The 72089-nt window shown below is 41.7% G+C and overlaps 2 protein-coding genes across 2 annotated transcripts; both read left to right on the forward strand.

Moving 5' to 3' along the window:
• The first annotated feature begins 15906 nt into the window (after positions 1–15906).
• On the forward strand, positions 15907–26071 carry LOC134623976 (protein NLRC3-like). The gene is made up of 4 exons (XM_065470239.1): positions 15907–16138; positions 19914–19955; positions 22256–23710; positions 25662–26071. The coding sequence occupies exons 1-4, from the start codon at positions 15907–15909 to the stop codon at positions 26069–26071; spliced, it is 2139 nt and encodes a 712-aa protein (XP_065326311.1).
• Positions 26072–26720: 649 nt separating this feature from the next.
• On the forward strand, positions 26721–38389 carry LOC134623977 (NACHT, LRR and PYD domains-containing protein 3-like). Its single transcript, XM_063468975.1, has 7 exons — positions 26721–26854; positions 27309–27482; positions 27753–27926; positions 28059–28226; positions 34513–34686; positions 37389–37435; positions 37584–38389. The coding sequence occupies exons 1-7, from the start codon at positions 26721–26723 to the stop codon at positions 38141–38143; spliced, it is 1431 nt and encodes a 476-aa protein (XP_063325045.1). The 3' UTR covers positions 38144–38389.
• Positions 38390–72089: the final 33700 nt, after the last annotated feature.

A 72089-nucleotide genomic window follows, 5' to 3' on the forward strand; every position in this document is an offset into this window, starting at 1 on the left:
TTATGTTTAAAAACATTGTTTTAGTGTGTTCAATAAATGTTTATCTTGTTTGGCCCGCGACCTAAAGTGTGCCTTGAGTTTTGGCCCCCTGTGCAATTGAGTTTGACACCCCTGATGTAGATGCTAAAAATTACAGCCTCAACATTGCATTTAATCTGTTATTAGACTCAATTGGCTTCTCTCCAAATGTAAAAGAACCCACCCACCACTTTAACCACACTCTAGATCTTGTTTTAACATATGGCATAGAAACTGAAAACCCACTGCTGTCTGATCATTTCCTGATAACATTTACATTTACAATAATTGATTACACAGCAATGGAGAGTAGACTTTATCAAAGTAGATGTCTTTCTGGAAGTGCTTTAACTAAGTTTAAGAATATAATCCACCCACTGTTATCATCTTCAATGCCCTGTACCAACATAGAGCAGAGCAGCTATCTGAACGCTACTCCAACAGAGGTCGATTATCTTGTTAATAATTTTACCTCCTCACTACGTACGACTCTGGATACTGTAGCTCCTGTGAAAACTAAGGTCTCAAATCCGAAGTACCTGACTCCGTGGTATAATTCTCAAACACGTAGCCTAAAGCAGATAACTCACAAGCTGGAGAGGAAATGGCATGTCACAAATTTAGAGGATCATCATTTAGCCTGGAGAAATAGTTTGCTGCTTTATAAGAAAGCCCTCCGCAAAGCCAGAACATCTTACTATTCGTCACTGATTGAAGAAAATAAGAACAACCCCAGGTTTCTCTTCAGCACTGTAGCCAGGCTGACAAAAAGTCAGAGCTCTACTGAGCCAACCATCGCTTTAACGTTAACTAGTAATGACTTCATGAACTTCTTCAGAAATAAAATTTTTATCATTAGAGAAAAAATTACCAATAATCATCCCACAGATCTAATATTATCTACAGCTACTTTTAGTACCATTGATGTTAAGTTAGACTCTTTTTCTCCAATTGATCTTTCTGAGTTAACTTCAATAATTAATTCCTCCAAACCATCAACGTGTCTTTTAGACCCCATTCCTACAAAACTGCTCAAAGAAGTCCTGCCATTAATTAATTCTTCAATCTTAAATATGATCAACCTATCTCTAATAATCGGCTATGTACCACAGGCCTTCAAGGTGGCTGTAGTTAAACCTTTACTTAAAAAGCCATCTCTAGACCCAGCTGTCTTAGCTAATTATAGGCCAATCTCCAACCTTCCTTTCATATCCAAAATCCTTGAAAGAGTAGTTGTCAAACAGCTAACACATCATCTGCAGAGGAATGGCTTATTTGAAGAGTTTCAGTCAGGTTTCAGAGCTCATCACAGCACAGAAACAGCTTTAGTGAAGGTTACAAATGATCTTCTTATAGCCTCTGACAGTGGACTCATCTCTGTGCTTGTCCTGCTAGACCTTAGTGCAGCGTTCGATACTGTTGATCATAATATCCTATTAGAGCGATTAGAACATGCTGTAGGTATTACAGGTACTGCACTGCAGTGGTTTGTATCATATCTATCTAAAAGACTCCAATTTGTTCAAGTAAATGAAGAGCTCTCTTCACACACTAAGGTCTATTATGGTGTTCCACAGGGTTCAGTGCTAGGACCAATTCTATTTACATTATACATGCTTCCCCTAGGCAGCATCATTAAAAGACATAGCATAAATTTTCACTGCTATGCAGATGACACGCAGCTCTATCTATCCATGAAGCCAGGTAACACACACCAATTAGTTAAACTGCAGGGATGTCTTAAAGACATAAAGACCTGGATGGCCGCTAACTTTCTGCTTCTTAATTCAGATAAAACTGAGGTTATTGTACTTGGCCCTGAAAATCTTAGAAATATGGTATCGAACCAGATTCTTACTCTGGATGGCATTACCTTGGCCTCCAGTAATGCTGTGAGGAACCTTGGAGTCATTTTTGACCAGGACATGTCCTTCAACGCAAATATTAAACAAATATGTAAGACTGCTTTCTTCCATTTGCGCAACATCTCTAAAATTAGAAATATCCTGTCTCAGAGTGACGCTGAAAAACTAGTTCATGCCTTCATTACTTCCAGGCTGGACTACTGTAATTCTTTATTATCAGGATGTCCTAAAAACTCCCTGAAAAGTCTTCAGCTAATCCAAAATGCTGCAGCAAGAGTACTGACAGGGACTAGGAAGAGAGAGCATATTTCTCCTGTTTTGGCTTCCCTTCATTGGCTTCCTGTTAAATCCAGAATTGAATTCAAAATCCTGCTCCTCACTTACAAGGTCTTAAATAATCAGGCCCCATCTTATCTTAATGACCTTGTAGTACCATATCACCCTATTAGAGCACTTCGCTCTCGCTCTGCAGGCCTACTTGTTGTTCCTAGAGTATTTAAAAGTAGAATGGGAGGCACAGCCTTCAGTTTTCAGGCCCCTCTTCTGTGGAACCAGCTTCCAGTTTGGATTCGGGAGACAGACACTATCTCTACTTTCAAGATTAGGCTTCAAACTTTCCTTTTTGCTAAAGCATATAGTTAGGGCTGGACCAGGTGACCCTGAATCCTCCCTTAGTTATGCTGCAATAGATGTAGGATGCCGGGGATTCCTATGATGCATTGAGTTTTTCCTTTCCAGTCACCTTCTCACTCACTATGTGTTAATAGACCTCTCTGCATCGAATCATATCTGTTATTAATCTCTGTCTCTCTTCCACAGCATGTCTTTCATCCTGTTTTCCTTCTTTCACCCCAACCGTTTGCAGCAGATGGCCACCCCTCCCTGAGCCTGGTTCTGCCGGAGGTTTCTTCCTGTTAAAAGGGAGTTTTTCCTTCCCACTCTCGCCAAAGTGCTTGCTCATAGGGGGTCATATGATTGTTGGGTTTTTCTCTGTATTTATTATTGTGCGATCTACTGTACAATATAAAGCGCCTTGAGGCGACTTTTATTGTGATTTGGCACTATATAAATAAAATTGAATTGAATTGAGTGTTTCTGAAGAAAAGTGTTCTGCGCCGTTCTCACGTACTCCTAAAAATCAGGCTTTTGTTTTAGAAAAGAAAATATATAGAATATCCTATGATACACATTTATAAAATACAGTAATAGTCTTGATTTACTTACAATTCATGAAGTCCATGTTAAAAAGAGTTGTGTTAGCATTGGCTGATCGGAAGAAATGGTGTGCTCCACAGCACGTCCTGACAATGAAATGCCTCATGTCTGAGGCTCTGAGGTCTGCTTTATGTAGGATGGGTGTTTCCGAAAAACAAAGGGCCCCTACAATTAAATGGTATACCTTGCGGGTTTCTGCTGAGGAAATTACCACAATAAGCCTTTGGTTTAAACAAACAATGCTTTCTACATGGGTCAAAATAAGGAAGTGCACCGTGAAGCTGGTTGCTAGTTTGCACAATAGCAGGATGCCACTATGTCTGGTCCTAAATATTAAATGGTACACCTTGTGGGCTTTTGCCTCTGCAAAAACCCTGCACCCCCAGGAGTTTAAAGTTTAAAGGAGTCACACAAATGTGAACTACAGTCTGTGACACACAATTTACTGCAAACTGCATGAAATTTGACCCTCCAGTCTTCTGCCTGTTGTGGTTGTGATAGAAAAGAGGAACAGAAACACTGATTGTGAGCTCACTTCTCATGTCAGCACCAACACACACCTTTACACTTGGTTTGTCTTGAAAGGGGAAAAACTCTTTTCATGCTCCTTGTGTTGAACTATGTGCAATTTTTAAGGCAGAATTTTTTCTCCTGTTAGTCAGTGAACAACTTAAATGTCGATGTGCCCCTCTGTATATTTTTTTGCCTTAAAAAACTGCTGAGAGTCTTCCTGCTCTTCAATATTGTAAACTCACGCTCAATAGCAGGACACTGATTCTGGTTTCTAAAAAGCCTCTAACATAGATATTTCTAAAAATGAAATAGAAATCCTCTCCTAACTGACCAGTTCCTGATTTTGTGGATTCTGAACTTTTGCAAAAACGACACTCAGACTGTTTGTTTCCTTATTAATGTTTCACTTCTCTTTCCTGAACTTGGTGTCAGTCATTATCTCCGTGTGAAGCTCCGTGTGACAATACTGTTTCCTGGCTAACATCAGCTGTGTGCAGCTTAGTTCCAGCACAAACAGCACAAATCTGCCGCTCCATAGTTCACGGTTACGGACTCACAGTTGGACCAAGGAGGCCGAGTGTTAAAGTTCATCCATCTGTTAGTGTGTGTGAGTATAATTCTGGAATCAACAGAGCTGTTTTTGAACTCATGTTTTAATGAAATGTTAGAAACAGTTTGTTTTCAATGGTTTGACCTGGTTTTGTAACTTAAAGCACAAAAAGTTGCTTTTCTTCTCTGCTCTCGAGCACGTTTGCTTTATTTACATATTTTTCATCTTCTTTACAAACCAAAGTATTGCTTCCATTTTTCTGTCCTGAACATGACAGTAAACCAGAACCAGCTATGTTATTAATGAACAGTTTTTAGTTTTATATTTTATTAAAAACATTTTTAAATCTGAGAACAAGACTTTTATTTTGGAAGCTTTGAGCACTGCTGACTATGAGATGATCACACGCTCTAGTTCTATGTATTGTTTTCTATATGTAATCATATGAAACATTGATTTCGAAGATGTTAGTATCTGAACTTAAACAACTTTCTGACTACTAATGAGCTTACTCATTCAGTTTCAAATATGAAAAGGCTCAGTTCACCTGAACTGCTTCCTTACTGGCAAATTTGTTGCCAGCTTTTAAAATTAGCTGTAAAGATTTTACACATTTTTGGAGAAACAGCAGTTTAAGTTGGTTCAAACCATTTCAGAAGCATTTCTTGTGTGTCCCTCATATTTGAATTGATTAGAGAGGCAGCAGTGTCGGTCACTGAACGCAGTGCTTCACTTTTCTATTGTGTCATGTTGATGTTGTGATTCACTATGAGCAACAATCTTTGTACATTCAGAAATCATTTGAGGTGTTTTGATAGATGACTACTACAGACTGTAACTGTGGAGTGCACTGTGGTTGGATTTGGCTCTGCTTGTTAGCATGTTCCATGTATTTCCTTTCATACCTGGTTTGAGCTTCCTGACAGCTTCACGATGAGCTCCTCTTAAATGATGTCTTTGTTGTGATTCAGAGATTTGCTGCAGTAACTTCTATGAGGTCGGAAAATATTAATATATTTTTTAATCAGTGTGTGGTTTATGGCTAAGCTGCAGAGGGATGGGGCGGTGTGTTTAGGCAGTAGTGCCAGACGTGGATGGTTGGCAACTTGTAATCATTGTTTGGTCATGCCCTATTTAAGCAGCAGGGCGTTGTTTTTATAGCAGAGGGACATATAACTGTGTGTCATCTATGTAGCTGTGGCTCGGAATGAACTGTCTTAGAGGAATCATGTAAATCAAAAATAAAAATGAGCCAAGAAGCATTGGGTGCCAGAGAAGTAAGGGTTAGGGTTGAAATGAAGTTACTCCAAAAGTATTAAAATATGAAAGCTACTATTATTCCCGGAGATGGGAAATTCACATTGCTTCAGAAGCAAAGCTGACAAGGCAGGAATAAATAAATAGATGCTGGCATGGCCCTAGGTCAGTGACCCAGTGTTTTGTAGCTGTTTGATTTGCGTTTCTTGATTATTTGTTATTCAGAGTTGTCAATGTTAATATTTTGGTTTCTGTCCTAATATTTCTAGTACTCGGGTTTTGTATTTTGAGCTCCTTCTGTTCTGTGTCGCTGTGCCTGCCCTGGTCTCACGTCTCTGTGTTTATTCCCTGTTGCCATGTCTGATGTCTTATGTCTGATGTCTTAGTGTTAAGCTCCTGTCAGCATACCTGTCGTATTTCCTGTTTTACTTTGATAGTACCTGTGTGTATCATGTCTGGTTTTGCTTCCCCTTGTCTCACCAGGTCTAATTTCTCCCAGTTGTGTTTCCCTCCTGTCTTCCATTCCCTGATTGCTCATATGTGTACTTATAGCATGTGTTCTCCTGTGCTCATCAAGGTCCCCCTGTATTACCTTAGTGTAGGAGTCAGCAACCTTTAACACCCAAAGAGCCATTTGGACCCGGTTTCCATGCAAAAGAAAACACTGGAGCTGCAAATACTTTTTTTCTAAAATGAAGATAACACTGTATATATTGTTTTTTACCTTTATGCTTTGTGTGAACAACTAAAGTGTGTTGCTTATGAAATCCATGAAGTGCTACAAAGAAAATTACATTTTATTTATGTAATGAACACATTTTTTACTCATAAAGGAATATAACAAAAAGGAGATACACCCAGTTGAAGGTCTCTTAAATGAATTTAAAAGCTGAACTAAAATGATCCATGTAGCAAAGAAAAACTGTTGTGAGCTGCCACCCTTATATCGCCTTTGGGCTTTTGGAACGTAGCAGAGCCCTGAATGTTAAAAAAATAATTGGAAAAAAATCACTATGCTACAAAAAAAATGAAAAATAAATATTTGCAAAATTCTGCATAAATATTTATTTTACCTGGTTAATGTGTGTGGCGGGGCGTGGTCTGCAGTGCAGCTGCATGGGAGTCGGACTCACCTCGCCCCCTTTAAGTCTGTGCTTTCTCTGCTGTTGTGTTGTCGGGCTGTGAGCTGAAAAGCTACAGCTGGCTGCGTACAGCAACCATGTGTGGAAAGTGGTCAATAAAGAGATGCTGAAAAGCATGTTCATGCAAACATCGTCGGGTCTGCCATGATATGTTTACAATGAGACTTCTGCTCCTGAACCTCTGCGCACAGCATCTGCAGATCGGGGCTGTACGAAGTCACTTTCATCTTTACGCAGGACTGTAAGCTGTCATCTGTGAGGCGTGAGCGGTGTTTGTGTGTAACATAGTTCACGGTGGAGAACAGCTGCTGACATAATGTGGATCCGAAGATCCATAATTGGCCTACCTGGGGTTGAAAGTCTCAATAAATGCACGGCTTTTCAGCGGGTATACCGGCTTCCGTGAGTGTAACGCTTATTTTGAACGCCGAAAAATAAATAAATTTAATAATAAATAAATAAATAAAATATGATTTTATTTTTATATTTCAATATCACAATAATCTTCCAATTTAGAACTAAAAGTTAAAAAAGAACTAAACACAAATAAAATATACTTCAGCTAAATACTTATTAAAATACTTTATTTTCCCAAACCACCCGGAGCCGCAGTATAAGAACAAAAGAGCCGACCCTTGGTCTAGCACAGACCCCTTCCTGGAACAAGACAATTCTATTACAACAGCAAAAAGCATTGGACACAAAGCAGAGCTCTTTGATCTCGTGCACAAGGGAGATGACTGTGACGAGTGCCATTCCTTCACTTGACCCCAGTTGTTCTTGTCTGCTCCCTTGTAACACTGTTCTTTATTGAGGTTACATGAATATGCATAAGTTCATTAACATATGACGTTTTACACAGGCATACATGTGAACAAAGTGTGGGGGGTGTTTGCTACAGATCTCTTAGGATAAGACATTCTTTCAATCTACAAACAATTATATACTTCTAAGCATAAATGATTATATGTGTCTAAATACAAATGACAATAAAAAACCCCAACAATCAGTCAAGTCAAAGCACAGATGAGGTGAGGAAATGATCTGTAATAATCTGTCAGTCAGAAACTCAAAAGGATAGAGAAACTTCATGCCTGGCATGTTTATAGTCTGGAGTGCACTCTTTTTGTCTGTTCACTGTTGTAGTTGGGATGAATCCTACCAGAAACCTAACAAATCCTTGGCCGTCTGACTGGTTATGCAGATCTGGATCCTGGCGATCACACTCGCAATCAATTGGAATCACTGGTCTTTTCTCATGGAGTTCATAGCTCACTAAAAGACCAGACCTGTATTTAGAAACAGTTTTATAGTCTCTGATGTATCACTTCATTTTCATATAATAAAGATTCACTTTACATTTTCTGTTACAAATAAATCATAAATTCAACAATTAAACAATACCTGCAATTTGCAGTTGTTTACATCCTGAAAATGTGTGGTACTCTCAGTTAACAGATTAAATTGTAACTTCTTCCTAACAAACATAGTTGCAATACACACACACACATAACACAATTATTAGACAAACAAAAATAAATATCTTTAAGCTTAAAATTTCCTTAGAAAATACATTACACTAGGCCTGGTGTCCTGCAGGTTTTAGACCTCACCTTGGGTCAACACACCTGAATCAAATCATTAGTTCATTACCAGGCCCCTGGAGAACTTCAAGACATGTTGAGGTGGTCATTTAGCCATTTAAATCAGCTGTGTTGAATCAAGGACACATCTAAAACATGCAGAACACCAACCCTCAAGGCCTGGAGTTGCCCATCCCTGCACTAGATTCTGCACAAAAAGTTATCAAATTGCATTTGTTCCCTCATAACACAAGCAGTCTTCATTTATATCACACATACAGTAGGAAATAGCATTTTATGCATCAACTACTATGATTAGCATCAGAGGAAACATCTACAACCCATGAAGAAAATAGCATGAGTGCAATATGTAATTACTCAGATCGTTGAACATAGAAGATAAATTAGTTAGCTTACCGAGACATGTGGAACACCATTAATTTAGCCGACACGTCTGCTGATTCTGGCAGCTCTCCCTAACATTCATCCTACTATGAGATATTAGCCGATAACTTCTGAACACTTTTTAAAAAGTTTTACGAAGCAAAGCTTCGTAAAAGCTTTGCTTCCCTCAAATTATGAGGGACATTTCTAAAGGGAAAAAAATCCCACAAACCTTAAAGTGCACTTGAAAAGCTCACACAAGAAGGCTAAGCTAGCTTACCTTGAGAAGGTAAGGGAGCACACTCAACCCTCATCCCCAGAAACAGAAGCTAACACCGGGCAAGGCAGCGTGATGCATCCCGAGACAACAGGGCTGGGATATCTACATAACTGTGTGAGTCAATTGCCTTCAAAAAGTTTATCAATTCACTTGAACCAAAATTAGGAACACCCGGTGCTGCAAGAGTTAATAGTCTCATTGCGGCCAAGATATACATTTTATAGTTGCCTGGTATCAACGGTTGTTCATCTGCCCTGATTTATTTATTTATTTATTTAAAGAACACATAGGTGGGAATGTGAGCTGCCTGTCTCTGCGTGTTAACCCTGCGACAGACAGGCGACCTGTGCAGGGTGCAGGGTATGGTAGCTGGAATAGCAACATACCTAAGGATAAGCAGAAGAGAATGACTGATATGATGAAACTGGGATTTTGTTACACTTAATTATTGCAAACACAACTAAAACTATAACTGAAACTAATCAAAACTAAACTGAAACTAAGGATTTTCAAAAAAATAAAAACTAAACTAAACTAGCAAACAATTGGTAAAAACTAATTCAAACTGATATAAAATTAAAAATCTGAAGTCAAAACTAAATAAAAATAAAAACTAATGAAAATTGCAAAACTATTAAAACCCTGCTCCTACCTCCAGATTAGACTCTTTCACTCGCATGTCAAACCTGCATTTGTTTTTTTCAGCTATTTTTTTGCATTCCTCATGGCTAATTGGTAACTCTCTGTCAAGTATGACTTGAGGGTTTTAACATATTGCGAGTATGAAGTGAACAAGCCTTCTTTGATTGGTAAGCCAAAGGCTATGTCAATGGGTAACCGGGGTTGTCGCCCAAACATGAGCTCATAGGGTGAAAACCCAGTGACCTCGTTCTTTGTGCAGTTGTAAGCATGAGTGAGAGGTTTGACGTACTCATGCCACTTAGGCTACATTCACACTGCAGGTCTTAATGCTCAATTCCGATTTTTTGATCAAATCCGATTTTTTTGTCTGCTAGTTCACACTACAAATAAAATGCGACATCAAACGGTCTCTAGTGTGAACGCTCAAAGCGGCCCGCATGCGCAAAAGAAGATGTCATCACACACAACTCGCTCTGTTTAGACCCAGAGCAAACAATATTGTTTGACTCATGGCCCCTAATATAAAGACTTCGGACTTTATGTTTCTCAATTTTTGCTTTAAGTTAATTTGTTATTTACATAATAATGTAGATAACCTAATAATGATCCTTATTGCTGTTTCAGAGGAGCGGTGCTTCAAAGGATAGTTGCAGATTTCTGTCAGAATCTGCAGATTATACAGTACAAATAAAATGTTCACTAAAATGTTTCTCCGACGTGGTTTTCCCAACAGTTTCACCGGATGGCCAGGAATCGCTCGCAATGTCTTATCTGCGCTTCTCCGGCACTGATAATTGGCATCTGTCTTGTGTCAGTGACATAAAAGACGGATTTAATGCGACTTGACCGTTCACACAGCAGTCGCTTTCTAAAACATCAGATATGTATCAGATTCAGGACCACATACGACAGTGACCCAGATCGGATTTGAAAATATCGGATTTGTGCCGTTCACACTGTCATACCAAGATCGGATATAGGGGCAAAAAAATCGGATTTGATGCGCTTTCGCCTGCAGTGTGAACGTAGCCTTTGTCTTTTCTTTTGCTTTTATGGTACTTCTCATACCAAGTAGCGTGTGGTTAAAGCGTTCAACTGGGTTTCCTCTGGGATGGTACGGAGTTGTTCTGATTTTCTTTATACCCAATAAGATGATCTGTGATTCAAACTCACGACCTTGATCACTGTGAAGAAGCTATGGGAAACCGTAATGAATAAAGAACTGCTCCCACAGATATCTAGCAACGGTTGTGGCCTTTTGATCTTTTGTGGGAATGGCAACAGCGTACTTAGTGAAGTGGTCTTTAATAACCAGGATGTCTTTTGTATTATGACTATCTGGTTCCAGGAACAGAAATTCCATGCAGGCTAACTCCATAGGCCTACTAGTTTTGATACTAACAAGGGTTGCAGCTTGGCTTTTCCTTTTTACAGATCTTGAACAAGTTTTGACTTTGGTTTCAACATCAGACGATATTTTTGGCCAATAAAACCTAGCTCTGGCCAACTCAAGAGTGCGTTCCATTCCCATGTGATCCATCTCATCGTGAAGGGTACTGAGTACAGATGAACTTAACACATAGGGGAGGACTAGCTAATACACAATTTTGTTATCACTCCTGTATAGCAGGTTATTTTTCAGTTCAAAACGTGTCATTTCTTTTAGCATCAAATGAAGTTCCGGCAACTCTGACTTCCCAGAGACAAACTTCCCTGATTCAAGCAAGGTGATAATCCTGCTAATTCCAGGGTCTGTTTGTTGAAGTTCAGCCAACTCAGTGTCGCTGTACTTTGGAACTGTGGATAAATTATTGAGGTATTCCTCATCTTCCCCAAAGGCAGATGGAACAGCATCTGGATGGACTGCAAGCGGCTCTATGGAACAGGGAGAGAGTGGTGATTCACTCTGTACCAAAGCATGATACTGACAAGTCGCCTTAATGACATTCCTCTGCCTCACGCTGCTATCTGACTGCATTCAGCTGACACTGAGATGAAGCAGGAAAGAAGCAGCTGATATTTGGACAGCACAAATGATGGAAAAGAGGATTTCAGTTGATGTGCACATGAATGATTTGTGTTTCCTCTGCAGGTGAAGGTAGAAAGTGTGTGTGAGCTGAATTGAGCAGCATGGATCAGTGTGAGGACAGAGAGGAGGGAGTCCCTCCCTCTAAAAACACTCTGTGTGGGGAACATGAGAGCCAGACCAAAGCTCAGAGGTGAGATGACCATCTCTAACTGTCCATGACTCTTCTCCATGTCACAGCTCAGCACTCACATCCCTGCTCCATCATTATTCACAGGAACCCACCTGGACCTCCACCCAGCTCTGTGTCCTTTCACAGTGACAAGTTAAAGAGCGGTGGTTCTCCTGCAGAGAGGTAATATGTGTCTAAATGTTGTTGTGACTCAGTGTTTGTGAATAAATGCTCCATTATGTTTAATTTCAGCTCAGCTCAGTTTCACGCACATGTGAAGCAATGGGTGTTTATGAGGTGCCGTAAGGGACATTATTACTGAAATGCTCTCACACACTACTGAAACGCTCTCACACACACTACTGAAATTTTACCTCTCACACACACTACTGAAACGCTCTCTCACACACACTACTGAAATTTTACCTCTCACACACACTACTGAAACGCTCTCTCACACACACTACTGAAACGCTCTCTCACACACACTACTGAAATTTTACCTCTCACCCACACTACTGAAACGCTCTCACACACACTACTGAAACGCTCTCACACACACTACAGAAACGCTCTCACACACACTACTGAAATTTCAGCTCTCACACACACTACTGAAACGCTCTCACACACACTACTGAAATTTTACTTCTCACACACACTACTGAAACGCTCTCACACACACTACTGAAACGCTCTCACACACACTACTGAAATTTTACTTCTCACACACACTACTGAAATTTTACTTCTCACACACACTACTGAAACGCTCTCACACACACTACTGAAACGCTCTCACACACACTACTGAAAAGCTCTTACACACACTACTGAAAAACCAAGGCATTTCAGTTAAACAGGAAGGCGTTTCAGTTAAACAGGAAGGCGTTTCAGTTAAACAGGAAGGCGTTTCATTTGAACAGGAAGTTGTTTCTTGACAAGGAAACTGAAGGAAAAAGTGGTAGATTTCAAACAAACCACTACACAGATGTCTACTCAGCAACCTGCTAGTAGCCTAAGTGAAGCAGCTGCATTACTTAACAATATATAAGCCTCAGCATAAGTCAAAATTTAGAATAGCAGACGGGCATTATCCTGGTTAATTTTTTTGGCATATGTGCTTTTTGTCTTTTTTAGCAAAGAAAAAATATCTTAAAATCATTAATAAAACCAGGGAGAGAAGGCTTAGCGTTCCTCCATTTAGCACAATGGATATGATATTTACTCAAAAGTATGATGATGACACCCAATGCTAGATGATCCATATAAACAAATTTATCATGTAATTCAAATAGTAGCACATCATTATTATTTAGGGAAATCCGATTTTTTTAAGTTGCACCATATGCATTGTGTGATAGGGCATAGAAAAAAGATGTTCTAGGGTTTCATTTTCATCAGTACGAAAAGAAGATTGATCCACCTCAAAACCAAATCTTTTTTTAGTAATTCTGCCACAGGATTAATTTTGTTTATTACTTTAAGTGTGTTTCTTCAACTTTAGGTAGAAAAGGCTATTTCATAAATTTTTAGTATGCTTTATCCAGTATATGAAATAACTAAATTAGAACCATGCAATGTAACCATTCAACTATGAAATATTTTGTCTTTGAAGAAACTACTAATAAATCTATTATTGCATTTTTATCAAACAGCTGACATTGCCCTAGCAATAAATTTGGGAGCACTGATGGGAACTTATAGTATATCATAACATTTTAATCAAATGAAGCAGAGGCAGTGGGACCAATTCACAAAATTTGTTATATTCTCTTTGAGAACAGTTTAGACAATATTTGTCTGAGATGTTTCAATGTAATGGGTTTTATTCCTCCACAAAAATTTGAAAATAACTGTGTTAGCCTTATTAATGTTTTTAGAGGAGATATATAGAGAGTGACAAGGATAAATCAATTTGGAGATGCCTTCAGCTTTAGATAGGATGTTTCTGCCAAAAATAGCGAGGTCTCTGGTTAACCACTGGCTAAGTGATTTCTTCATCTCCATGATACAGTTAGAAATAATATAATATAATAGTGTCTTCTCTGCTAATTGGTTTATTTTAGATGTTATCAACCCTATATATTTAACTTTAGGTTCAACTCTAACCAAAGCTATTGAGGAGTCAGAGCTTGTATGAATCGGGAGTAGTTCACATTTTTTGATACTGAGAGATAAACGAGAAGCTTTAGAGAAAATTTAGTTTTCTCGACCACGTATTTCTCTTAAAAAAATAGATGTATCATCTGCGAATTAACTTATTTTGAGGTCTTTATTAAAAATTGATATTCCTTGTATGTCATTAGAATTTTTGATTAATAGTGTTAACAACTGAGTTGCCAATATAAAAAGCTTAGGGAAAACAGGACATACTTGCCGAATTCCCTCTTGCACCTTGAATCCATTCCTTGATTCAAGGAAGCTAAAATATTGTTAAGAAATGTGGCTGCTTCACTTAAGCTACAAGCACAGCCGTCCCCAACCCCAGGACCTGGGGGTTGGGGTATCGGGTTAGGGGTACCGGGTTAGGGGTACCAAAGTTTCGTTTGGTACCCCTAACCCAGTACCAAACGAAACTTGTGATTCGTTTGGTACCGGGTCGCAAGAGTTGAGGCTTGAGTTTGAAATTTATTGTTTTCAGGGTATTTATCTTTTTTTTTTTTTTTTAATTTTTTTTAATTTTTTTTATATCGTTTATATTGTTAACTCGGTTTCCTTGGGTCTTTTCCCGTGTGTTATAATTAAATCTTCTTTTTTTGGAAGCGGTACTGGTTTTATTTTATTGTATTTATCCAAGACAACTTAAAGGCCGGTCCGTGAAATTATTGTCGGCCATAAATGGTACGTGGCGCAAAAAAGGTTGGGGACTGGTCTACTAGCAGGTTGTTGAGTAGACATCCTTGTAGTGTTTTGCAATATACCACTTTTTCCATCAGTTTCCTTGTCAGGAAACAACTTCCTGTTCAGCGGAAATGCCTCTGGTTTCAGTGGAGTGCGTGAGTGCATTTCAGTAGTGTGTGTGAGAGCGTTTCAGTTGTGTGTGTGAGAGGTAAAATTTCAGTAGTGTGTGTGAGAGCGTTTCAGTAGTGTGTGTGAGAGCGTTTCAGTAGTGTGTGTGAGAGCGTTTCAGTTGTGTGTGTGAGAGGTAAAATTTCAGTAGTGTGTGTGAGAGCGTTTCAGTAGTGTGTGTGAGAGGTAAAATTTCAGTAGTGTGTGTGAGAGCGTTTCAGTAATAATGTCCCTTACGGCACCTCATAGGTGTTGGAGTGTTTCCACAAACACAGCAGTCAGAGTGTATAGGGTGGATGTTGTGGGAGGTGTTTCTGTAGTGAAGAGGCTGAGTGTCTGTAGGACTCCAGCTGCTCCAGCAGGCGTCTCCTTTGTCCTTTGCTTCAAACACAGTGTAGGGAGGAGCTTCCACTCAGGTGTTTCAGGTGTTGCTGGATAGATGAGTTTAATGAGGATTTAAGGAATCATTTCCACCTGAAGCCAGAAGAAAGATGTTAAGAGTTATTGGGATTTGTGTGAAACTTGTGTGTTTGTGTTTTAGAGTGAGTCACTTGCCTTCAGCCTGTGAATGCAGCCCTCAGTGGCCAAAGTTTGAGCTCAGCTTATACTTGTGTTTGTCTGCTCTGACAGAGGAGAACTAGCTCATTAGATTCAACAGGAACCTGCGAATATCTCCAAGGACCAGGGTTATGTATCATCAGATAATTATATTGTAACTGTTATTATAATGAATTCCTTGGTACCAGATTCCTGATTTAGAAATTTCATGTTAAACAGGCTCAAGTATAACTCTTGATAAGGCTAATTTGAGTGTTCATTCTTTTCTGGAGTCTTCTGCTTGTATTAAATGTAATACTTCATATTGCATTTTTTATACACTCAGCTTGTATTCTGTTGACACTTTGATCAGTTCCATCAGTTTTTATTTCATTTACATTTTAACAGCAGTGTTAAAGTTAAAGTTACATGTCACACTTAGTTCTGCACAATTCTCTTTTAATGATCCTTTGGTGTTTTGGGGTCAGTTCTTATTGTATCAGGTCTCATTATTGATTCTTTATCATGCAGTTTGTGATGTTATTCCCATCACAGAAGAATCCATCCAGAAAAAAAATTAATAAATCCTAAGTAAATCTTAAATAATCCAGATCAAACATGTAATCTGCTGTGAAACATACTAAATTAGTAAAAAGTAGATGTGATGAGACTGTGACTGTTCACATGATTTCATCTTTAACAGATCACAGATGGAGAAGCCCTCACCAGTGCAGCTCCTGGAAATGTTGAAGAAATTGGGAGAAGAGGAGCTGAAGCTTTTCCACTTTTACCTGCAGTATGAACCTGGAGCTGACTTCCCTAAAATCTATAAGTCTCAGCTGGAGAACGCAGACAGACTGAAGACAGTAGATGTGATGGTGCAGGTGTATTCAGACCATGTGATGGAGGTGGCCAGGTCGATTTTAGGGAGGCTGACAGAAGGTCAGTAAGAGAAAAATGTAAACATTAAACACTGCTGACACAATCAAAATCAGAAAGGGTTTTATTGCCAAATGTTGAGCAGGTTAACAACATTAGGAAATTGCTGCAGCACTTAGTGCAAAACATACTGTCAGACAAACACTTAAATGAAAATAAAACTAAAAATAAAAAGTGCTGAGCAGACTGATATATACATGTATGCAGGTGATGATCTGTGCAAAAATGGAACAGATGCAGAGAACACAGTGTAGGGTCATGTGTTAGTGGTGGGAACAGTGTTACGGTTATTGTTCATGAGTCCAACAGCAGATGGGAAGAAACTGTTCCTATGGCGAGAGGTTCTGGTCTGAATGGACTGGAACCTCCTGCCTAAGGGGAGCAGGTCAAATAGTAGACTGTGTCCAGGGGTCCAGGGTGAGAAGGGTCAGCTGTGATCCAAGCTGCATGCCCCAGTGTCCTGGAGGTGTACAGGTCCTGCAGAGATGGAAGTCTGCAGCCAATCACCTTCCCAGCAGAGCGCACAACACGCTGCAGTCTCTGTTTGTCCCTGATGGTGGCTCCAGCATACCACACGGTGATGGAGGAGGAGAGGATGAACTCGATGATTGCGGTGTAGAATTGCATCATTGTCCCTGTCTGCAGGTTTAATTTCTTCAGCTGCCTCAGGAAGTGCATCCTCTCCTGGGCCATTCTTTATGACGGAGGTGATGGTGGGCTCACACTTGAGGTCCTGGGTTATGATGGTAGCCCGGAAGCGGAATTAGTCCACAGTTGTGATGAGGGTGTCAGTCAGCATTATGGGGGGGGGGGGGCTGTGTGCTTCCTGAAGTCCACAATAATCTCTGCTATCTTCTGGACATTCAGCACCAGGTTGTTGTGGCTGCACCAGGACACCAGACGTTCAACCTCCATCCTGTAGGCAGACTCATGCCCATCCAAGATGAGTCCGATAACGGTGGTGTCATCTGCAAACTTGATTACCTTGACAGACTGGTGGTTGGAGGTAGAGCAGGGCGATATGGCCAAAAATATTTATCACGATATATATTTGAAAATTTGCGATAACGATATAACTGACAATATAATTGATGCGAGACAAAATACAACTCCACAACATTACTAGCGCAAAAAGACAACCTTCCATTTATTTTCACTTAAACAAGAAGCTGGTTTTTATGTGCATTAAAGCTATATAAAAATTTAACAGTGCAAATGCAAATTCCTTGCTGAAAGTTTAACCAAAAGGCATCTCCAGTAGAAATGGGCTGACATATCCTGAGCATAACCATGTATAACATCCACTGAAGTTAAAAAGAGGGGCTTTGCAACGTTAAACTGCAGTGTGCAGTACGTATTTTTCGGACCATAAGGTGCATGGGATTATAAGGCACATTAAGAGAATCAAAGCAGTCAGATAAATCAAACTTTATTAAACTCATTCTTCTTGCTTCCTCCACTTCTGTACCATTGATTCATTAATGCTGTATTCTATCACAGCTGCTCTATTCCCATGTTGTTGCAGTATATTAATGACTAACCTCATAATGTGGATGGATTATCTCAGTTGTTCTCCTGACTGAAGTTTGGTCCGTTTACAGCATCCTGCCATGCGATTGCATTTGTCTCTAACTATCAGGAACCTTAACATTAACTTTTATAAGTGGAAAAGTGTTAGTGTTTGTCCCCCAGCTTCACTGTTTATGTTATGCTAACATAGCTGTGTCGCTAGCGATCACGTAGCACATCATTATATACCAGGTAGCCCAACTTCAGTAACCCTACAAACGTCACTGCTGTTTAGTTTCCTGTCTTCATTTATGTTGGAAGTGATAGCAGAGCTGTACGTTTGAATATTTTCAGAAATCTCTCAGTCAGAACATGCTATACCATGCTTAGGTAACTAGCGAAACTAGCGAGCTAACTTCCGCTAGCTTCCTGCTAACTTGTAACTCCGTTAAGTGTAATAAATTCTGTTTTCATGGATGCCTGGAAGTTCAGCTTCATAGTTACACCTGGTAAAGCAGCAATGCTGATTGTTTTATTAAAGATGAATTTAGACAGTTTTTAACTCTCAGTGATGCTGCAGTGTTCGTTTGACCTGAAGCATACAGAGTTTAGGACCCAGATTACTCCCAGATTTAAGAGCATCTTAGTCCGACAAACACGGTAATAACGACGGCCCGCTTGCATGTTCTGCAAAAAAATGTGCTTTGTCGTGTATATGACGGACAAACACCAAACCAGTTCCACATCACTGAAGTTGCACCATTTTACAAACCAATTCTGGGACATCTGTTTCACTCAACAATCGGCCATGTGCGTATGAAAACAAAGGCACTGCGCATGCGCATTTTACTCATATTTCATTTTCCTATCGTTGCCTAACATTATACCGGTATTACCATGAAAGGTATAATATGGTCCAGCCCTAGTTGGAGGTACAGCAGTTGGTGTACAGGGAGAAGAGCAGAGGAGAAAGAACACAGCCCTGAGGGGAGCCGGTACTGATGGTCTGGGAGTCCAAGACATTCTTCCCCAGCCTAATGTGCTGCTTCCTGTCTGTCAGGAAGTCAGTGAAACACCAACAGATGGGATCAGGCACATTCATCTGGGAAAGTTTGCCTTGGAGATGGTCTGGAAGGATGGTGTTGAATGCAGGGCTGAAGTCCACAAAAATGATCCTGGCGTAAGTTCCTGGGGAGTCCAGATGCTGCTGAATGACGTATAGAGCCAAATGAGCTTGGGCCATGTAGAGCCCGAGCTCATTTGCACAGTGTCTGAGGGTGGCAGGAGACACACCGTCTGGGCCAGGAGCTTTCCGAGCATTCAGGCTCTTAAATTGTTTCCTCACATCTGCTTCATGAATATGAAGGATTGTAGTGGGAGAAGGTGGTGTCAGATCCTAATAGGTGTGGGGTGAGGAGGGGAGTGTTGTGGGTGAAGTCTTTGGTGGTGGTGATGGCTCTGTGGTGGGGGAAGGGGTGGGGAGATGAATGTCCGAGGTTTCTCTATTTTTGGGGCTGTTGGAGGTGTGAAGGTTGCTTGATGGCTCATTAAAAAGGCAGTAAAAGTCATTGAGGGTGTTGGCCAAGAGCAAGTCATCAGTGGAGTGGGGGGTCTTAGGCTTGTAGTTAGTGATCTTCCTAAAACGTTTCCACACAGAGGCCGAGTCCCTCTCTGAGATCCGCTGCTGCATCTTCTCACAGTGCTGATGTTTAGCAATGTCCACTTCTTTACTGAACCTGTACTTGGCCTCTCTGTAGCAGTCCCTGACTCCTCACCTGAAAGCCTTTCTCTTTTCTAGCCAGAGCTTTTTGAGTTTAAGAGTAAACCAGGGTTTCTCATTATTATAACTCACCCTGGTGCATGATGGCACAATGCTATCCCTGCAGAATTGGATATATGGGGTGAAAGTGTCCATAAACTCATCCAAGCTGTTAGAAGCAGCCCTCATTGTGTCCAAAATCTGTAGTAAATCCATCACAGATGCGACAAATACAGAAGGTCTTCAATGGTGTAATAATATCCAGAAGAGTGTCCAGACACACAAATTATGCATAAAAACAAGACAGATGTAGCTCACTGAAGTACCAGGGCATCCATTTGCAGTGCCATTTTGGATCTGATATTGCCATTACTTATTTGATCAATGCATTTAAGTGTTTTAGTCTGACTTTTTATTTTGTCTATCCTTCTCAAATAATTGAGTACAAATATAATAGTTACATTTTTTTGAGGACCAATTTCTTACTCAAGGTGAACTTTCTTCCACCAGGAAGTTCTTCAGCCCAGGCAGCTTCATCACTTTCATCAGAAGGTAAGAGTTCATTAGTCGGTCTCAGGAAATGCTGATGAGGCCGTAACACATTAAGCCTGATGTGACTAATCACAGCTCTGGTTTCTCTGTAGCCTCAGCTCTGCAGTACGACTAAAGTCCAAGCTCTATTGAATAAACATCTGGTTGGTTTAATAGTCTCTTTAGTTCACTAGATCGCTTGATGGTTACAGAGCTTTAGATGACATGTGAGGATGGTTCATATTGAATGGAATTTTCTTTATACAATGCAATTCAAATCAATTCAATTCAAATTTATTTAATTTTATTTATACAGCACCAAATCACAACAACAGTCGCCTCAGGGCACTTTATATTGTAAGGTGGACCCTACAATAATACATACAGAGAAAAACCCAACAATCATATGACTCCCTATGAGCAAGCACGTTGGAGACAGTGGGAAGGAAAAACTCCCTTTTAACAGGAAGAAACCTCCAGCAGAACCAGGCTCAGGGAGGAGCGAGGCGAGGAAGACAGGATAAAGACATGCTGTTGAAACAAGCTAGAGATGAATAACAAGTATGATTCAATGCAGAGAGGTCCATTAACACATAGTGTGTGAAGAAGAAACACCCAGTGCATCATGGGAATCTCCCGGCAGCCTACACCTATTAAAGCATCACTAAGGGAGGATTCAGGGTCACCTCATCCAGCCCTAACTATATGCTTTAGCAAAAAGGAAAGTTTGAAGCCTAATCTTAAAAGTAGAGATAGTGTCTGTCTCCTGAATCCAAACTGGAAGCTGATTCCACAGAAGAGGGGCCTGAAAACTGAAGGCTCTCCCTCCCATTCTACTTTTAAATACTCTAGGAACAACAAGTAGGCCTGCAGTGTGAGAGCGAAGTGCTCTAATGGGGTGATATGGTACTACAAGGTCATTAAGATAAGATGGGGCCTGATTATTTAAGACCTTGTATGTGAGGAGCAGGATTTTGAATTCAATTCTGGATTTAACAGGAAGCCAATGAAGGGAAGCCAAAACAGGAGAAATCTGCTCTCTCTTTCTAGTCCCTGTCAGTACTCTTGCTGCAGCATTTTGGATTAGCTGAAGACTTTTCAGCAAGTTTTTAGGACATCCTGATAATAGTGAATTACAGTAGTCCAGCCTGGAAGTAATAAATGCATGAACTAGTTTTTCAGCATCATTCTGAAACAGGATATTTCTAATTTTAGAGATGTTGCGCAAATGGAAGAAAGCAGTCTTACATATTTGTTTAATATGTGCGTTGAAGGACGTGTCCTGGTCAAAAATGACCTTACAGACCTTACAGCATTACTGGAGGCCAAGTTAATGCCATCCAGAGTAAGAATCTGGTTAGATACCATATTTATAAGATTTTCAGGGCCGAGTACAATAATCTCAGTTTTATCTGAATTAAGAAGCAGAAAGTTCAGGTCTTTATTTCTTTAAGACATTCCTGCAGTTTAACTCATTGGTGTGTGTTATATGGCTTCATGGATAGATAGAGTTGGGTGTCATCTGCATAGCAGTGAAAATGTATAATACGTCTTGTGAAGATACTGCCTAATGGAAGCATGTATAACGTAAACAGAGTTGGTCCTAGCACTGAACCCTGTGGAACACCATAGTTGACCTTAGTGTGTGAAGACGACTCTCCATTTACATGAACAAATTGGAGTCTATTAGATAGATATGATACAAACCACTGCAGCACAGTACCTGTAATACCTACAGTGTGCTCTAATTGCTCTAATAGAATATGGCAGCGATTCCTTTCACTTGCCACTAGCGACCAGGCTAACTTGGCATGCTAATGTTACACCTGCATCTTCAGGCTAAAACACATTTAAAAAATGTAAATTAGAAGACTCTGCCCTCTACAAAACTTATACCGAACGAGTCCGTTAACAACAGACCAAAATGTGACAAGTTGGCTATGTTCAAATTGCAGCTTGTGGTCTTAATAAATTTTCATTAGCTGAGAGCAACAAGGCAGTGACTTATGTCCGGCCATGCTGAAAGGAGCTGTGACCGGGGCACACATGCATGCGCCTACGTCACCATGCAGCGCACACGAACACACACAGACCTAGGTCACATAAGCAGGAGATTAAAACACAAAATAAAACGTTTAATTTAACAAAGCATGTTTCAGTGAAATTTAAAAGTATAGCACATATGCTACACAAACGAGATTAAACGAGATTAAATGAGATTTAAACAAAAGTTATTAAGATGCAAATAAATGAATATATAACTTGTTGGCAATGTATAGACCATAGTTGACTAATTATCTCATCTACTGTTTTTAATTCAGAGACTCTTCAATGGTGTCAACTTAAACTCAAGTCTGTCTTGAAGAATGAGTTCCAGTGTGTGTTTGAGGGGATCGCTAAAGCAGGAAGCCCAACCCTTCTGAATCAGATCTACACAGAGCTCTACATCACAGAGGGAGGGACTGCAGAGGTCAATGATGAACATGAGGTCAGACAGATTGAAACAGCATCCAGGAAACCACACAGACCAGAAACAACAATCAGACAAGAAGACATCTTTAAAGCCTCACCTGGAAGAGATGAACCAATCAGAACAGTGCTGACAAAGGGAGTGGCTGGCATTGGGAAAACAGTCTTAACACAGAAATACACCCTGGACTGGGCTGAAGACAAAGCCAACCAGAACATCCAGTTCATATTTCCATTCACTTTCAGAGAGCTGAATGTGCTGAAAGAGGAAAAGTTCAGCTTGGTGGGACTTGTTCATCACTTCTTTACTGAAACCAAAGAAGCAGGAATCTGCAGCTTTGAAGACTTCCAGGTTGTGTTCATCTTTGATGGTCTGGATGAGTGTCGACTTCCTCTGGACTTCCACAAAACTACAATCCTAACTGACCCTAGAAAGTCCACCTCAGTGGATGTGCTGCTGATAAACCTCATCAGGGGGAAACTGCTTCCCTCTGCTAACCTCTGGATAACCACACGACCTGCAGCAGCCAATCAGATCCCTCCTAAATGTGTTGGCAGGGTGACAGAGGTCAGAGGGTTCACTGACCCACAGAAGGAGGAGTACTTCAGGAAGAGATTCAGAGATGAGCAGCAGGCCAGCAGGATCATCTCCCACATCAAGACATCACGAAGCCTCCACATCATGTGCCACATCCCAGTCTTCTGCTGGATCACTGCTACAGTTCTGGAGGATGTGCTGGGAACCAGAGAGGGAGGACAGCTGCCCAAGACCCTGACTGACATGTACATCCAATTCCTGGTGGTTCAAGCCAAAGTGAAGAAGGTCAAGTATGATGGAGGAGCTGAGACAGATCCACACTGGAGTCCAGAGAGCAGGATGATGATTGAGTCTTTGGGAAAACTGGCTTTTGAACAACTGCAGAAAGGAAACCTGATCTTCTATGAATCAGACCTGACAGAGTGTGGCATTGATATCAGAGCAGCCTTAGTGTACTCAGGAGTGTTCACCCAGATCTTTAAAGAGGAGAGAGGACTGTACCAGGACAAGGTGTTCTGCTTCATCCATCTGAGTGTTCAGGAGTTTCTGGCTGCTCTTCATGTCCATCTGACCTTCATCAACTCTGGACTCAATCTGCTGGAAGAACAACAAACAACGTCCAAGTGGTCTAAATTATTTAAAAAGAGTTTAACCTCTCTCCACCAGAGTGCTTTGAACAAGGCCTTACGGAGTCCAAATGGACACCTGGACTTGTTCCTTCGCTTCCTTCTGGGTCTTTCACTGCAGACCAATCAGACTCTCCTACGAGGTCTGCTGACACAGACAGGAAGTAGCTCACATACCCATCAGGAAACAGTGCAGTATATCAAGAACAGGCTCAGTTTGAGTCTGCTTCAGAGGAGGCTCTTCTGAGAATGCTGCCAGTGGTCAAAGCCTCCAACAAAGCTCTGTAAGTAAATATGAACTCATCACCTCATTCTTAAAATCATAGGAAATGAATCAGACATGCTCAGTTCAAAGAACACTAAAAAGAAAAACATAAAAATAGTGAATTTCAATTGGTAGTTTTAGTCTGTAATTCTTATCAAAGGTCAATCCAGCTCCAGGAGTTTGGTTCTTTTTTTCTAAAGCATAAACTTCAGCTACCAGACTTCAACCAACATTTCTAATGTTTGTAATTTAAGGTCTGGTTTGTATCTCACTTTCAGTGCACACTCTCCCTTTTGAAATAAAAATATCTCCTGTGACTGTCCTGTTTTCATCCAGTATGGAGGGGGAAAACGTGGGCTTCATAATTGAAATTGCCACTCAGATCCTATTTCTTTTCAGTAACCATATCTAACTGTAAGGCTACCATAACCAGGGTTCCCACAGAACTATAGTGTATTATCTCTGGGTACTCTACAGTTTCCTCCCACCCTCCAAAGACATGCGGTTAGGTTAACTGGTCATCTAAACTTCATGCAGGTGTGATTGAGAGTGGTTGTCTGTCTTTCTGCGGGCCAAGTGGAAGAGAATCGATGGATCTCTACTTTACCTTGGATATTTCCTGACAGCAAAAATTCTCCATGAGCAATGTTCCCTCTAATTTTTCATGTGTCTGAGCAAAAACACAAACTCCCTCTCTTGGACCACTGTGAGCAACATTAGATGTGTGCACTGTGGTCACACCAGCATCAAATCCATCCAAGTTACATGGTTTATTAAAATAATCAAAATACAACATTTTCGTTTACAGTGACTTGCAAAAGTATTCGGCCCCCTTGAACTTTTCCACATTTTGTTGATTACAGCCACAAACATGAATCAATTTTATGTGTGGTGGTCACAATCATATGAAAGTGGTGTACACGTGAGAAGTGGAACGTAAATCATATATGATTCCAAACATTTGTTACAAATAAATAACTGAAAAGTGGGGTGTGCGTAGTTATTCAGCCCCTGAGTCAATACTTTGTAGAACCACCTTTTGCTGCAATTACAGCTGCCAGTCTTTTAGGGTATGTCTTGTGGAAATAGAGGAAATTATTTTACTGCTACAATATAACCTGCATTATTATAATTGCATTAATAACATTCTTTACAGCATTATTCTATTAATAGTATTTCTTACAGTATTGATATTGCATTAAAGTTGTTTATTGAAGATGTTCATTTAAGGATCCTTCCATTATGTTAACGTTTATTACAGGTACGGCCAGAAGTATTTCATACACATTGCATAGTATTTGTGCTCATTTAGAGTTGTTGCTTAGTCTAGAGGGGGTCTTAAGCTTTGTTAAGCGCGAGTCTTCACAATCTATTGTGTCAAGGACTAAAGCATAGAAGGGAATTGCATACATGCTTACAATACACATATAATCTGGGAACAGGCCTGAGCAAAAGGCCCAAATGTATTCTGCTCCTTGTCGTAACCTGTTGCATTTTATTCTACTTGGAAACAGATGACGGAAGTCGATTATCAGCCCTCAGAGACCCTGAGGCTCGAAGTTTATTGCCTTATTTGGAAGGTTTTATAGAAATGAGAAATTCTATGTCTGTTTATAGCCATCTAAGGTGTACCATTGACGGTAACTGGTGCAAATTAAATAAAGTATTCTGATTCTGATATTATCGTCAAAGGAGTTTGCAAAGAAAAGCGTCTGGACTTCTTTAAGTTGCTTGAAGACGTTTCACCTCTCATCCGAGAAGCTTCTTCAGTTCTAAGGTCAAATGGCCGAGAGTCCCAGATTTAAACCCAGTGGGAGTATCCCCCCAAGGAGGGACAAAGGCCCGACAGCGTCTCTACCACCTCAGACGCTTGAGAGACTTCCAGCTGCCCTCCAAGGTGCTCAGGAACTTTTACTCGTGCACCATAGAGAGCATCCTGACGGGAAACATCTCAACCTGGTTCGGGAACAGCACCATGCAGGACAGACGAGCTCTACAGAGGGTTGTGCGATCAACTGAGTGTACCATCCGCTCCGAGCTCCCTGACCTGCACTCAATCTACAGCAGCCGGTGCTGGACCAAGGCCAGGAAGATCATGAAGGACCTCAGCCATCCCAACAACGGACTGTTCTCTCTGTTGAGGTCAGGAAAGCGATTCCGCTCCCTGAAGACCAACACAGAGAGTGAGGAGGAGCTTCTTCCCACAGGCGATACGTCTCTCAATCACACCACCACATAGAACTGACCCACACATATAGTTTTTACACACACACTGGACATTCTGGACATTGTTTACACAAATTCGATTAGATGCGTGATCATCTAATCGAATCACTTCATCACTTTAATCACTTTAAGCCTATTTACACTTCACAAGACACTTACAAATGTGGATTGCACAACCCTGGACATTTTATTTCTTCATTTCCATTTAATACTTGTACAGCTGCTGTTATTGTATATATATAATATTTCTTCATACATTCTTATATATTTCTATATTGTATATTTGTGTAGTGTGTATTTTGTTGTACAGTTATTTTATTTTATTTTTCAACTTTAATTTATATATTTTTATCTTATTCTTTCCCAGTTAAATTTACTCTTCATTCTAATTTGTTGTTGGAGTTACTTCGTTTCTAACTTTAATTTTTATATTTTATCTTATTCCTTCCTAGTTACATTTACCCTTTTTATCACGAGCAGTTGTCTAAGCATTTCACTGCATACCGTACTGTGTATGACTGTGTATGACTGTGTATGTGACAAATAAAATTTGAATTTGACATTTGACCAACCGCTCGAGGTACTTCATGATAACGGATGTCAGTGCAACAGGGCGTTAGTCATTCAGACAGGAGACCACTGATTTCTTAGGAACAGGGATCATGGTGGATGTTTTGATGCATGTGGGGACCACTGACTGCCTCAGGGAGAAGTTGAATATATTGATGAACACCCCTGCCAGCTGGTCGGCACACACTCCGGGACCAGACGGGATGCCGTCTGGTCCCGGAGCTTTGTGAGGATTGGCCTTTTCAAAAAGACCATCTCACAGCTTCTGTTTTAAGAGTTAAAGTTACAGCCTCACTGTCCTTCTGAGGGTAGAGGATCTGCTCTCTGTTGTCTGCATCAAAATGAACATAGAAGTTGTTGAGCTCGTCTGCGAGAGATGCAGTAGGCTGAACACTGCTTGTGTTTTCCTTCTTGTAGTCCTGTAGTCAGAGCCAGCAGACACTGAACTAGTGTCAGTAAATCAACCCGCTCTTCACTGATTTAGATACACTGGTATAATTGTGTTTCTACAAATTTGAAGTATTTTTCTTTTTGTACACTTAAACTTTTCTAAAAAAAAAATGTTTTGGTAATATTGCAATATAGTGTACACAGACTTTTTTGATTGGTTATCTAGGTTCGATATATAAGTAGATTTAATTTAATGATGAATATTGTTTTTTTGTTTGTTTGTTTTTAAGACTGAGCAGCTGTAACCTGTCAGAGAAAGGCTGTGAACGTTTGCTGTCAGTCGTCAGCTCCCAGTCCTGTAGTCTGAGAGAGCTGGACCTGAGTACCAACAGCCTGAATGATTCAGCAGTAAAGCTTCTGTCTGCTGCAGTGGAGAGTCCACATGCCAAACTGAATATTCTGAGGTCAGGTAAACTTGTATCCTGTTTTGTTTTGTTTGTTTATTTTTTTGTTTGTTTTTATCAACTGATAAAAACCAAACAATTTTCCCAGTAAATGTAAACTTTATCCATTTCTGTCATTTATTTTTTTTTTTTATCATTTTTAATCATTTCTAAGGGAAGTTTTACTAATCTGCTCAGCACAAGACAATAAGGATTCTTTAAAAAACAGGATTAGTTATTGCACTCTGATTACACTTTAACCACAGTCTTTGCTCATGTTTTCATTTTCAGACTCAACGTTTGTGAACTCTCAGAAGAAAACTGTAAAGCTGTGTCCTCAGCTCTCAGCTCTCAGTCCTCTAGTCTGACAGAGCTGGACCTGAGTACCAAAAACCTGCAGGATTCAGGAATGAAGCTTCTGTCTGCTGGACTACAAAGTTTAAACTGTAAACTGAATACTCTGAGGTCAGATCAAATGACATTTTGTTTTTAGAATTATGTTTCCTTTAAAAATAGAAATACTGGCTTCAATATCGTGAAATATATTAAAAACCTTTACATGAGTATTTGTTTTATAGATTGTATTTTATTTTTCAGTCTGAGTGGCTGTAACCTGTCAGAGAGAAGCTGTGAAGCTCTGTCCTCAGTCCTCGGCTCCTCCAGTCTGAGAGAGCTGGACCTGAGTAACTCTGACCTGCAGGATTCAGGAGTGAAGCTTCTGTCTCCTGGACTAAAGAGTTCACAGTGTGCAGTGGAAACTCTCAGGTCAGGATTCAAACTTTTCTCAGATGATCATTTAAAATGTGAACTATATTATTGCATAAACAGGGAACCTTTATAGAGCTTTCAAGTGAACTTTACATTCGAGTTGGTTATTTGAATTACTTTTAAAAATTGTTGGAGTCATGTTTGTTTGTTTTAAAAAATGCTTCATGTACTGGCTATTTTAAAGATTTAGGGCTCCTTTATGTCCATAATAACTAAATTTGATTTCTTTAAGAATAAAATTTGGAGGTTATTGGTGATTAGCGATTGGTTTGCTGTTTGTTCTTCATTCACATTACTTATAAAGGCTGATTTCTCAAAATGAAATATTTATCTTTTCTTCTACACTTGCATCCACCAGATTGTCTTGCTAGATTCATTCATTACAGTTTGTTTTAAAGAATAATAGACTCCTAATATAACAAATATAAATATTTCTCTTTTTCTTAAGAGAAAGTGAAACCAGCAGAGAGAGCGGCACACTGGGCATTAAATGATCACAGTAGTAATTGTCATGATCCTGGGTCCTTTTGACCCAGCATTTTGTGTTTTATTATTATATTTACTATTATTGTGATTTTGGTTCTGTCCCTCCTCTGTTTTGTGTTTATTCTGTTATGCCCATCTATTCCTGTGTTAAGTCCGTGTTTCTTACTCTGTGTCCTTGCATGTGTAAGTTCCTGTTTTATTGTTAAAGTCTCTGTCTTATGTCAGTTTGTTCTGTTTACGTTTCCCCTGCCTCATCAGCTGTTATGTCTTCCAGGTGTGTTCCCCTCCTGTTTCCCATCCCCTGATTCCTGGCGTGTGTATTTATAGTGTGTGTTACCTCGTCCTCGTTGCTGGTTCGTCTGTGTTATTTGGTGTTTTCGTGTCTGTGAATCTCCTGCTGTCATCCTGTGAATTCTCCCTGCAAGTTGCTTTCTCTCGTGTTCAGGTTTGGTGTTTAGGTTTTAGTTTTCCCAGTGTAGTTTATGTCTAAGTTCAGTTTTTCGCCACACTCTCCTTTTGTTTGTTATCACTCGGGTTCTGTGTCAATAAAGCCCTCTCACTTCACCGGCAACCCGTGACAGTAATGGCCATAGTTTGATAAAACACCCAGTAGATGATACATGGTTCATATATATGGAGTGTAGTAGCCTGAACAGCTGCTCACAGGAAAGGTTATTTTTTAGTGCTGTCAAAATTAACGCATTAACGCAAATTAATCCTCCATCACAGTCAACGTGATTAAATTTTTAAACGCAATTAACGCATCTGGAGTGCAGAATCACTCAAAATCTCTGAAATGGCTGGGGTAACCTGCAAGAGCTATTTGCATAAAGAATAATACTAATAATAATAAGTTTTATGGAGGTTTTATTGTTTCACACAAGGTTTAAAAGTAAATGTTCACAATTTAATTGCACTTTAACTGCAGGAAATGTTATTGAGCTAATATTGATTTAGTTGTTATCTTTGGTGAGGAGAGGTTGGAGGAAGGATGAGCACATTCAGGCCTAAAGATGCTCTTTTCCTCCAGTTCTGTGTTGATGATAATCACACCACAGGAGAGCAGCTGGGCATCCAGTGGAAGTGTGATGGAAATCAAAATCCTGAATTGGCAGTTATTAGAATCACTGTTTTTCTTTTTTCTGATTCATTATAGTGGTTAACTTCAACATATTTATCTTTATTTCTATTCAACATGCCAGTATTGAGACACTGAGCGTAAATAAACCCTCAGTATAAGTTATACAAGTTGTGGTAACTGGAACATATTTATGTTTAATATGTTGGGTTTGTTTTTGATAACTTTCAGGTGTTTGTATAGCTGTGTTAACATCAGTCAAACACATATAAACCGTAGTTCTGTCTTTAACATTAGAGATTGACAGACCATGTGACTTTCGCGCATTGTATTGTGGGTACAAGTGGCAACAAAATCAAAACACTGCCTCAAGCGCTAGCATTTCCAGCACTGGTAATTAGTAATTCTGCAGTTTTAATCCCTGCTTGCGTTTTATTTCCCCCAAAAACAGTTACGTACAAAACGACGGAGAACACAGCAGGTCCGTACAAAGACAGACTTGACGAAAAGGCAAAAAAAAAAAAAAAAAAAGTACAAGGAAAAAATCAAAGGAGTGAAAGGGTTAGACCCATACGAGCATACAGAGTGGAGTAAAGACGTTAGCGTGCTGCCCAACTTTCATCATGCACATATTTATTATTATATGGTCCTAAGTGTGAGTGCATACACTCACAACGTGTTTAATAACTTCAGGTCCCTGCAACAAGCCCAGGTCCAGTTTACTTTGGTGATTTGGACTATTCCATTTCACATCTGTTGTTATTTTTTTCCCCTTTATTTCCTGTACAGGCCAACGCAATCTATTTGTCATTTCAGGTTGTAGTATTACACAACATTTTCAGATCTAATAGAATTAAAATAAGTGTTTCGCAATTCGTTTAATTTACTGTCTTTATTTATAACTGGCATTATTGTTTCATTCTATTATAGAATTTTACAAGAAATAGGCAAAATTGTATTCCATTATGCTTTATTAGCTGCTTCGGAAAAAAACAAATCAACAATGAAAAAAAAAATAAAAACCCACTGCAAAACATCATACTAGAAAACAGTTATTCATCACTTGGGCACATAACATATATGCGTGACTTTTCGTGGCTGTTTTGATATCGCTCTCTTTCTTAACCGATCAAATCTCGCTGTGGTAGCAGCTTTAAACTCGGTTTGACCCAGGCTGATAGAGTCTGGATCGCATTCCAACATTTTTTAGGCTGGTTTTCGTACAAAACACAACAAACATTAGCCCGGAAAGCCACAGTGAACAAAGCAGCATAGCGCAACAAATTCAATTCAAATCAATATAACACTTATTTGTAACCTACATCAACAATTATGTTATGATAAATTACATAATAACTACAACAGAAGACTTACCTTAGTGGAAATGCTTGGAGCAGACTAACATGTGAGCTGGAGTGTTCTGGGACGTTATATTTGGTCTTCAAATGGCTGCAATCCAGGCCATCCATCGGCTCGTTGTTACTTCGGAAACATGGCTTGAACAATTTCTCTTCCACGACGTAATCTGATAAAAACTGATCTCTTTACCTGTCAGCTTCCCATGGCTGTCATGAGACCGGCTATTGCAGTTAATAATACAACAGCTTCTTGCCATTCTTTGTGTTTCTTTTTATCCCTGTGATGACCTCAGGTGTATAAATGGCTCTGTCCTTCCCCCAGTCTTTATGTCAGTGTCAGTTTCTCCTCCTCATGTGCTGCCGGCCTATTTTAGATTCTCTTTAGTTTGTTCCTCGTCTCCTTTTATTCCTCAGTTTAAGACACCAAACTCATCAAAGGTTCAGTCTGCCTCCTGAAACACTCCCATTCATGACATGAGACCAATGCAAGATGTCCTTGGCAGCAAAAACACTGTTTTAAAAGCAGCGATGGGCAAAGCGAGGCTTCATCAAACTGAAACGTTCGAAGCATTTGTGCCATCTTGAAGATCCTGTTCTGTAAAACGGGGACACAGACGAGTCCAGCACAGTTCACAACACAACTACGCACACACACAATAAATCAGTTTAGTCAAACAGAACAGACTGCTGTGTTTCCTGTAATAAGCACACAGGTTTACAGCTGTTTCTTGGCCTCATATTTTGCTCCCAGCCATGAAACTTTGGATGCATTATGTTGATTTTGAGGTTTTCTGGGAGTTTGTGTCATCAGGCTTGTTCTACACACTGTCAATCAAAGCTACAGGCTGGCATGGCGTTAGCTTTGATTTGGAATCACTTTGAAAAAGATAGATTTCCATGAAAAGACTAAATGTGTTTTTTTTTTCTTTATACAAAGTTTGTCCCATTTTCACAGGCTCATTCTGACCAATCAGAAGCCTCCATTTCACGCACATCTTTAAATCGTCCTCTGCTGAACATCTTCTGAACCATGAAGAAGCTTTCCTGAACTTTATCTTCTAACACTGGCCTGATGTTTCACTGTCAGTCTGGACTTTGGCTCATAGTGAACCTGCACAAGTCCTGTTGGATTTGACAGACTCACAATAGAAGCGTCAGTGGAAATCAAAAAGGAAAGTAGAGGTTTGAATCAATCAATGTGTTTTTCCAGCTTTGCTTTTTATAGGATCAATATTTTCTTTATTTCTACACACAGTGTGTGAGTAATGGCTGACAGTGAGGATGATATCCCTGAAGGCAGTAAATTCTATTTTCTGTTGAAAGTAGAAAAAAGTATAGCACAGACAGAGCTGAAAACTGGTGCCTGTTTGATTGAGTCCTTGAAGCAGGTGGTGTTTTTACTGAGATCTTCTAATGATGTTACAGACAGTGTGTGGCTCTCTTTCTGCTGATAGGACTGAATGTGTCTGGAATAAACTGAAGCAGTGCTATAAAAGCGTCATAGACTGTTCTTCCCTTTCCATGCAAGGCCACCTGGGTTGGCTGGAAGACTGTTTACTTAGCCTGGCAGGGCGAAGGAAACTGTCTCAGCTGAACTCTGGACACATACACACACACGCACACAGACATATATATACACATGCAGATGTACACTCATCCCCCCCTCCCCTTCCAAACGCCTTCGACGCTTATTCCCTTCCGATGCTGACGGTGGATCAAGGAGACCACCGCATAGGCTGCAGACCCGGATGTACTGTCTACATTGGCTGTCTCTCACCCTTTACCCACCCCTGTTGCTTGTCATGGGTGTCTTTGGTGTATTAAGAGTTTTTTTCATGTGCTATGTGCAGAGGTGTTTTTTTCTGTTCTCAAACTGATCTCCCTGTTGGAGCTCAGTCTGGGGGGAGTTTTTCTCCTTATCTTTCCTCATGTTGTGCTTTTTCCATGTTATACCCCTCTGACCTGTCTTCCCCATGTGATGTGTGTGTAATGTATGTATGGTCGGAAGGGTAACACGGCACTGGCACAGCTGGCAGCCTTAACCCAATTTCCCTCGGGATGAATAAAGTATGATCATTCAATCAATTACAAGGGCCAGTCCAAAAGACCAGCCAATCAAAAATGGGAATTCCTGAGCCTAGCAATGCCTGAAAGCAGCAGGTATGCCACCTGTTGCAGCTGAGATCATGTGACCTGAGTGTTTGAACCACGCGTTGGAGCAGCGTTTCCAAACATCTGCACTTCAGAAGCTCCAAAGTGTGGAAATGTCACTGTGGAGCGTCTCATCCCCATTTAAGAGATCGTCTTGGCTCTGCAAAACTAAGCTTGCAAACGGCACCATAGTTTTTTCAATACCAACCAATCAGAGTGCTCCTTATGTCACATCACATGACTCTTTGCACCCAAAGAACTAAAGAAAGGCTAAAAGGACTTTCAGGCAATCAAATCCCTCCTAAGAACAGGACGTCTAGAGAGAAAATGGAGCAGAGAAGGAGACTCATCAGTTTAAATGTCTGAGTTTTAAACTGGTTACCCTCTAAAGAGGCTTTTATTGACTCTTTCTGTTTCCTTTACAGCTTTTTTAGCCATTTAAACTGTTTAATATCAGATTTAGAAATGACTTTTGGATAGTTTTTCAACATTTCCACTAAAATGTGACACAAATAATGACTTTCTGACTTGTCTTTGGACTAATCTAATAACTCAGCCTGGCTATGTTGGACTTGGTGTGGAAGCAGCTCCCAGTTTGAGTTCAGGAGACAGACACCCTCTCTACTTTGAAGATCAGCTTCAAACTTTCCTTTTTGATAAAGCTCATAGTTCGAGCTGGATCAGGTGACCCTGAACCATCCCTTAGTTATGCTGCTATAGGCTCAGGCTGTTGGTGGACTTCCCATGATGCTCTGCTTTCTTCTCCACTCCCCTCTTTTCACTCCTGATGCTTTTATATGTCACTACTGCATGTCCTTAACTTTTGCCTTCTCTCTCCTTAGTTTGTGTTTTGTTCTTGTCTCTCTGAGCTCATCGCTTCTCTTTCCCCACACCCTGCAGAGCATCTACCAGTCATGGTAGATGCTCCTCCTGGAGCCTGTTTTCACTGGGAGGATCTTTGTGTCAAAGGGAGTTCTTCCTTCCCACCATCACCAAGTGCTGCTCACAGTGGATTGTCTGATGGTTGGGGCTTTCTCTCTAATATTGGAGGCTGTTGCCTTACCCTGTTAAAGAGCTTAAGATGACTGTTGGTGTCTGTTGGGAATTGTCACTTATAAATAAAGTTACATTGAATGGATGTAAATGGATAGATGTTATTGCGACATAGAGAAAATGATTGTTGACGGATGGTTGTTTTGTGTGTCTGCAGTCTGTCAGGCTGTCTGATCACAGAGGAAGGCTGTATTTCTCTGGCTTCAGCTCTGAGCTCCAACCCCTCCCATCTGAGAGAGCTGGACCTGAGCTACAATCATCCAGGAGACTCAGGAACGAAGCTACTGTCGGCTGGACTGAAGGATCCAGGCTGGAGACTGGACACTCTTAGGTATGGAGAGAATGTCTGATAGAGGAGAAAGAGCTGGAAACATTTCCTGTGTCCTTCACTCACTTCCTGTTGGTTTCCTGCAGATGACACATGAACAATCACACATGCAGGAATATTTTCAGGGACAGACACACTAGTCTAGCTGGATAGTACATGGATATTTATGTAGGGGGGCTCCAAGGAGTCTTTTTGCAGGAACATTAATGATAACTGATAAGTCATGTTGAGAGCTTCATTAAAAGTAGACCTACAGTTAGGTCCATTAATATTTTGACAGAGACAACATTTTGTAACTTTAGATACACTTTATTAGGTCACAGGTGTACTGTTCCTGAGATAGTGGCCACTGTGTACCTAATAAAGTGTCAGCCATGTGTATATTTCCCATGCTGTATGTCCACAGTCACAGTGACAGTCAGTGACACTGACAGAAGGATGAAACAATGCTGTGAATCATTTCAGTCTGTGTGTGAGACAAAGAGGCAGACAGGAGCAGCTAACATTTGATAATGGCAGCTCAAATAGTGGAAACTCTGATAAGCTAATGCTGCTAAGCTCATGCTGTGTATGGGCCGTGTTAAAATCAACATTTTATTCTCGTTCTGTTGTTTGAGAACAATAACAGAAAAATATGTACTTATATGTACATTTCCTGTGAATTCAGCTGTGAATGTAGAGTCTGTCAGAATACATCATGGTCACACAAATCCTGAGCAAAGTGGCCTACTTAGCATTAGCTGCTCAAGTTGTAGAAAGCAGGGGAAAACAGCGTTAGCATTAGCTGCTAATGGCAGCCTACTTAGCATAAACTCCTCACATCGTTATGAGTTATGAGTCAAGGGAAATTAGTCAATAATGGCAGCCTATTTAGCATTATCATCTCACATCATTATGACATAAGAGAAAAGGGTATCGTGGTAGCTACTAATGCTTATTCACCTAAAATTAGCTTTAGCTGCTAATGTCAGCCTACTTAGCATTAACTCCTCACTAATATAATGCAAATTCACATCAAATTAGTATTAGCTGCTCACATTGTTATAAGGAAAGAGAAAACAGTATTATCATTAGCTGCTAACAATTATTCACCCCTAATTAGAATAAGCCGCTAATGGCAGCCTACTTAGCATTAACTCCTCACATTGTTGTAACCCAAGTTAAAAGAGTATTAGAATTAGCTGCTGACATAAAGCAAAGGAAAACAATATGAGCATTAAGTGCTAATGCTTATTCACTTAACGTTAGACACAGCTGCTAATGGCGGCCTACTTAGCATTAGCTGCTCACATTTTAATAATGCAAGGGAAAATAGTGTTGTGCTGGCATTAGCTACTCACATTGTTAAAAAGTAAGGAAAAACAGTGTTAGCATTAGCGCATAATGCTAATTCACGTCAAATTAACCTTAGTTAATAACGGCAGCCTACTTAGCATTAACTGCTCACTAATATAATGCTAATTCACATCAAATTAGCTTTAGCTGCTCACATTGTTATAAGGAAAGGGAAAACTAATGGCGTGCTACTTAGCATTAAATCTTCACATCGCAGGGGAAAAGTTAAAATTGACATTAACTCCTCACATCGTTATAATGCAAGGGAAAAGAGTTATCATTTTTGGAAAATGCTAATTCACATCAAATTAGCATTAGTTAATAACGGCAACCTACTGAGTATTAGCTGCTCACATTGTTCAAATTGAAGGGAAAATAGTGCTAGCATCAGCTGCTGGTATTGTTAAAAATTAAGAAAAACATTGTTAGCAGTAGCGGATAATGCTAATTCACCTCAAATTAGCATTAGCTGATAATGGCAGCCTATTTAGCATTAACTTCTCACATTGTTATAAAGTAAGAAAATATGGTATTATAATTAGCAGATAATGCTGATTCTCCTCAAATTAACATTAGCTAATGACGGTAGCCTACTTGCTAATGGCGGCCTACTTAGCATTAGCTGTTCACATTGTTATAATGCAGAGGAAAAGAGTGTTAGCATTAGCTGTTCACATTGTTGTAATGCAAGGGAAAAGAGTTAGTATTATTGGATAATATTTACTTTGGCCCACTGGAAAAGTTCAGAACTCTGTTTGCTAAAGATTTAGGAGTTTTCTCGATAGCTATTTCTTATTTGAGAAATAAATTCTGTTATTTAAACCAGATTTTTCCAGCTTTTTACACTGGTTACAGTACGTCGTACAATCGACTTCAAGATTTTGTTGTTTGTCTTTAAATCTCTGAATGGATTAGGTCCATCTTATCTCTTGGACCTTTTAACAAAAAATAATCCAAGTAGAGCCCTTAGGTCTGCAGATAAGTTACTTCTGACTCTCCCCAGAACTAGACAGAAAAACAGAAGTGAGCGAGCTTTATCGATCACTGCACCCAAACTCTGAAACAGCCGGCTCCTTCACATTGGGTCTTCACGAACACTCGACATTTTTAAAACGTGGCTGGAAACACATTTGTACTTTCTAGCTTTCCATTATGACGAGTTTTTTATAGTAATTACTGTGTATGTTTCCTGTTTTATCTTTACTATGTGCAGTTCTTTGGCTCAACCTGGGTTGTTTTTAAATGCGCTTATAAATAAATGTGGATTTTTTTGATTTGAATAAAACAGTGGAACCATGCTTTGAGCCATCCTCAGTGTGTAACAGTCTGTGTATGAGACTGTGCTGGTCTGACCCCCCTCCTCCTTTCAGGGTGGAGCCTGCTGGAGTCCGATGGTTGAGACCAGGTCTGAGGAAGTGTAAGTGTGTTTTTAATGGAATTCATGAAAACAAAGCAGCACACATTCAACCATCTTCATCATGTCAGGAGTCATCATGAAAGTGTCAATCAATGAACAGATGATGGATCAATAACTGCAGCTGGATTGTGTTTGTTCTCTCCATCAGATTCCTGTCAACTCACAATCGACACAAACACAGTGAACACAAAGCTCCAACTGTCTGACAACAACAGGAAGGTGACACGTGTGGAGGAGGTTCAGTCATATCCTGATCATCCAGACAGATTTGATGTTTATGAACAGCTGCTGTGTAGAAATGGTCTGACTGGTCACTGTTACTGGGAGGTCGAGTGGAGGGCAAGTGTTTTTATATCAGTGAGTTACAGAAGCATCAGAAGGAAAGGAGACAATACAGACTGTGGGTTTGGACACAATGATCAGTCCTGGAGTCTGTACTGCACTGAGAGATTAGGTTACTCTGTCTGGCACAATAACAGAGAAACATCCATCTCCTCCTCCTCCTCCTCCCCCCCCTCCTCCTCCTCCTCCTCCTCCTCTGTCTCTAACAGAGTAGCAGTCTATGTGGACTGTCCCGCTGGCACTCTGTCCTTCTACAGAGTCTCCTCTTACACTCTGATCCACCTCCACACCTTCAACACCACATTCACTCAAACTCTTTATCCTGGGTTTTGGGTGGGTTGTGGTTCTTCGGTGTCCCTGTGCTGAGTGGAGTGTAAAGAGTGTCTCCTGTTAGAGAAACACTCTGACTGTTGAACAGATAGTTCAGTCTGTACATGTCTGTCTCTTTCACTCACAAACACGTTTTCAGATTCATGGATTCAATCAGTTGATGTTTGAAACTGTTCTAAATGCTTCCTTGTAAACTTCTTCCTTTAAAGATGGAAGCTCCCATTATTCCAGGATCCACATGTTGTTTTCTGTCTTTTTCCACTCAAAGCTTCACAATGAATATCAGTATGTTGTGTTTCTCTGATGCTCAGTTCACAACCAGCTGCTCTGCATTTTCAACAAGTCTGAGCTCATTAAAGTGAATCCAAATGTTGGATTTCTCTTTCTTAATGGGATGATTCCAAAGTCTCCGCATGCTCTTACTGTTTGACTCATTGTTGCAAGCTCATCATGTGAAAATGAAAGCAGGTTTTTATGTTTCCTGGTTACTGACTGAGATCTTTATTGGTGGGTGGACATGCTCCTGTACAGACCTCTGAGGAGAACCAAGGTGCAGTCAAAGAGTCCAGTCTGTCCTCACATATGTGAACATGTGGTTTCATCAGGTCTGCTGTCAGCTAGCAGGCTCACATCAGAATCACTGTTCCTGAAAAACACAGTCTGTGTGACATCATCAGTCAGCTGATCGTCCCAGATCTGAATGGTTTCTGTCTCTACTGAGGAAGTCAGTGAATATCACTGAGGTGTGGATCAGGTCTGAGTGACCTGTGGAGGGACAGGTTTGAACAGTCCACAGGTCTCACGTCCTGCTCAGTCTGGTAGCAGATACCTCGTATTGTTCCAGATGTGCTGACATCACAGTTCCCAGCAGCAGCAGCAGCAGCACAGCTGTGTGATGCGATGAATCTCAGTTATTGATCCAACACACAGTAAATACAAAGATCAGGATTTATGATAGTAATCATTATGACTCTGAACACATGATCACTGAATTTTAGTCTCCACAATAATAAGCTAACACAACCAAACACACACTTGGGTCAGCCTCTGTTGTTTAGAAGTGTGTTACATCTCCTCGAGGGCAGGAGGGGATAACACAACAACTCTGGAAACTGGGTACAGGTGTTATAAAAAAGTGTAATGGCAGCATTCTCACAAAATAAATAACCCAAATTCAAACAACAAATGTGAGTGAGAAAGGGACAGTTAGGTTGTGCCAAAAAAACTACCAGAACGACAAAACCAAAACTTAGCTGAGCTATTATCCTAGAAAAACAAAAACAGGGGGGAAAGACCCTAAACCTCAACTCAAAACAAGCTCAAAATTACATGGGTGGCACCAACCTACTTACTGTTTCTAACAAAAAGACTCTACATGAGTAAGTGTGTGGGGTCCCCAAACTTATTTAGTCCACTTTACTCCCACCATAATCATCAAACAAAAGAAATACAGCAGAGGAGCTTTACACATGTGCCAAACAATTCAAAGGAGGGAAGAGAGCCGCGCCCAGCCACCGGTGAGTCTCCTTATCAAGGTGTGCCCTCCCGGTTTGTCCAATCAGGGTCTCCCTCGTCTAATTAGTTGGAGATCTCTAAATTGACATCAGTCTGCAGTCTGCATACCTAAGGGAATGGCTAACAAAAGGAGAGGGAAAGAAAACATGTAACCTGCAGACACGTATCAAAGTGTTACAGACTGTGAATGACACAGACCTGTCAGTTTTCCATGTTTGTCTGTAACACAGCTCAGGGGCTCCATGCTAAACGCATTCATCCAAGTATTATTGACAGTGTTGGGAAGGTTACTTTTAAAATGTATTCCACTACAGAATACTGAATACATGCCCCCAAATATATTCTGTAACGTATTCCGTTACGTTACTCAATGAGAGTAACGTATTCGGAATACTTTGCATTACTTAATATATTATCATGCTGTTTACAACTACGTGAATGTACTATTGCTGTGATTTATTACTGTTACTGAAGGTCCGCGGCTCCGAAACGTAGTAAAGGGACCTCTGGCTAATACGTCGGGTTCGTGTCCGGCTGGTAGCCGAAAACTAGCTTTACTTTGTTGTTTGGGTCAACTTTGCTTGCGGGAGACAGAGAGAGGCGTTGAAAGGCTGCTCCAATGGAACTTATTGTTTCGGAGGAAAACACGAACACAGTGTACAGTTGAGTCTTAAGAGCTTACTTACAAATGGGCTCGTCAGGCACTCTTCTTGGCTGCTGTGGTTATTATTATATTTACATGCTTCCAGCTCCCATTTTTGCTCCGTGACAGCTCGGACTTCCTTTCTCTCCCTCCCTCGCTCACAGACACATAACGGGTATGGTAGTCCATTGCATTCTCCCTGCAGCACGGACTACACTGCCCATCAGGCTACATGCTTTAGAGCTATGCCTGTAGCATTCTGTCTATTAGCTTAGCACAACAACAACAACAAAAAGGCGCTCTCTCACCCAGGAAACACGCAGAGAGAGAGCGCGTCACCCTGTAACCATGGCAACCGTAACGCTGCCGCCTGGAACAACAGAATAGCTGTCAAACAAACCCAAACAATCCTGACCCGCGACAATATGAAACAGGAAAGTACCGCAGTGTAATCCATTTATTTCAACAAAGTAACTGTATTCTGAATACCACCTTTTTAAACGGTAACTGTAACGGAATACAGTTACTCATATTTTGTATTCTAAATACGTAACGGCGGTACATGTATTCCGTTACTCCCCAACACTGATTATTGATCCAGTACTAATACCAGCATTGGGATCAATACTATAATACACAGTCACATGTGCCCACGTGATGTATTTTGACCAGCTTTATTAATTAATGATCAATCAACTTATTTACTACATCTGAGTTCAGCTTCATCTGAGTCCATCTTCATTTTTTTTTCCTAACTTCCGGTGCCCCCCTGTATGCGGCAGCCTGTTACAGCAGCTCTGCTCATTCGGAGTTGCTTTCTTTCTTATCTTTTTTCTTCTCATAATTTTTATAGCTAACGTATTAGCAATTAGACTCTGCAACCATGTTCTACCGTTTTGTGTTAGTCCTGGTCGTTTTTCTTAGTTTTTTTTCCACTTTTTTCACCCGTGTCTGGGGACCTAGTGCAGGGATCCTTTGTTTACAGTAGGGATCAGCTGTTAGTGCTGCGTCCCGCAGCGGTACTGCCGGCGGACAGACTCGACATTCCCAGCGAGCTGAGGAAGAAAAGACAGGGGTGTCATGCTGGGAAGGCGCGCCGTCGCCCGAGAAGGAGACGTTATCGACCATCTTTTCCTTCTGTAATCATTGGAAACGTAAGATCTTTGCCCAATAAGATTGATGAGGTCACGTCGCTAACCTGGTCACAGAGGGAGTACCAGCAATGTAGCATCATGATGCTAACGGAGTCGTGGCTAACACTGCTAACTCCGAACACGAGCGTGACACTACCGGGATTTCAGATGCTGCGAGCGGACAGGACGAGAGAGAGCGGCAAGAGGAAAGGAGGGGGACTGGCAGTGTTTGTGAATGACAGATGTTGTAACCCTGAGCACATCACTGTAAAAGAACAACTCCGCAGAAGAGACATTGAGCTGTTAGCCGTTAGCATGTGTCCGTACTACCTGCCCCGGGAATTCTCGCATGTTATCGCGATAACAGCGTATGTCCCCCCCTCGGCCAACGCGGATGCAGCCTGTGACTCTCTCCACTCTGTGGTCAGCAGACTGCAAACACAATCTCCGAGAGCCCTTCTCATAATATCAGGGGACTTTACTCATGCCTCACTGGACTCCACGCTGCCCACCTTCACCCAGTATGTGACCTGCCCAACCAGAGACAATAAAACACTGGACTTACTGTATGCCAATGCTGAAGAGGCATACAGTTCATCACCTCTCCCTCCCCTGGGCAGATCTGATCACAACCTGGTGCACCTTGTCCCTGTGTATGAGCCCTTAGTGCGCAGGGAGCCACCAGCCACTCGCACAGTGCAGAGATGGTCGGAGGAGAGCGAGGAGGCTCTTAAGGATTGTTTTGAGTCAACTGTGTGGGAGGTGATCTGTGACGACCACGGAGAGGACATCGACAGCCTGGTGACATGCATTACTGACTATATTAATTTCTGTGTGGATAACACCGTACCTACCAGGACTGTGCGGTGTTTCTCCAACAACAAACCTTGGATTACCCCAGAAATTAAAGCTGGAGTGGACCATCACCTCACTATCTGGATTTTGGACTACCTCACCGACCGACCACAGTATGTGAGGACTCAGGGCTGTGTGTCGGACAGGGTCGTCTGCAGTACGGGGGCCCCACAGGGAACGGTTCTGGCTCCGTTCCTCTTCACCATCTACACTGCAGACTTCTCCCACAACTCCACCCAGTGCTTCCTGCAGAAGTTCTCTGATCACTCTGCAATAGTCGGCCTCATCGCTGATGGAGACAACAAGGAGCACAGAGGACTGACCCAAGACTTTGTGGACTGGTGCCAGCTGAACTACCTCCAGATCAACACCAGTAAAACCAAGGAGCTGGTGGTAGACTTCTGCAGGCACAAACATCCTCCACTGCAACCACTGAACATCCAAGGTATGGACATTGAGGCTGTGGACAGCTACAGGTACCTTGGTGTTCATCTGAACAACAAACTGGACTGGACTCATAATTCAAACACGCTCTACAGGAAAGGGCAGAGCAGGCTGTACCTGCTGCGGAGACTCAGGTCATTTGGAGTGGAGGGCCCACTCCTGAAGACCTATGACTCTGTGGTGGCCTCAGCCATCTTTTATGGTGTGGTCTGCTGGGGTGGCAGCATCTCTGCTGGGGACAGGAAGAGACTAAACAGGCTGATCAGAAGGGCCAGCTCTGTTCTAGGATGTGGTTGACAGACCAAATGTGGTTGGCATGCAAGATGGCGTGCCAACCACACGCTGCTCGTCTGTCACTGCCAAGTTTGTTCCTGTTTATGTTATTTCTAATTTGTGTCCTCCACGAAACACAGTCTCTGCTGAGGTATGATCACCAGACACTATTGGACCTCAAACCTGTGGTCCAAAATATTGTGTCCTTTGGAGCTGGTGGGCAGCAACCCCTGCCCGCATTTGCATCGGAAACACCGGGTTACCTGTATCGGGTTCCCACGCTACCTTCCCGGCGAAAGCGTCATCGGCACCGGGGTAAACGAAGCGGCCGCCTGTTGAAGCTAAAGGTTTACCTAAAGAATTATTCTGCTGTTTTCCGACCAGTGCATGGATTATTTCCAAGGCTGTTTGCGTCTCGGCGTTTTCTGGATCCTGTTGATGCCTGTTTGGTGCCTGTGGTCGGCTTTGATGATGATGCTCCATGGCCTCACTGCCCATGCCCTCCCAGGCTAAACCTCCGCTGTCAACATTATCGGAACCTGAGATCGCTGCGGCGGGTTTCTGGACCTCCTGAACCCCGAGCGCCGACTCCAGCTCCCGCTAGAATTGGCCTGGTTGTACGCAAGATCACTTTTAAACAAAACTTTTATTCTTCGGGACTTCTTCAGTTCCCGTGATCTGGATTTTATGTGTGTGACTGAGACGTGGCTGAGTGTTGGTGAGTCCAGTGCTCTATCTGAACTTTTGTGGATTGTTGATATTTTAACTCGCCACGGACGTCAGGCAGAGGTGGAGCCACAGTGACTGTTTACAAAAAGCATTTTAAATGTAAGCAGTGTTTTCTACAGCCTTCGTTCTCCAACTTTGAACTCATCTCGTTTGAGGTGATTCGTACAAACCCGGTTTTCTGCACTGTCATCTATCGCCCCCCGAAATACAATAAGAACTTCATAAACGACTTTTCTGATTTTTTAGCTGGGATTATGCCCAACTATGATAGTGTTCTTATTGTTGGAGATTTTAATATACATGTATGTTGTCCTGATAAGCCACTGGTAAAGGACTTTTTAAGCCTTATTGACTCTTTTAGCATGGTACAGTCCGTGCCTGGCCCTACACATGAGCACGGACACACACTGGACCTTGTTCTGTCATATGGTCTGCCTGTCACTAACTTGGAGATTTGTGACTGTGCACTCAGATCCTACGCCTGTGTTATTCAAAGTTGGTTTTACACATACTGCAGTTAAATCTCGCGCTGCTGCTCGGTGCTGTCGGGTTATTAACCCCGCCACTGCCACGCAGTTTTCTGCTGCTTTTAATCAGCTTGGCGTCCCTTCTGACTTTGTTTCCTCTGATACAGAAGAGTTAAATTGAGGGAATGTCGTCGAGCAGAACGGAGATGGAAAAAGGATAAACTGCATGTATCATTTCAAATTTTAAAAGACTGCTGGCATCGCTACCAGAACACTGTTAAAGAGGCAAAAATGGAATATTTTGCAAATATTATTTCTTCCAACTGTCACAACCCACGTGTGTTATTTAGGACCATTGACACTGTTCTTAATACACCACTGAATGTCTGTTTGGAAGTTTCTCCCGAGATTTGCAATGATTTTCTGAACTTTTTTATTGAAAAGGTTGTCACCACCAGGGCTCTTGTCACAGCTCCTGACTCTGACCCCTCTGCCTCTGTCCCTTGCACTGCTGTTTTTACTCAGTTTGAGCTTGTGACACTCTCTATTTTAGAGGATGTGGTTCGTCATATTAAGCCCACAGGTTCCCCTCGGGATGCTGTCCCTCCACAATTCTTTAAAGAAATTTTTCCTAGTATACAACAGTATGTCCTTGACATTATTAACAGCAGTCTGTCTTCTGGTATGGTTCCTGCAAATTTCAAACATGCAGTAGTGCAGCCACTGCTTAAGAAACCTGGCCTTGATCACACAGTTTTAGCGAACTATAGGCCTATTTCCAAGCTGCCTTTAGTCTCCAAGGTTTTAGAGAAAATTGTTTTTAGTCAACTGAAAGATTTTCTAGACGATAATGGCATCTTTGAGGTTTTTCAATCAGGTTTTAAAACCCTTCACAGCACAGAATCTGCATTATTAAGGGTTTTTAATGACATCCTTCTGGCATGTGATTCTGGTAACCATGTTGTTCTTGTTTTGCTTGACCTAACTGCTGCCTTTGACACCGTAGACCACAACATTCTAATTTCTCGATTACATGATGTAGTTGGTATTGGTGGCACTGCACTTAATTGGTTTTGATCTTATTTGTCAAACAGAACTTTCTCTGTCAGCCTTCTCGGTTACAAATCGTCTTCTGCTCCTCTGTCATGCGGCGTCCCACAGGGCTCAATTTTAGGGCCACTGCTCTTTTTACTATATCTATTGCCTCTGGGTTCTATCCTCAGAGGCATGGGATCTCATTTCATTGTTATGCCGATGACTGCCAAATTTATTTGCCACTAAAGCAGAGGGATGGCATCTCCATAAAACCTCTCTTGACATGTCTAGATGACATTAAAGCTTGGTTGGCTCTAAACTTTTTAAATTTTAATGAAAAGAAAACTGAAGTGTTGGTATTTGGACCCAGTGGTCCCTGTGAGCTCTCCTCTGTTGTTTTAGGATCCCTGGAAGTCTATTTTAAACCTGTTGTTACTGATCTTGGTTTTAAGTTGGACAGTGATTTTAATTTGGACAACCAAATCAGAGCAGTGGTGAAGTCCAGTTTTTATCATTTAAGGCGACTGGCAAGAGTAAAATCTTTTCTTTCGAGGCAGAACCTTGAAACAGTGATCCATGCTTTTATTTCTTCCCGCCTGGACTACTGTAACTCACTTTATGTCGGGGTCAGCCAGTCATTGCTCTCACGTCTGCAGCTGGTTCAAAATGCGGCTGCACGACTCCTAACAGGAACTCGAAAAAGAGAGCATATAACCCCCATGCTAGCCTCTCTGCACTGGCTGCCTGTGTCTTTTAGAGTTAATTTTAAAATTCTTATGTTTGTTTTTAAATGCCTTCACAGTCTTGCCCCGCCTTACCTCTCTGAGCTTCTTCATCCCCACACACCCTGTCGGTCTCTCAGGTCAGCTGACCAGCTGCTCCTGGAGGTACCGAGATCCAGGAGGAAGCTCAGAGGGGGCGGGGCCTTCTCTATCGTGTCTCCAAAATTATGGAATAATTTGCCCATGCACATTAGAGAGGCACCTTCACTGTCCACTTTTAAATCGTGTCTTAAAACCCACATTTATTCCTTGGCTTTTAACCTCAGTGAGACTTAGTTTCTCTTTTAATTAAAGTAGTTATTTAATTAATGATTTCACTCTTCTTTTATTTGGTTTTTAGTTATATCTAATGTAATTTTATTTTACAATTCTAATGTACAGCTCCTTGTGTCAGCTGTGGTTGTTTTAAAGTGCTTTATAAATAAAGTTGATGATGATGATGATGATGATGATGATGCTCTCTAGACCCAGTGGAGGTGGTGAGTGACAGGAGAATGGCGGCTAAGCTGTCATCACTGTTGGACAAGATCTCCCAAACTATGCAAGAGACTCTGACAGCACTGAGCAGCTCCTTCAGTGGGAGACTGTGGCACCCACGGTGTGGGACGGAGAGACTTCACAGGTCTTTCCTCCCCACTGCTGTCAGACTCCACAACAAAGACTTTAACTGATCAAACACACACATCCACACATGTGCAATAACACTAAGTGCAATAATCTCTTCTGGCATAGTTGTATTTTTACTCAGTTGTATATAGAATTTGTATTCTATTTTTATCCTATTTATTTTTTATTCTATTTTATTCTACTGTATATAGTATTTTATTTTATTCTATTCTGTACAGTTGTGTTGTCATGGAGAATTGAGTTAAAGGACTCAGGTGCGAGACTCCTTGCAGCGTGGCAGTGAATTTTATTCACAGTGAAGAAATAAGGCAACAGTCCGAGTCTGTAATCCAAAAGGGCAGTGCAGTGATACGGTGACCTCTCCCCGTGGTGACAGTGCAGTGATAATCCAAAACAACTCCCTTTTGTGCCCGTTCCTCCTCCGATCCCTGGATCCCGGTTTAGCTCAACGTTCCAGCGTTGGTTGTGACCCGACCGCACCATTAAATAGGTCTGCTTCGGATTGGTAGCAGCCGGCGAAATGAGAAAGCACAGGTGCGGTGATTCCAGCTCAGGATTCTCCCCCTGGGTCAGCTGCCGTTCCGTGCCACGGCTTCCGGAAGTACATGTTCCAGCATACGAACACACATGCACCGGATGGAGAGGAGAACACCACAAAGTACACACAAACACAACAAAAATTGGCAAGGCGACCGGTGAGGACCGTCTAGCCATGACAGTATCCCCCCATTAACGGGAGCCTCCCGGCGACCTACCAAACTTGTCAGGGTGCCGGCGGCGGAATTCCTTCACCATAGCACCATCCAGAATCGCAGACCGCGGCACCCAAGCACGTTCTTCCGGACCGTACCCCGCCCAATCCACCAAAAACTGGAAGCCTCTACCGCGACGCCGAGCATCCATAATCCGCGTCATGGCATAAGCAGGAGCGCCGGCAACAACCCGGGCGGGCGGCGGGGGCTCGGAAGGCGGGCACAACGGGCTGGTCCGGACCGGTTTCACCTGGGAAACATGAAACACATTATGAATTCTCATGTTGCGAGGAAGGGCCAAACGAACAGTCACCGGGTTCAGCACAGCCTGAATCGAAAAGGGCCCAATGAAACGCGGGGCTAACTTCTTGGATTCAGTCCGTAAAGGAATATACCTGGAGGAGAGCCACACCTGCTGGCCAACACGATAGGCTGGAGCAGGGGCCCGCCGGCAGCGTCTCAGATGATGCTGAACGGAGGGGACGGTTAGCTCACCTTCAGTGACGGTAAGTAGTGGTGGCTGGTACCCCAGTGACGCTTCAAACGGAGACACTCCAGTGGCTGCCGACGTGCTGGAATTGTGAGCGTACTCAATCCAAGCCAATTGGTCGCTCCAGGTGCATTGGTTCGAGGAAACCACACAGCGCAACATGGTTTCCAGCTCCTGGTTTGCCCTTTCCGCCTGACCGTTCGTCTGAGGATGAAAACCCGAAGATAAACTCACTTGGGCCCCCAGTTCTGAACAAAACGCCCTCCACACCTGGGAAGTAAACTGGGGACCCTGATCTGAAACAATGTCCTGTGGAATTCCATGTAACCGAAAAACATGCTGGGTAAGGAGCTGAGCAGTCTCCAAGGCAGTCGGGAGCTTGGTCAATGCCACGAAGTGTGCTGCCTTGGAAAAACGATCTACAATGGTGAGTATGGTCGTGTTACCTGACGATGATGGTAAACCAGTGACAAAATCCACAGCGATATGAGACCAGGGGCGCTTGGGGACCGGCAGAGGTCGCAAGAGACCCGCTTGGGGGGCATTGGGAGTCTTATTCCGAGCACAGGTAGGGCAGGCAGCAACGTAGTCCCGAACATCCCTGATGAGAGAAGGCCACCAAAACAGACGTTGCAAAAAACTAATGGTGCGGTTCTTACCAGGGTGGCAGGAGAACCTCGCTGTATGGGCCCAGTGTATAACTCTGCTCCGGACCGTTGTGGGGACGAACAGCAGTCCATCAGGGCCTGTCCCTGGGTCAGGCTCCTGTTGCTGGGCCTCCTTGACTATCCTCTCGATCTCCCATGTGATGGCGCCCACGATGCATGTGGCGGGCAGAATGGGCTTCTGCCTCTCTCCATCGTCCATGTGTGGTGCAAATTGGCGGGACAGAGCATCGAGTTTTGTGTTGCGTGATCCTGGTCTGTAGGTTATGGTAATATTGAAACGTGTAAAGAACAGGGCCCACCTGGCCTGACGAGCGTTGAGACGCTTAGCTGCCTGGATATACGCCAAGTTCTTATGGTCTGTCCAAATCACAACGGGGTGTTCACTGCCCTCCAACCAGTGTCTCCACTCCTCCAGGGCCAGTTTGATGGCGAGGAGCTCCCGATCGCCCACATCGTAATTTCGTTCCGCCTGAGTCAGCCTCCGAGAGAAGAAGGCACATGGGTGCAGTTTGCCCTCCACCCGCTGGGAGAGGACGGCCCCCACCCCCGAGTCCGATGCGTCGACCTCCACTACGAATGGTCGAGTGAGGTCAGCCTGGATCAAAATGGGAGCAGAGGAAAACAGTTGTTTCAGATGAGCAAACGCCTGCTGTGCAGAACTTGACCATAGAAAGGGCTGTTTGGGAGAGGTGAGTTGTGTGAGAGGAGAAACCACCTTACTAAAGTCTCTGATAAATCTCCTGTAAAAGTTGGCGAATCCGATAAATCTTTGCAGTTCACGACGCGTCTTGGGCTCGGGCCACTCCACCACTGCCTTCACTTTAGCAGGATCGGCTCGCAGCTGCCCCTCCTCCACAATAAACCCCAAAAACGGCACAGACTGAACATGAAACTGGCATTTCTCACCCTTAACAAAGAGCCGATTCTCCAGCAGACGCTGCAGCACCAGTCTCACCTGTTTCACATGTTCGGCTCGGGTCTTGGAGAAAATGAGGATGTCATCTAAGTATACAAACACAAAATGATTAATAAAGTCACGCAGAACATCATTAACCATAGCTTGGAAGACAGCGGGGGCGTTGGTGAGTCCGAACGGCATGACCAGATATTGGAAGTGCCCCAAATGGGTGTTAAACGCCGTCTTCCACTCATCCCCCTCACGAACCCGAACCAGGTGGTAGGCGTTACGGAGATCGAGTTTGGAAAAGATGGTTGCCCCTTGAAGTAGTTCAAACGCTGAGACAAGAAGAGGGAGAGGATATCTGTTCTTGACTGTAATCTTATTCAGGCCCCGAAAATATATACAGGGGCGGAGAGACTTGTCCTTTTTCTGTACAAAGAAGAATCCCGCTCTGTTAGGAGTTTTCCTGTAAATTCAACTCAGATTGGAATAAATGACACTCAGACAGGTTTTACAAATTAACGTGCACGGGAGAGAACTGGACAGGCGCTGTTCCTTCGCTTGACCTCAGTTGCTCTCGTCCGCTCTCCCGTAACACTGCTCTTTTATTGTGGTTACATGAATATGCATAGGTTCATTAACATATGACATCTTATAGGTATACATGTGAACAAAGAATACCTTGTGTGTGTGTGTGTGTGTGTGTGTGTGGTCATAAAATGACTTCCTAACCCTGCTGGCCTGGAAGTCCAGCAGTTCATCTAAACAAAATGCACTTAGAGTAAAACAGACATAGATACGTTTATCCTACCATAAAACAATAAGACAAGGTACGACCTCTCCCATGCTCCCAGGATGTGGGTGTGAAAGTCAGGGAGCTCTGGAATGCACACAAAGCTTGCACAACGTAACTTCTCTAATGAAAAGAGCAAACACATCTATAAAACCTTAAACAAAATGTACTTCTAAACATAAACATAATAAAATCTTTCAACATTCCCTCCTGTTGTTTGATCTTTTCTCCTATATATATATATACATAGCAGCTCACTAACACTGTATCAGTCTATGGCCACTTGTAAAACAGTTTTAGCCAGGACATCATTAATTAGTGGGTTTTGTGAGTATGTTATATCCAAATGTCTATCTCATTATCATCTTCTTCATTCTGTGGCAGGGTGATGTAAGCATTAATTGAAGCAGTTACCATTTTTGACACCATGTTCTTCAAACAAGGTATGACGCATTCAGTTTCCACACATAGCAAAATGACGTCATTTTAAAAAGAAAAAGAAGAAAATTTCAAAAGAATTTAGGCTGGATTATCTCGCTCAATCCTTTTTGACAGGGACTTTCATTTTAATTATCCCAGATAAGTGACTTTCTCCTGAGCCCATTTTAATTTTTTGGAGAAAGTCAACGGTTTGCAACGGTTTTCTCGACATGTCGTATAGCGCTTTTGTTCCAATCGTGCAGATCTGCTCAAACAGAGATTATCAAACAAAACTCTCAGTGCACTGTGAAAGTATCAAAATAAAAAGGCCTCGTTCAGTCATGACACACACTCCTCATCTCAGGAGGGTAAATCATACCATTAGCATGATTTATCAAACCATCATACTAATTGGCAGGCTCAACTTCACAACAAAAGAAAAATCATCAGCTAGATAAACACCAAACCAACCATCAGCCGCACAACACACAACATAAGCCTAATGTCTTATTAGCTATGATTTTAATCTGTACCTTTTTACTCATTTAGGCCAAAGATCTCATTTAATTTTCCTTTTTTCCCCGTCATCATAAAACATGTGACATATTGTCATGCATTTCACAAAAGAAGTTCGTTCTTATGTGTTCAGAGTTGTGTATCTGGGTGCAGGATTCATTCACACATCACAACAGGAAACTCAGTGTTTTAGAGTCTCCACTCCAACAAACTCCAACACATCCCATTCACTCGTGCTAGAATTCAGTCACCTTGCATTGATCTAAGAACGATCAACTAATTTGCATATCAGCTATTAACCCACTAAGATGACAGGACAACAGAAATGCATGTTCAAAATATTATCACAACAATAGAATTTCCCTCATACAGTAAAATATTTTGTGCTGCATCAATCAGGCAGAAAGCATCTCCCAATTTACTATATTAACAACTAAATTTATTGTCTGATCACTGGTTGTTCAAACCAGAATCTTTTTTCCCACAAAAATTAAACTGTTGTCCTGCAACCTAGAGAGTTAACTGTCAGCATTGGATAAATTCAGCATTTAATAACAAGTCTGTTAAATTTATACTATTTTAACACTGATGAGAGATAACAAGCTGATTTTCATTGCATATGTGTTTGTTATTAGGCAGGTTTAATCAATGTGTCTGGAGCTGCATCTCCAGCAGGGCATGTTCTTAAAGCTGCCTTTCCTACACACTTCTTTGATCATTTTTTTAACCAATGTGCTATGAGTCCACTGATCTTTGCATCACACCAGGTGACTTGGACAAGATGATAAACAGACTCACATGCTCAAGATGCTGCCTAATCTTCATGAGCTCTCTTGAATCTGTGTTAGTAGGGTTAATGCATGTTCTGCTTGTGTGTGTGATTTTGTATATGTTTCTTTTTGTAGTGGTTCAGATTCCTTCACAATTTTCCTACTTAAGCAGTCAGTATTATTTTGCCCAGATTTGCTAACCCAAAATTTTGATTTCCCACATTAAACAACAGCATTCCTCTGTGTTCTCACCTGCTCTCACTCTGTTGTCCTCTCCCACTTCAACAGTCCAATAGCCGGCAGTTCTTCTTCAGCTTTGTCCTGTATTCTTCACTGTGTCTTTTTGGCATTTTCTCCAAAGGTGGCAAATGTCAAACTCCAACAGTCTCCTCAGTTCTCCTCAAACGTTCTTTTCACAAGCACAGTGAAGTTGCAGCTTGTTGGAAACACAGTGCCATTCATCCAATCAGTCAGGATGATGGGTTTGCTCTTCTTCTCTGATGCTGTTTGTCCACACTGCTGTTGCTTGCTGGGACTCTTTTGCTCAGGACTCTGCTGTCTCTTTATCTGCCATGTTATCGCTCTTGGGGCTGCATTCTTTGTCTTCAGGGAGGAGTGAGAGCTCGTTTGTGAGGTTGAGGGACACATGGAGCTGTAAATAAGTTAGCCAGAAACCTGGCCTGAATGTTTCCAATGATCTTAAACTATAACTTTATTCCAACTGCTGCATGTGGAAAACTGATCCAGGTCTGCTTTTCATCTGAAAGTGACAAAACTAAGACATTTTCATTATTATCATCACTGCTTAACTGACACACAGAACTCTCTCTCTATCTTTTGTGAACTCTCTTTTCTGAAAAGCAGAAAATAAGACTGTAGTTGTTCTTGGCTGATAAACACAAAACCTTTTTCCTATGATTATTTTTCATCTATAATGTAGATTCTGTCTCTTTTTTTTTTTTTTTTTTTTTTTTTTTTTTTTTTTATCTACATGCACTAATTTGTCCGGCGCCTGGACATTTTTTCTCTAACCACTGCTCGTCAGCAGTGAGTTTTGAAGCTTCGTTACCCATTTTAATCCTTTACAACTACACAACTGCGGCACCTTCTCTGGCACGAGAATCGAGAGAGGTAGTTGACACGGCCTTCTACTTTCAAGCTATTCTTGAAAGCGGTGTCATCTTTACGTGATAAAACGACCTTTTCTCTCTTCACCAGTACTTGGGTGACCAACAGTAAACAAATTAATGGAATAGTTCAGCCTCCTTATTGTGCTGTAAAATCAACTTATTCCATTAACACAAAAAAATAAAACAAAAAATACCTTTATGCGCGCGCTAACTTTACCCACTACAGGGGAGCTACCAGTCCCAGACGAGCTCTATTTTTATTTTAATTTTTCTTCTTACCCACTACGGGGGAGCTACCAGTCCCAGACGAGCTCTATTTTATTTTTAAAATGCTTTACGCAACGTGTCTCAGAGTGTCAATATTCACCTGGTTGCTGATTCACTGCCGGTCTCTCAGGTCCGCCTCATCGACCCCCACCGTCGTGTACCACTTGTAATAACGCCAGCCAGAACCCGAATTCACGTCTCTGGTCTTTTATACTGTACCTAGACAGTAGCTGTCGACAGACTTCAGCGCGGGCTTCTCACGACGTCAGGACTCGATGAGGTTTTCCCGTAGGAGCACACAAAACGTTATGTCCTAAATCCGGCTCGGAGGACCAAATAAATGTTAGGAGTTTTCCTGTAAATTCAACTCAGATTGGAATAAATGACACTCAGACAGGTTTTACAAATTAACGTGCACGGGAGAGAACTGGACAGGCGCTGTTCCTTCGCTTGACCTCAGTTGCTCTCGTCCGCTCTCCCGTAACACTGCTCTTTTATTGTGGTTACATGAATATGCATAGGTTCATTAACATATGACATCTTATAGGTATACATGTGAACAAAGAATACCTTGTGTGTGTGTGTGTGTGTGTGTGTGTGGTCATAAAATGACTTCCTAACCCTGCTGGCCTGGAAGTCCAGCAGTTCATCTAAACAAAATGCACTTAGAGTAAAACAGACATAGATACGTTTATCCTACCATAAAACAATAAGACAAGGTACGACCTCTCCCATGCTCCCAGGATGTGGGTGTGAAAGTCAGGGAGCTCTGGAATGCACACAAAGCTTGCACAACGTAACTTCTCTAATGAAAAGAGCAAACACATCTATAAAACCTTAAACAAAATGTACTTCTAAACATAAACATAATAAAATCTTTCAACACGCTCCCAGTGGGGATGTGGATGGGCGAATTAGACCGGCTGAGAGGGAGTCTGTGATGTAGCGCTCCATTGTCTCTCGTTCGGGTCTTGAGATGCTGTAAAGCCTGCTGGTGGGTAATGGGGCGCCGGGGTGCAGATCTATACTGCAATCATAAGGGCGATGCGGCGGAAGAGACACTGCTAGGTCTTTGCTGAATACTTGAGCCAGATCGTGGTACTCTGGAGGGACGGCTGAGAGATCAGGTGCCTTCACTTGAGCCTCTGGATTCAGGGGCACTAAACTGGGCACTGCTGCGCGTAGACAATGTTCATGACACCACTCGCTCCAACCTGTCACGCGTCCCTGAGCCCAGTCGATCTGTGGGTTATGCTGTTTGAGTCATGGGAACCCCAAGACCAATGGTGTGCTTGGGGCCTTAAACAGAAACAGGGAAACTCTCTCAACATGGTTACCAGAAAGAACCAAGGTCAGATCAGCGGTGCGATGAGTTATTTCCGCTAACGGGCTGCCATTAAGTGCCGAAACTTGGAGAGGCTCCCGGAGAGGAACTGCAGGGAAGCCCAACTTCCTAGCAAGCGATTCGTCTAGAAAACTTTGTTCGGCTCCAGAGTCCAGTAATGCACAACACAGGTGAGTGTGAGATTGAAAAACCAACTTAGCAGAACAAGTCAGATGGGGAGCAGTATTCAAGGCCGCACCCGTCAGTATTCCCACAGCTACTGACGGGCTTGGTCGTTTCCCCGAGAGGGGCATGCGTCAGAAAAATGTCCCTTCTTCCCACATGCAAAACACTCACCCGTTTGGCGTCTCTTCCTCCAATCTGTGGAGCTCAATCGTGCTCTGCCTAACTGCATAGGCTGCTCCTCATCCTCCGCTGGCCGCGGATCCATCCCCTCCACTCAAGGGCCGGTAATCCAGTCCGCCACCCAGCGCCCCCCGGTGTCCGCTTGCTGAACTCCCAAAGGTGATCATCCAACCTAATACATAAATTAATTAGCGCACTCAAAGTCTTAGGCAATTCTTTGGTAGCCAACTCACGCTTCAGTCCCTCATTCAGACTGTTTAAGAAAACTCCCCGGAGCGCCGTCTCCTCCCAACCTGTCTCCTCAGCGAGGATCCAGAAGTCCACCGAGAAGTCAGCGACACTCCTCCGGCCCTGCTTTAAGGCAAACATCCTATGTGCTGCACTGTTAGGGTTAGTTCCTTTATCAAAAACACTTTGAAATTTGCTCAAGAAATCAGTGTAAGAAATCTGAGGCTGGGAGTTTAGGACCGCTTGTGCCCACTGCAAGGCTCGACCTGTCAGGAGCTCTACCATCAAGGTTCTTTTAGAACAATCCGTGGCGTAAGCCTGAGGCTGCTGCCTAAAGATGAGGGCACACTGCATCAAAAATCCCCTACTCTTATCTAATTCTCCAGAAAATTTCTCTGGAACAGGCAATGAATGTTCACGCTGTGGCGGAGGAGGTGAGGGGGGCAGTGGGCAAGCAGCAGCGACGTTAATTGGAGGTTGCGATGGTGAAGGCCCCCCAGCAGCTCCAGGTGGAGATAGCAACATACCATTTAGCTCCGTCACAGCCTGGATTAGCGCTGATTGCTCCTTGGAGAAATGGTGTAACATCTTCTCATGGCGTTCCAGTAGCTCCGCCTGGAGCGACAGCTCGCGCCGCAAGGGTGAAGAGTCCGCTGAGTCCATTTGGCTGGAACGTTCTGTCATGGAGAATTGAGTTAAAGGACTCAGGTGCGAGACTCCTTGCTTCGTGGCAGTGAATTTTATTCACAGTGAAAAAATAAGGCAACAGTCCGAGTCTGTAATCCAAAAGGGCAGTGCAGTGATACGGTGACCTCTCCCCGCGGTGACAGTGCAGTGATAATCCAAAACAACTCCCTTTTGTGCCCGCTCCTCCTCCGATCCCTGGATCCCGGTTTAGCTCAACGTTCCAGCGTTGGTTGTGACTCGACTGCACCATTAAATAGGTCTGCTTCGGATTGGTAGCAGCCGGCGAAATGAGAAATGAGAAAGCACAGGTGCGGTGATTCCAGCTCAGGATTCTCCCCCCGGGTCAGCTGCCGTTCCGTGCCACGGCTTCCGGAAGTACATGTTCCAGCATACAAACACACATGCACCGGATGGAGAGGAGAACACCACAAAGTACACACAAACACAACAAAAATTGGCAAGGCGACCGGTGAGGACTGTCTAGCCATGAAATGTGTACTGTATTTATTCTTATTTTATTCAAATTTTTGGTACATAACTTTTGGACTGTTCACTTTCTGCTGTGACAAAACAAATTTCCCACGTGTGGGACTAATAAAGGTCATCTTATCTTATCTTACCTTATCTTATTTAAATAAGTTGATCCAACCCATGAAAATTACATTAGTCCTACAGAAGTACTTAATGCTAACAGGAAGTCATTTATTAAGGTGTAATAACACAGAGAGACACACAACCACTCACAGTTAACCTGACCCCACTAACTCCATGTGTTTGGACTGTGGGAGGAAGCCGGAGTACCAGAGAGGACGCACACAAACACGGGAGAGAGAACATGACACTCAGCACTGAAACTAAGATGGTGGATTTGAACTCAGGACCAGGAGCGTCATGACTACCACATACTTGGTATTACCCAACCAGCTTTCTCTACCAAACCTTCACATCTGGTTAGCTGTTCTTTAGCTTATCTGCAAAACATCTGAAATACTGATTGTAAAATAATTGCAATGTAAGACAAAGGAAATATTTGCCCTGTTTGTTGACGTCTGCCACCATAAATCACTGCAAACCTTGATGTTAACTAAGATGTCCTACATTTAGCTTGTTGATTAGCTACAATCACAGCATTATAGTGGCCACTGAGAAAACTCCTTTCTTGACACAGTAAAATGATGGAATAATAAATGTTTTCCTGAAATAATAAATGTAGAAACATTTCAAGGTGTTATAAGAAGGAAATTGGTGATTATATCCAGGAAAGGCAAAAGGTGTTTCAAATGCTTTCCAGCTTCTTGGTAAGGGAACATGCATTCTCCAAAACCATGTGAATATCCCACCTCTGTCAAACCATTTAAACATTAACTGAGCTTTTTATATCAGGAACAAGAGGTTTGCAGAGGAGCTGATCGAAGAGGGACACAAGGAAGCAGAGATGAGGAGAGAGGAGGCAAAGGAGGAGGTGCAGAGGAGAGTGAAGGTGGTGACAGAGGAGGTGCAGAGGAGAGTGAAGGTGGAAGGAAGTGATGTCAGAAAATACAAAGACTTTGAGTCCTGAGTGAGCGACAGGTTTGACAGGATGCTGACGTGGATCTCCTTCAGACCTGGATCACAGTCTTCACACTAAACCCTTTAAACACCTTTACTCTGTTGGTTTGATCAGTAATAACAATAATGTCATAAAAACATGATGTTTCCTCTCCTGATGAATATAGATCCATGTAGATAAACCACTCAAACTATACCTAACATTAAATATATGATTGTAGTCAGAGGGGACTCCAAAATAAAAGCACCTTTAAACCAAGTTCTTTCAGACTAAAAGGAGACAGGAAAGACAAACTGATCAGAACTTCCTGGTGAATCATGTCAAATGAAAGAAACACAAACCTGTTTCGTAGTATAAGAGTTCATCCAACCTGCAGCAGTGATACTGAAGTCTGAACAACACAAAAACCAAATGAATCTGTCCATCAGTGATAATAAAGATCAGCCTGACATCAATCTGTAACATCAGCAGGACCAAGATCACTTCCACTGTGTCCATCACTGGTAGGTTAAACTGGGAGACAGTCTCTAACATGATGAAACCATAGTCTATGATCAAGAACATCATAGTGGTGCGTAGGTTCTCAGTCATCCAGGTCACAGTGCTCTACACTGAACAAGTCAAACACCTGGACTTCACCCAGTTGGTGTTCTTTGTGTCTTCTTTTTTCAGCTCCACAGACGAACATGGAGAACTGTTTCTAATACATGGCTTATCAGTACGTTTGAGTCCATCCACACAGCTCAATATGTTTCTACTAACACGTTCTACCAATATAGAGGTCAGAGTGAAATAATGAGGTGTTAGACTGATGTTCTGTGTTTGATTCAGTCAGAGGAGTTTGGACTTATTTAACCACCTTTGGTGTTTATGATGGTGTCGTCTGTGGAAGGATGTGTAGAGCAGAAACAAAACCAGTGAAGAACAACACCATGAAGCTCATTTAAGAGAAAAGAAATGTGAAGCTGTGGTGACAGATATAAACACAGTTGATGGTTTGAATCCCATCAGGTCCTGGACCCCTGCTCTCTGTCCAATCACAGACCGAACACATCAGCAGGACCACCAAAGTCCTCAGATTAATCCAGGGTCTGTCCTCAGCCTTTGAGAGCTTCAGTTACTCACAGTTAGACACAGTAACAAATATGTCATCATCCATCTTCTTCTACACTCTATCACTGATCACTAAAACTAGCTGATGTCTGTCCTGATGTCCAGGTAGGACAGACTGCAGTGAGTTTAATACGCTGTGTTAGATTACACTTAGAGGGACAGCTTCATTTGTCAAACAGGATCTATGATCTATGATGGTTTGATTACTGCATTTAACAGAGTTCATGGTAGAAACAACAAGAAGACTCTGCAGGTGCATCTGGAGGTCTGTCATTAGATTTACTGCACAAACTGGATCCAACTGGATCCAACTGGAGCTCTTGTTGGGATTCAGGGTGCAGCAGGTCTGTGCTGAGCAGAATGAAAAAACCAATAAGATGTCTCTGTATGAAGAGGCGGGGTCACAGGAGGGTAACAGAAACTCTGCAGCAGCATCATTAGCTCACATGGAAACTTTGATGATACAATTCTGTGGTGTTTTTACAGAAACACGTCACAAAATTAGCACCACCTGTTTTGTGTGTGAGCTTTGAGTTTCTTGTCTTCATTCTGGATTCTTGTGTTGGTGTTTTTACACACAGCAGATATTTCCTGGTTGGTTCCTTGATGACCACATGAAGCTTTCTGATGCTTGGATTGAAAACGCTTCATTACTCAAAGCTTTCCAACACACACCACGGTAACAGCACCGCCCATCCACAGGTGAGGGGAGGAGCAAAAAGAGGGACTTTCACCATTTTATACTAAAAACACTCGACTAATGTTTCTAATATGAAAGAAATAAGCCCACATTAATGTGAGCATTTATTAAATAATAATAATAATGATTTCCTCCTGATCTCATTTCCATAGCAGAGAAAACTGTGGTGTATATTGAGGTGGAGGGTGTGGTCTATGGCTCAGGTGTAGAGTGAGGGTGGGGTGCACCACAGCAGCATGCTGGGACTGCTGAGGGTGGAGGAGGGAGTGATGATGACATCAGAGCTGCAGCAAAGCAGTCAGCAGCAAAGAGACCAGTGAATACACAGTCTGTTCATCTTTGCATAGATACAATATATAGCACAATATTGAATGACAGAGACACGCTGTGTGAGCTTCCACAGATACACTGTCGTCAGTATCCAGAGTCCTCCTGCTGCTCCCCCCTCAGAGCCCCGTGATCAGCACCAACACATTCAGTTAGATGACAGAGTCCAGCTGCAGCTAGAATCAGCTCCCCTCTGTGAACAACGGCACAGCGTCAGTGTTTCACACTCAGTGAAAGGAGGAAACACCAGAAGAACACCATGTGTGCTACGTTTCCCAGGACACACTACAAACTGCACAAATAGAGAGCAGCACGTGGAAGGACCTGGAGCTGCATTTAAAGAGAAAAGACAGCGTGATGTCCTGTATGGACAGGTGGAAGGAACCAAGTCCTCAGCTGAGACACTCATGTTTGTCCACAGACAGGAAACACAGCAGGAAACAAAGAAGTGCAGCTCATGGATAACACACTTCCTGTCAGTCACAATGAGGCTGGAGCCAAACACAGAAAGGTGTTTTTGTCAAGATGAGCCCAGAGAAGAAACACGAGTGTTCACAGACATCAGAAGCTCAGAGAGGTGAAACATGAGGTTGGAGTCCTCGTCAGTATTCAGAAGAGCTACTGTGAAACCCTAAGTACTCATGACAGACTCTGATGGCACAAACACATCATGATTCAAACATAAAGACAAACATGGAGCTCCTGATCCTCCTGCATGAGAACAAGCTGACATGAGCGCTGTGTCTGAGAGTGTCTCCCTGTCACAGTGACAATAACACAGCTGCTGCTCACAGTCATTAAACTGACCTGAGGTCAGCTGCTAGGACGTCTCTGTGCTCCCTACATATGAACCATGTGACCTCACATCAGTGCTGTGGATGACTGTAGTCATAGAAGAGTAGAGCTGTAGCAGGTGGTGTGAGGAGGAGGAGGAGGTGGTGTATTCTAGTTAACGCAGTACTGAAACACTCCAGCAGAGGGCGCTGTTAAGTCCTTATTGTAACACAGTTACTGTGTGCAGTTATACTTCATACATAATCTGCTCTTATTTCAATCAGACATGCTGTCAGTAAATGATTGGTTTCTATTTATTCTACTTCCTGTTGACTAGTTTGATGACAGTGAAACAATCGCAGCTGATTGTGTGATGATGTAAACTGTCACTGTTACATTCAGTGTGTGTGACATAATGTTAGTGCAGGCTGATAACAGCCTGGTTCTGTTAGAAACACATGAACGTGTCCATAGATCAGTGTGTGTTTAACATGAGAGCTTCAGCCCTGCTGATGTGTTCAATAAAGACATGCAGGAAAACTGATGAGACTCTGAAATAACTCTTTATACTTATAATGTAACTCTGCATCAAAAGAACAACAAAGGATCCCAGACAGGTTTATGTGAACAAAAACGATTCTGATGTTTCTGTGTTTCTAACAGTTTGACATTATTAGTAAACAGACTGCAGTGAACAGGATTTATAAAGAGCTTATCTATAAAGATATGACAGCTGTTTGACAAGTTTATCACTCTGTGTTTGGACCTGATCAGTCCAGCTGTTTACTTGAAATATGTTCATTTACCTGTTCTGTTATATTTATGTTCTTGTCTCTGTTGAAAAACACATTTTAATGTCCCTCAGATTTTTGTCCCAGATGAATATATATAAAAATGACACAAACTGACTGCAGCTACTTTTTGTCCTTTCTGTCAGAAACCTTCATGTAACTCATGAGAGACACGTTTCAGCTGTTTGTGACAGATCAGAGGCTAACAAGTCATTTATAACACTTTCCATCATTGTTTAGCACAAACACATGTTGACACAGCAGCGGGGCCGCAGTGAGAGTCAGAGCCAGGAGATAAAACTCCTGTTTGACCACAGCCTCAGTTTGTTCCTGCAAACACTTCCTGTTGTTGACTGGGTGGAGTCAGGAAGCCAGCGAGGCCCTGCAGGACTGAGACTGCAGACTGGGACGTGCTCTGTGATGGAGATCAACAGCATCACTGACTGTTTCTGTGAGGACACCATCATCCCAGCAGGGCTGTTTCCCAACAACAAGCCCTGGACCATCAGAGACCTGAAGCTGCTGCTCAATGAAAGAAGAGGATCTTCAGGTCTGGAACAAGGACGAGCTGAGAGTGTTAATAACGTTACTAATGTTCAGTTACACTTTACTAGGTCACATCTGTGACACACGTCACTTAAATAAAGAAGGAAATATTGGCTCTGTTTTATCTGCTGGGCCCAAAAGTGACTCCCCGTATTTAAACTGCTATGAATAACTTGTTGGTCTATAATATGTGAAACATGTGTCAAATGTCTCCATCATGAAAGATATCAGGTCATCTTGAGCCACAAAAACATTCCTATCATGAGGTAGAAGCTGGAATCAGTTTGTTGCAGAGGGACGTTTATATATCCCATATTTATCCAGTTAAAGTCACATTGAAATTCAAAAATGTCTTTTCAAGAGTCGTCTGTCCAAGAGGAGCAGAAAGTGCAACAAATATAACAACAGTTATTTAAGGCTGTTTTAAATGGCCACAAAGGAGCAGATTGGTTATAATGCAGCTGCTTCAGAGGAATAAAGATGAAAAACTGTTTTTATTTCATGTATAACACCTTTCAATAATGTGTTGACTAAACCAGTAAAAGTAAAGACATCACACACACACACATGGAAACACTGAAACCTGTTTTTGGTGCAGCAGCGGTCCCAGCTGCTCGCCTTTATCTAGACTGGGTCGGCTGCTTATCTCAATATAATCAATGTTTAAAGTTCTCAGTGTTTCTGTGTTGCTTCGTATAGGATCCCCCAGCATCATCAGCTGTGCTGTCCAATCATTGTGTGCTAGGTTACCCTTATAGTGCAATGTGTGTTTGCACAAAGAGAAGCATGTGTGTCAAATATAAATAAGCCCAGAACAGAAAAAGCTGCGAGTTTCTTCTATTTAGAGTCAAGTTAGTGTTTTGTGTCTTTGTTTGAGGCCTAATGTCAAGCAGAGGTGTGTGTAACTGGACTGCTCTGTTATATGTGTGAAATGTGTGCTTCTCTTCAGTATCATCTTTGTCACTGCTGATTCATTTGTGTCATCATTTGTTGAGAAGACAGAACAGTTATAACGGAGGAGCAAAAGGAAGCCCTGAAATCTGCATCCAACAAGGAAGTGTTGGCTCACCAGTGATCCCAGCAGAGGTCACTGGTTTGGCTCCAGTTGTTCTAGATTCAATGATGTTGTTGCTACAGATACATGTTAGCATTTATTGTAGTAAAGTCTTGTAATGTGAAGCTAGAAACAAGGCAGAAAACAGCTCCATGATCTGATCTTAATGATGTTGTTTTGGTTTATTTCTGTCTTTCAGAACTGGATTGGAAACTATCAAAGGTCTAAAAACAGCCTCAACCCTCCCAAAGAGCAAACTTTACACACGTCATCTTTCAGCTACAATCTTTGTTGCAGGGATCTTCTGCCAAACAAAGATTTCTTATAGCTGTCATGTTGATGCTGTTTCAATCTTTGGGCAAACACACTCATATATTAGGGCTGATATCAGGGCTGCACAAGTTCTTTGTGTTTGTGATCATGAATAAAAGTGTGTGCCTGTTGAAGATCATGTTTGCTACATGATTATATGTCCTGTTATTGTTCTGTGTTATATTCAGCTTTCAGCATCCTTTCCCAGCCCCCTGTTACACCATCTATACAAAGCCAATCTGACTGTGAGCCAATGTGTTTGATAGTTTGTGTTGGATCAATAGATTTGACAGACTTGGTTCTCATCCAGAGGGAAACAGTCCAAATTCAGATCTAATGAAAAGATGGAGGCTGTTTCCTACCACGGTGCTAATGTGTGACTAACAAGGCTCATGGTCTCCAGCAGACAAGCGCCTGGAATGAGGTGAGCTGAGTGTTGCTTTGGTGGGTCTGTGCCCACGTCATGCATCAGGATTCATATTGGCAATAGTTCATATCTCTGTTATTTAGCCTTCATCACAAAGCTGTGAAGGAAAAACAATCCAAACATCTAACAGGATTTGATGTATGCAAAGTCCACTGAGCTCTTTGTCATTTACAAACTTGTCCAACCATCAAGAGCATAGATGAAAAACACAGTGACAGTTAAAGGATTTTGCCATATATGAGCATAGATTACTTTCATATAGATTTTCAATGCAGGCTTTTGGTGAGGCGCTGGGTTCTGTCTAATAATCATCTCAGCATTTTACAATAGAATAGCTCTTTATTAGCTCTTCATTTATTGTTATTGGACATGAAACAAGGAAGCTGTGTTTCTCATTGGATGTTAGTTTCATGTTCATCAGGATCATTTTCTAAAGAGCTGATATTTAGACCATTTACTGCACTGGCTGCACATTCTGTCTACATTTCTCTGTATGTGCTGTGTTTGTCTTTTCAGATTTCTCCATATTGACACAAACAGTGAACAGCAGTAGATCTACTCTTCATCTGTTTTAGGCCCAGTGAAAGATATGAAGCAGAAATGGTGTCATTAGGAGAAGAAGAACAAGTACGGCGAGGAGGCAGCAGCTCTTAAAGATGAAACACAGCAACTTAGCCCTGAGCTCAGAGAGCTTCACATGAAAAAGCTCCTCAAGCAGATCATGTCAGAGGTTTGTCATCAACAGGAGGAACTGTTAATATCATAGAATGAAGGATGCTTGTCAGCTGGATGAAGAAGGTTATTTAATGGCAAACGTTCACATTGAAGTCAAATTGTTGTCGTGTTGAACAGATTCATGTACTGATTGTCTCCAGAATGTTAGAAGAGCTTCAATGAATCATTAGAAACAACTTACAGCTGCACAGTTGTGTCAAACCAATCTTTGTGTCATTGTGGGATTTTTGTGTTTCTACATGTGACACACGTCTAAAACATGCACAGAATTTGAACACAAACAGGGACTCATTTGTTCCCACAGCCAGATGCTGAGAGCCATTTCCTTGTAGTCCTGTGTTTATATATATGTACCATTAGATGTTATTGGAATGATTGTCAGCTTTGATAGTTTCATGTATGTTTAGCTGGACGGCTGTTTGATCCTCCACATGTTTAAAGGTGTCCAGTCCTGAGACACTGGGGGTGGAAACAGCTGTGATGTCATTGGACTGTCACAAAGACAGAAGTGCATGAAGTGAGCAGCCAAGGAGCCGCTGATGTTTTGGATTCAACAGCATTTGAAAGGTTGACACAGACACATTTGCACATAGAAAGCTGAATTTGTCATATGCCACAGTGAACTCACTGTTCAGTGTTTTTCAGCAAGCTTCTTAACTGCCTCTGCTGCCAAACAAGCAGCTGATGTCCTTGAGAAGAAGCTGAAGAAGTCTTCAACAACAAATACAGGAAGTGGACTTTCAAATACTAGATTCACTTTAGACTCACACAAGAAATGACTCAACTAGCTCTGTTTGATTGACTCCTTTGACTATATGAAAGGTCAGTGTGTGTCTGTACACAGACTGTTGTGTTGGACTATTATTCAGTTGTCTGCTGAATGTTTTCAAATGTCTGCATCTCAGTGTAGATGAGGCTGGGGGTCATGGGAGGCCACCATAGCAGTCTCTTCAACATCATTACATCATCATAAATGCTACTGGACTGTCTGATGGGCTGATGGTGAAAAAGCCGTCGGCCTCTGGAACGAAACAGAAGACATTTCAGAGGCTGCAGGCAGATTTCTTTGATTTGGGGCCTTTTTCAGCTTTATTGGACAGAGCAGTGAAGATAAGTGACAGCAAAGTAGAGGGAGAGAGAAAGGGGACGTGGCCAGAATCAAAGCCAGGCCAGCTGCTCTCCACCTCGTGGCACATGGTCACCTGCTCCAAAAGTAGGAAAGCTATGATTTCAAGGCTTGATGCAGAATTTTTTTGTACGTTTTTGTCCTTGACAGGTTAAACCACAATAAATAGCAATAGCATACACGTGGTGTGTGTAGTTGTCTGCCTCTTATATCCCCAATGATTTTCCTACAGTTTGACATCTCGTGCGATATTGTGAATTTCATGAGTTCAGCAACTAACCACTCTTACTAGATTGTATCAGGTCATCTCAACAAGGACAAATTAAGTTGTTGAATTTCGTACAGATCCTTCATGATTTAATTACGTTCATAGAAACACAATTACAAGGTAGACTTTTTTTAATGTAACAATCACCCAATTCACTTTTTTCGGTATACCAAAAAACAGTAGAGGCGGCTGCTCAATTTGACTGAGATGGATGCCTTCCTGAAACCACGATCCAAAGCGTACGAGACTGAAAGTTATTGACTTACTTCACTCGAACATGATATGAACCTATTGTTTTTAATTATTGTTTTATCAGTCATGTACCTGTGTTTTATAGTATTTTATATTTGTATTTTATTGTACAGCACTTTGGTCAGCCTTGGTTGTTTTTAAATGTGCTTTATAAATAAACTTGACTTGACTTGACTTGATGAACAATTTAATCTAGCCTCTCTGCATATCATGTAGTTTCTACACTATATAGTTACACTTAACTTTAAAGCATGAGGCAGTTATGTTAAATACACGCAAGATGCTTATGTAAATCCAAGAGTTGTCCAATCCCTTTTTTTCAGTGAAGATCATAAGCAGCTTTGACATAAAGACATCAAACTCAAGCTGACTTTAAACTGGATCTACTTTTAATACAGGGGCTCAAAAACAACAAACATCTTTATTATATATGAGGACAGAAAGCCATCTCAAATGGAAAACAGCTTTATTTGCAATAATCAGCACTATCAACTGGTTTGGGGTCTCCACCAGTTTCATGTCTTTACAGCTTCTCCAACAAAGTTCCTGTAAAATCAGCATTTTTGTCTTTATTGGTTTGATAGTGACAGATTATTCAGTCCCAATCTGCTGTCATCTAAAGAACAAAATGATGTTTCTATGAGTCAAAAAGCTCCAGATGTTGTCGGCTTCACAAAGAAAACAAAGATTAGGAACTTAAACACAAAGTGTTTGGAGCCAAAATGTTAGCAAGCTGCTCTTTTGGAAATGGCAGAGGTACAGTGGTGTCTAACAGCACACTGTGGAAGGCAAACATGTTATTGTTGGATGAAACTTCATGAATCCTTTGTAGATTTGAGCTTTTGGAGCCTTTCTTTTCTCTTCAGGTGTACAGAGGCTGAGGAGGCAGGTGAAGCAGGTGGAGCTGTTGTAATGCTGGCAGAGGCTGTGTCTTAGTAACTCTGTGAGGTAGAACTGGATCCAACATTGTGGATGTGTTGATGTTGGAGCCATTAAGATTCTCTGCCACACTGTAGGATTTCCCTTTGATTCACTGCGGGGGCATTTTGGAGTCTGTCAATGAAACTCTTCATATTTGTGTTTGACACCAGTTTATAGAAACAGACAAATGTGTCATGCTTTTGTTTGGCCTCCACAAATATACACATTTGTTCATTGATTGGACTTTTTGTAAGGAGACACATTGAAAACCATGTTAATAAGATCTTGTTGTTTCCTGTGGATCCGACACAGAGAGTGGACTTCAGATAGAAACCGTGGAAGAGATTTTAGAGGCCGTGTGTGGCAACAGGAAGTTTCTGTATGTTTGCTGATCTTACATGTGGAAAACAACACGTGATGTTTGTGAAGTTCTACAATGATCATTGTTCTGACAGCATTTTGAGTGGGAACAGTTCAAACTGAGAGTAGTGGGAGTTATTTACTGACTGAAACAAGCTGAATGTTTCTGTGCACGATGAAGATCAGCAGCAGCAGCTCAGCTGATCAATGAATTGACATCTATCAGTCATTTCATGAGATGAAGTCACCAGCAGACATTTGTTCTAACTGTGTGATAAATGTCAGAACGTCAGGGCTCTGCTTTAGTCACTACTTGATGATCATTGGCTCATTGTTGAATCCAGTGGCCCAGTCTGACCTCTGACCCGTTGCTGCAGGTCTTCTGTGTTATCTCCACTTTCATGTCTGATCTTCTGCTGTATCGTCCAAAATAAACATCTGAATCATTTCCAACACTTCAGCAGATCTTTAGTTTGGGCAGCACAGTACAAAATAACACATATTGTACTATACTGCCCACTTCCTGATCTTATTGGATCTGTGTGTGAGGTTGGTGAAGGAAACACATGTTTACTGAGTGAATCGCTGCCATTAGGAACTAGTTTTTATATCACAGCCTAGAAATCACACAGGACCATTTCTGCAAGTGAAAAGTCATCATTGGAGGAAAATAATTGTGTAGTTTGTGCGACTGTTGTTTGTAAATGAAGAATTGTCCCAACTACATGTGCTGCTGACCTTTGACCTTTTATTTAGGTGCACAGAGGAGTCTGTGGAAACATCCAGAACTGAGGCAGTGCTACAGATGTCTTCAAATAAAGTGGTGTATTATCCATGTTTTCTATGGATCACACCCAATATCCTGATCTAACAAGCCCCCTTTTTGTGGATTTTAGAGCCTCTGACATTTGCTGCGCATTTTCAAGCACAAGAGCAAGAAGTGGATGAAGAAATGGGGCGAGTGGGGTCAGTGTAGTGCATGTCAGCTGTGCTCACACATGCTTTCACAAAGAACATGTGTATTCGTTAGCAGCATTAAGGTGCACTTTAGTCTTCACAATAATAAAGTATTCTGACTTTATTATTGTGAATCCTCACAGTCATGTTGCAGCTCTGCTTTGCTTTAAGAAAATGTTCTACCAGGATGTTACTTTCCTAAACGTGTTCTCCAAATGTTCCCAAAGACTTTGTTCTAAGTAGTTCTACATGATGAAACATTCACACTAAGTTTAAGAAGGACACACAAACACCATCTGTCCTTTCATCATGTGTACAAACGTGTTCAGATGTCAAATGTACCGTGAATGGATGCAAATGTGGATCGTTCCAATAAAATGAGACAGTTTTGTAAGTGGATCACAGTTTGAAGTTCATTGAAACCTATAAGAACATGTTATTCCAAACCAACTTTATCCAACAGGAAGAAGCATCAGGGGAACAGGAAACATTCAAACATGTTTACTGTAAGAACTGCACAAAGGAAGGAAAACACAATCCTACACACGACCACTTTAAAATGGACATTTAGCTTTTCAAACATCAGGGAGTGCTGCAATAACAACACTGTGCCCATTCTGATCAGATAGAAAGATTTATAGAGATTTATCCATGTGCTGGAAAAGGATTTGATATCAACATATATGCAGATTAGTAGGAGCATTTTCTTCATATTGATTTAGAGTTCAGTACTAGGAATATGTAGAATTAACATCTGTGTACATGACGAGTGATGAAAATTCAAACTTTCAAAGGACGTCAGAATTGGTGTCTCTATCTGTGACTTTCCCAGAGGAACCTACCTGAGGGATTATTAAAGATCTGTCTATCTAGAAAGACTTGCATTGATTCACAGTGTACAATTCTTTCTAATCTATTAACATCTTCCTCCAAATCCTGTTTCTGCTGCATCAGAAGGGCTCAAACCTCCTGCTGTTGTCTACTGGACCATAAATTCTACTTTATGATGATCATCAAAGATAAAAACGTGAGTTTGTTTGTGAACTCTGTGAAATGTGTCTGATGTTTAGTTTGAACCAATCCTGTGTCAGCTGCAGCCACATCATTGCCACACATACAAATGGGTGCGTTCCTGTTTAGACCTGCTGGCTGTCAATGGGCTTCATTCCATTTCAGACTGCCGGTGGTCGGCTGTGATCTAAACTCAACATGGCTCCTGTGTTAGAAGAGCCTCTGATTTTAAATTTGCACATTGAATAGTTACTTTCCAACACTATGGAGCTACCAGCCCAGTATATGTAGCCCACAGTAGATGGAGTTATCAAGCTGCACTGACAAACATCAGGACTCATGTAATCCCTACATGTGGACCTTTCACAGATGGATCCAAGTGCAGATTCAACTCTGCATTACATTTGACTTCAGCTGTTACACACTTTCATTTTCTAGCTGTGTCACTTCCTGCTTTTTGGATCAGATAGTTTATCCATGTCCACAAATGTTTGGCTGCATATTTTTATCATCTATATTTTCCAGTCTTCATACAGCCTATATTTCATGTGAACTCCAATATGCCACCTGCCATCACGTTTTCATTCAGTGTTGGAAATGTAGGACAAACAGCAGCACATGTTCTCTAAATGTTTGCAGTCATTTTAAATGAAGCTGATACTACATGAGACATTTTCCACATTTATTGTCTTTGAACAGAGAATAATAAAGCCATCAAACATATACAGGCTGTGCAAATCCAAACTTCTGTGGTGCATTGGATGACCTGCAGAAGAGAACAAGTCGGGGTTTTCAGCCCTAACACAAGCTCTTTGTTCTTGTAGAGTATAGGGATATTTTGCTGCTATTATTTGCGGCTATTCTTATAATCATCATTACCATTCCATTAATAACACTATTGATATTGCATTCAGATGTTCATACATATTGGTATCATATTAGTCTTTATTACAGGTCCAGTAAGAACCACGTTAAACTGTTGAGTTGAATCTATAATCCTAAATGCTTTTGAATGTTTTTATACTCTTGTGAAAGACTGAGTTGCAGGCAAACGCCATGCTTTGCAAAAGTGAAACCGAAAGCAGAGTCTGAGTGCAAGTATTTTGAGCAGGTTATGAACACTCAGGTTGTTCTTTAGTATCTTTTATGTATCTATATCTTTTGATTAAGCTTTTAGTAGAGGTTCTTGATTGAAACAGTTGTTTGATACATTTTACATATAAATCAAGATCAGTACACACAGAATGGCCTTAGCCTGGTTGCCTAAGCTGAGGTCAATTAAAGTGCAGCGCGAGGATGACACATGCACAGACATACACCCACATACAGTTAGAGAGGTTCATTTGTAGGTGAAAGTTTAAGTATGTTTTGCTAGGGTTGCAGTTTTATGTTGGTGTACGTGACTGTTTGATGAAGAAGCAGGTGCACGATGCAAGAGCTGAGCTGGCTTGCAGGGAGAAGATGGAAACCAGTGTCCTTTAATTGTGTCACAAGTTGTCAAATAGAACATTTGTGGTTTTGAGTTGACGTATCCATGTAATTTATGCTTGAAGGGGCGTTCTAATACCCCGATGCATAAAACTGTGTTCTGAAGTTTTGGAGATGAGATCTGATGCTGTCTGTGTACAGATTACATCTCCACACGCTGCGTGTGTTTCATTAAAAATCATCATTTGACTCCACCTGACAGGGTCAGTGTGTTATTCCGATCTCCCACATCTCTCTCTCCTTAAAATGAACCTTAACATTCTCAATACTACAAAACCTTAAAAGGCTGATATGCAAGTTTGCATGAATCACCAACACAGTTGTGTTTGTTTCTAGTATAGTTATAAATAAGGTGATCAAATATCTGCTGACTGATTAGATCCAGTATCTGTTACAGATGAACTGGATATCACAGCATGTTGTTAATCCGTCATATCAAAATAAACAGTGTTGCTGGTGTAAATATCCTCCAATAAAGTCAGATGGGCTGAGGGCTGCTGTTGCCAGGTAACGATGGTGTCACACTGGATCTTCTGATCTTTAGCATCGTAGCGCTCGGAGTCTGATGTTGGCTCATGTGTTGTCATACACCAACATGACGTTCTACTAGTCAAGGCCTCACCTTAACCTACTGATGCTGATCACACAGACCCACTAATAGAACTGTTTTATCAGGTTTATGCAGCGTCACCATTAATGTCACATTTAATCAGACCACATTTACATTACAAGCCCACTACAACCATTATCAACATTTTACATTATATTATACATCTTCACTGATTTAAAGTATTTTAACCTGATTCATTTTTTCCACCTTAACAGTTCATTCCTCAAATCAAACAAGATATTTGACCCTCAGGAAAAATATACCAACAAATAATTTTGCAATAAAATATTTATTTTTCAGCTTTTCCAAGTGAAATCAAACAAGTGTGTTTAGCAGTGAAACCAGAGTGGAAGCTGCTCATATAAAGTCCAACCCAGGCTAAAAGTAAGTTGAGTAGAGCAGCATCATCAAAGTGTCGGCTCTCTGAACACGGTGCAAGATCGCCATCTGCAGGACAAAACTAGTTTTTCTCCTCGTCAACGTCAAGATGCAGCATCATACAGCAAAACATGCAGAACAGGTGACATGACTGTCTGAGAGGCGGAGTTAAACTGTGACAGGTAAGCATGTGAAGGAGGAGCAACAACATGATGCTGGAACATCATCATTGCATTATACAGTTTCCTCTCTAACTGGATGCAGCTGTGAACAAGAACAGCTGTGGAACCAGGGTCCTGAGAGTCATCTATGGATGAATGCAGGTCAGTGTGTTGCTGGTGGAGGTGATGAATCACAGTGTCCATCTCGTGTTGGAGTCACAGCTTTTGTCTGTGAAAGTTCTCAGTCATCCAGGTCATTGTAGTCTAAGGAGCTTGGAAAGAAAAGCGTCTGGACTTCTTGAAGTTG

The sequence above is a fragment of the Pelmatolapia mariae genome, linkage group LG3_W (genome assembly GCF_036321145.2).
Source record: "Pelmatolapia mariae isolate MD_Pm_ZW linkage group LG3_W, Pm_UMD_F_2, whole genome shotgun sequence".
NCBI classification, from domain to species: domain Eukaryota; kingdom Metazoa; phylum Chordata; class Actinopteri; order Cichliformes; family Cichlidae; genus Pelmatolapia; species Pelmatolapia mariae.

Coding starts and splice junctions, on each gene's coding strand:
- LOC134623977 (XM_063468975.1), top strand. CDS start 26,721: ATGGTGGATGTTTTGATGCATGTGGGGACCACTGACTGCCTCAGGGAG. Junction 27,483..27,752: donor GCCAAACTGAATATTCTGAG/GTCAGGTAAACT, acceptor TTTCATTTTCAG/ACTCAACGTTTGTGAACTCT. Junction 27,927..28,058: donor TGTAAACTGAATACTCTGAG/GTCAGATCAAAT, acceptor TTTATTTTTCAG/TCTGAGTGGCTGTAACCTGT.
- LOC134623976 (XM_065470239.1), top strand. CDS start 15,907: ATGGAGAAGCCCTCACCAGTGCAGCTCCTGGAAATGTTGAAGAAATTG. Junction 19,956..22,255: donor TTCATCACTTTCATCAGAAG/GTAAGAGTTCAT, acceptor TTTTTAATTCAG/AGACTCTTCAATGGTGTCAA. Junction 23,711..25,661: donor CAATCAGACTCTCCTACGAG/GTCTGCTGACAC, acceptor TATCCCCCCAAG/GAGGGACAAAGGCCCGACAG.